General features: G+C 43.9%; 1 protein-coding gene across 8 annotated transcripts; it reads right to left on the bottom strand.

Moving 5' to 3' along the window:
• Positions 1–23,975: 23,975 nt before the first annotated feature.
• MAP3K8 (mitogen-activated protein kinase kinase kinase 8) lies at positions 23,976–50,150 on the bottom strand. Of its 8 annotated transcripts, none has more exons than XM_027593785.2 (10): positions 49,778–50,001; positions 48,873–49,058; positions 47,247–47,459; positions 45,295–45,653; positions 38,671–38,838; positions 36,200–36,461; positions 34,909–35,015; positions 30,025–30,177; positions 29,137–29,383; positions 23,976–28,197 (listed from the first exon to the last, which is right to left on the bottom strand). In XM_027593785.2, the coding sequence occupies exons 4-10, from the start codon at positions 45,628–45,630 to the stop codon at positions 28,067–28,069; spliced, it is 1,404 nt and encodes a 467-aa protein (XP_027449586.1). In that variant the 5' UTR covers positions 45,631–45,653; positions 47,247–47,459; positions 48,873–49,058; positions 49,778–50,001; the 3' UTR covers positions 23,976–28,066. The 8 variants fall into 8 exon arrangements, with proteins under 8 accessions (XP_027449586.1, XP_027449588.1, XP_027449585.1 ...); XM_027593787.2 differs by lacking the exon at positions 49,778–50,001 and adding an exon at positions 49,393–49,665 and having other exon boundaries at positions 48,788–49,058; XM_027593784.2 differs by lacking the exon at positions 49,778–50,001 and adding an exon at positions 49,393–49,665.
• Positions 50,151–72,089: the final 21,939 nt, after the last annotated feature.

The following is a 72,089-nucleotide window of genomic DNA, read 5'->3' as shown; positions in this document are numbered from 1 at the left end:
AGTTTTTATAAATGTTCATTGCAAACCACTAAATTGACTTCATAACTCATGCAATGGACTGATTGTGTCCCCCCACCACCACACACACACACACACACCAAAATTCAGTTGTTGCAGCCCTAACCCCCAATGCAATTGTATTTCGAGATAGGGTATTTACATGGTAATTAAGGTTAAATGAGGTCATCAGAGTGGAGCTCCAATTCAATAGGACTGGTGGCCTTACAAGAAGAAGAGATCTCTCTCCCATCTCTCACCCAACAAACACTCACATAGGAAAGCCATGTGACCACACGCCTAGAAGGTGAGAACACACCCCTCTGCAAGCCAGGAAGAAAGCTTTCACTACACACCAACTGTGCTGGCGCCCTGATCTCAGCCTTCCCAGCCTCCAAAACAATGAAAAATAGGTTTCTGCTGTTTAAGCCACTCAGTCTACGGTATATTGTTCTGGTCACCCTAGCAGACTAAGACAACCCCGAAGTGTGAAAAATACTACATGACACCGTGCTTAGGGCGATGCATCAGAAACATGGGGACCCATTTCTAGCTGCAGAGGTTCCTTGATCATTCCGGCTGCAGCTGTTTCCTGAGAAAAGCCTACCTATTCTTCATTTCCACCTCCCATTTCTCTCCCCAGGGCTTTTTTCTCCCATTTCTTTCCCATTGAACCACTACATTAACTCCACATGGACAAATTAAACAGGCCATCTTCCTTCTTTCCTGGCTTGCCTGCTTGATGTTTTTCCCTCCTTCCTTCTTTTCTTTGCTCCCTCTTCCTTCTTTACCTCCTTTGATAAATGGATTCTTTAAGATCTCAACATTTCCTTGAGCTACAATATCTGTTGGGAGCCTGTTCATTAACTCACGGTGGATCTCAAGTGCATAGGGATCAAAACTGGATATCTGGCTTTGAATGCTTTGTTAAGCTTCTCTTACCATGAGCATTCTCTTATGAGCAAAATTGGAGCTGTTACAAATAAAGACTAGAAAGGCCAAATTTTTTTCTCATTTTGAAAGCAAGCCTAGCCCCGCCCACTGTGTAAAATCAAATCTAATGTCGTCTAGATTAGAACATCGCCGAGACTGGTCTCTATCAAAGGGAATAATAAATTAAGGGAAATTACCTTAAAAATTGTGTTGTCTCCCCTGTACTCTGTTCCTGCTTGTCTTATTCGTCTCCTCTCAGCACTGAGTCCTGGCTTGCAGTCCAGATAAGAATGCATTTTCAATTGCCTGTTTTCATTCAATCTCTCCTTTGCCTTCTTCTACTCCTTAAAATGCTGAAAGGCTGGAGAATTATCTTGCATTGACATTTACTATATTCCACTTACTTTGTATGTATTATCTCACCTTATCTTCACACCCGTGGGGTAAATACTCTGAATCCCACATTACAGGTGAGGACTTGGACATTCAGACAGTTCAACCCACTGGAGTGAGTTATGGATTCATGTTTGTCCAATTCCAAAGATTGCAATTCTTTGTTCTATACAACATTGTCTTCCAACTGCATACTTGTGTTCAAATCCAACCAGAGTACTGTCTTGCAAAAATTCTGGATTAAGACATCAGCGTGTCGTAGACATTGGACACCATAGCCTACTGCTCGGCAAGAGCTCAAGAGTCCATGTTCTGATGTTGGGAACTGCACACAGCGCCCTTGGATGACGGTGTTCCTCCCAGAAGAATTTATATTCTCCAGCCAAATGGGCTTCCATTGAAGATTCTGGTAAATTTTGAAGATAAATTCACCAGGCTGAAAGCTTCATGGTTTTCCTATTACTGACCACCTTAAACTTCTTACATCTCACTTTGAAAAATATCTCCAATTTGAATCCATCCAGCCTCAGCCTCGCACTATAAACTATGATATGATGGGCCTCTCTCTTCCGTCTTTTGGACCCTGTCGTCATAGAAGTAGAACAGGGTCCGTAGTCAGAAAACCTGAGACTTTCCTTTTGGTTTTGACTCCTGGCAGCTCTGGGCCTTTTAGACCATCAGCTTCCCTTCTTGCAAGATTGTCTCAGCAGCTCTGCATTAACAGAATTCTGCTACATCCTTTCTAAAGTTCTCTTTTTGCTCTGGAATTCAGTGATCTTTTCATGTTATTTACTTTTCAGGGTTTTGTTGCCATAAGACTTTTTAAAAAGGTGCTAAACTGTTCTCTTGAGTTCGAAATACCTCTAATTCTAATTCTAAATGCACTCGTTTCGAATCGACACTGTTTTCTGGATTGGGAAAACTCATTTCTCCAAAGACTTAGGTACGAATACTGTAATGTTTCTAGATTGGCAGGAAAGGCGAGGGAAGGTGTGGGAAGGAAGTGGTGAAGGTGAGGTGCCTGTAGTGTGCTCAAGGAGGTAAACAGTGGTCAGTGAGGTCTGGGGAAATTTCTCTCTCTGGCCCTGCAAACAGAACTGCACGCTAGAGTGATTCCCCTAGATGCCTCTTCAGGAAGTGCCCCGGGGTGCCCTCCGCTGACACCTGGCTGTGGGCCTTGACTGACCAACTGGTTTACATCAGGCGGCCAGGGAGATCTGCTCTCACCCTGTCCCTTCGGTACCTAGAGGCCCTAGAGGTGCCTGAGAGATCTGAGGTACAACAAGACCGCACAGCACCTCCTTTGCCATGGATCGACCTTGCCTGTGGGTGGGGATCTGGCTGCCTACACCGTGTGCTTTGAAGGGCCTGGGAAAGATAACTCTTCCCCCGTCCTTCCTACAGAACAGTCTTCTTTACAATGCCTGAAATTTCGCCACCTGTCATTTGTTCTCTTAGTCAAGCGCTGCCCTCTCTCCAGTTTTCATTCAAATTGTAAATACCCGGGAAATAGACCATGCTCACTCGCTGGTACTTTACCATGAATAAGTCTACTACATGGTGCTGTGAAGCACAGAAGGCCAGTGGGGACAGAGGTGAGATAGGAGGGGGAGGTGGTGTCTCACTAGGGGAAAACCTCCTAACCTCACAGATGTGCCTGGAACCAGCACCATCTCTACGCCACACACTTTCCTCCCACTGCAAGGGAAAATCTGATATCGTGGGTATGTTTTCTTGAATCATTAAAGCATCTTCCGAAGATGGCCTAGATTTGAAAACAATATGGCAAAGGAAAGACACCAGATGAGAAAAACAGTAGAGCCTCTCGCGTGGTTCCTGTCACTTCCTAGGTGTTCAGCCAATAAACATTCCTTCCTTCTTTCCCTAGTGCTTCAGTGTTTCTACTGAATTAATTCATTCCCACACAGTTAGATTTCCTCACAGTGTAGCTTTCATGTCCAAATGACCAGAAATTCCAAATAAAGTTAATAAGAAATCGGCACCTGTTCAACACAGGCTGGGCTGCTTCCGGCTTCCGGTTTAACTCGAGGTGGGAGTTAAAGAAAGTCAGCAAAACAAGCAGGTTAAAACGTATCTTATAGGGAAGGCACTGGGATGGAGCTCACTTCTCTCTAGATCACTTACTGTTGCAGATATTTCTGTTGCCATTTCATTCATAAGTAGAGGCTCTAACCGTCTATGGCTGATTACATAACACCCTAGGATCACAGCTCCTTGGTCTTCCATAGCAGTTTGGGCGTCTCAAGGAAACAGACCTTTCCTGTTCCCTTTTATACATGTAGAATGAAGATGCCATCTTCACTAACCCCACTGAAGTCTTCACTGACTGATTTATTCGAATTCCCACTGCTCAGTAAGCGACAGTGTTTCCCGTACCGTTTCTCCCACCTCAATCCCTGCAGCCCGTGCCTCTAGCCTTCATGGTACATTCACGGTCCTCTTTCCACTTCCCCTCCCTCTTTGCCTAGGACCTTGTTTGACGTTTCTGTCCTTTCTTCTCTCCTCTGCGTCCGCACCACGTCCCGCGTGTCTATTTCTCACTGTCGTTTTCCTCCCTTCCTACGGAGACCTTCATTTCTTTATGAATTCACTGAACACACAGCATGTACTTGGCGCGGTAATAAATTCAGGGGAAACAGAAATGAAAGGCGCAGTCTTTCTTCAAGGGACTCACAGAGGAGGGTGACAGAGGAATCAACCAGTCTTTGTCACATAGCACAAGGAATAATATGGCCTGGAGGAGAGACTGAAGGTGGCAGGGACCCTTCCTGGAGAAGTTGACACTTGAGCTGATTCCCGAGAACCTAAATTCCCACTGGTTAAGCAGGCAGAGATGGGGCTGGAAGGTGGGAAGGACATTTGTCAGAGTGGGATGTGTGCTCGGCACCCAGGGTCACCAGGAGTAGGGCCGGAATGTGTCGGGCATGGGGGGGGGAGGAGGCTAGGAAACGGGCCTGGAGAAGTGCCAAGGCAAGGTGATTGTGCATGACGTGCAGGGTTAAGGAATTTTAATTTTATGTGAAAAGGATGTAGAGCCTTTATGCTTAAGTAGTAGAGTGACGAGGCATGTCCGGAGTCCCCAGACAGGAGGAGCAGGGAAGCAGAGGGGAGTGTGAGGCAGGGTGCAAAGGCTGCAATGTGGGAGTGGGGGACACAACTCAGACATAGAAGATACAGGATTCAGTGAGCAAGTGGAAGGTGAAAAGAGGGGACAATGCAGAACGGCTCTCAGAATTCCAGCAAAGGCAACGAACGGGGGGCATAGTAATGAGAGTCCCAAAGATGTGGGAAAAGGAGTGGGCCTAGGAGAAGAGGAGAAAAGTTCCCTCCTGACCCAGCCCTGCCTTGCATGATGACCCAGATGGGGGTGAATGGAGCTTGGGTGGGGGGAGTCTGGGCTGGAGGCACCCATTGAGCTCTCCAGGATGGGGCGGAGGCAGGTGGGCACAGAGAAGGTAAACCAAGGGCTCGTCTCCCTGGAGCTGGTAGCCATGTGTGACCTGGTCCCTACCCACTCTGACTCCTCCTGACGGGACCACCACTGGGGCCCCTGCCATTTCTTGCCAGCCCGGCGTGACCGGCAGTAGCAGCCCCTGACGTGCTCCAGCTCACCCAGCACATCAGATGCCAGGAGTCCCATGGCTGCCGCCTGCCCGTGGCCCCCGTGTCAAGCGCCACATGGACGTGAAGGAGGTGGATGAGCAGATGCTTGATGTCCACAGCAAGGACAGCAGCTCTTTTGTTGGGTGAGCCCCCAATAAAGTGAGAACAGCGGTCTGTGACATCCTACCCGTGGGAGGGAGCTAAAAATGACCCCCCACCTTCATCAGCAAGAGCGCAGCCATCCAGGGGCGATTCTCGCATCTGGAGCAGGTCCAGGTCATGTTCTGGTGCAAGGCCTGCGGGCACTGGCCCATGGTGGCGGGGGTGGGGGGGGACCACATGGAGTTCATGAGGCTGAGAGCGACATGGACCCCTGGTGGCCAAGCCCCCGCAGGACAGGACGGCTTGCGGAGGAGGGCAGAGGGGAAGGTGGTCTAGAGCTGTGTGGTCCCCGATAAAGCATGGCAGCCACGTGAAGGCTTCACCCCTCACGACCCGTTCGCTGCCCGCCATGTCACGCTGGCTCCTTTTCCTTCCAGGCAGCGTGCTGTAGAGATGCCACCATGACAGATTTTTCATGGTGGAAAACAGAGCAAAACAACATGCCCAACACGTCAAACTCTCTCCCACCTGAGGGACCCGGTGCTTGTTACGTCCTCTGCCTGGCAAATTTTCCTTTGGTTTTCCACCACTTTGTTCCTCAGGTCTCTTCAGAAAAGGACTTCCCTGGCCTTCCGGGCGGGATAGGTGTATCCGTATTCTAATAGCGCTGTGCTTATTTCTTCCTAGGACTCCAACCTGTGGTCGGTCATGTACTGATGTCATTGTCTTTCCCTCACCCAGCTTCATGCTGGCAGGGCTCTGCTCCGTCTTGTTCACCGCTGTTCCTTGTGCCCAGGGCGGTGCCTGGCTCCCTGCAGGCCTCCATCAGCCCTTGCCAGATAAACGAATGAATAATGAATCCAAAGTCTCCGCAAAAGAGGACTGTATCGGCAAGGCCCCCACGGGAAACAATGACAAACTTAAGTTGAGGAGAATTTAATAAAGGGACTGCTTGTCAGATGTGGGAGAGTGTGGAGAAACCAGAAGGTATAGTGCAGTCCACTGGGCGAGGAGGCGTGGGGGCTCCATTACCGTCCCAAGCCCAAGGAGCATGGAGGAAGGGGTCACAAGAGCCAGGAAAGAGAGAAAGCGAGGGCCATACGGCAGCACTTGGGATCTTGTTACAAAGAGGAGAACCAAGGAACGAAGTGCCTAACCTCATGCTTCTCCTCCTATCCTACTGGCTCATCTCATCCAGATACAACTAGTAGTCAGGAGGGAGGGTGACAAGGGATCCCCAGCACCCTAATGTGGTTGTACAGGTCAACCCTCTCAGTGGAGGGCAGGTGGAGAAGGTGGGAGCAGACCTGGAGTGGTGGATGGAGAATGCACAACATAAGGACCATAGAACCCAACAAAACACACACACACACACACACACACACACACACACACACACACACACACACACACCCCGGCATTTCCCACTTGAAACTCCTATCAACCAAAAGAGCATGGCTGTTTGTTCACACCCACATTGTAAAGCCTCCTGGAGGCAAAGGCAAAGAGACGCCCTCAGCCCCGGGTCTCTTCTGAGCAGTCAAAGCCTAGATGGGTCTCATTTCCAAAGCATTTTCTTAGATATGCATCTCAAAAAGAAGCTCTGTGTTACATTAAAAAAAAAAAAATGGGTACCAGTGTCAAATAAGTTCCAAAAGTCCTGGGTTAAATTGATGTTTCACTTCAAGGTTTGCGAAGCCCTTTACTATTCTAGTGTACATGGTTAATTTCCAAAAGAGGGGGCTTCTTGGTAGCATCGCATGGGCCGGTGAGTTCTTCAAAATACACCTAAGCCCTGCCCTGAGAATCAGGCCACCGCAGCTTTACCTCCTGAATTCAATTCTGTGTGGACACTGCAAGATGCTTAACTCCCCGGGATCTCCTTTTCATTGCCTGCCCGAGTTAAGGGGTGGATCTTAGATGTTCGTCTTTTTAGGATTCAATGTCTATCCCAGAGCCGGCATTGCCCAGTCACCCTGGATTCCTCAGAGTAAAAAGCTTGAATCCTCCTGAGAAAGAGCAACAGCCTGCTCGGAGGGCTCACGGTGTCTGTTTTCTGCCCTTGACCTTAGTTAGTCCCGAACTTGTTTGTCATCAGCTCTGCGCCGCTCTGGTCCCTGGCGGTGACACACGCCGACCCGACTGCCTGCAGCAAATTACTCATCCCCGGGATTCTGCCCCGTCTGGTTCTACCCCCATGACTCATTCATCTCCATCTGTGACACTTCAGTATTCTCTAAGGTCATCCATGCTATGCCCAGGATCACGTGTCCTTGTGGTTCTGAACTCATCAGAGCTCCTCAGCGGCTCCACCTGTTCTGTCCTCAACAATTTTCTTCTGGCTGCTGATTTTGTCCCATACCATTTTGTTTATCCTATCTTCCTCTTTTTTCTGACCAACAGTGGGCAGCAGCTTCATTTTTTTCCCCTTTCTTCCCAAAGCTGCTCCTTCCCTCCTCCCCTGCCCTCTCGCTGTTCCCTGTGGCTTCCCTGCGTTCCTTTGGGCAGAAGTTACCATTAACTGCCACGCTGGGACCTTGAAACCCAACCCTCACTTCCATCATGACACACTGGCAAGTTAGCTGTTCGCTGGGGCCACTATAGAATTTATCATTCAAACCAGGATACTTTGAGTGCGAAAGAAGGTGCTGTCAGTCAGCACGTCAAAACAAGAGGTGTAAACCAGGACTGTCCCAAATGGGGTTTTATGGTCACCCCAGTGTTTGTAGACATATGACCTGCCTACTATACTGCTGAGATGTCATAGGATTTTCTTTTTGAGATGCATGTATGTCCCAATCCTGCAGATTTGAGTCACTACTCCTGACCGTATGGTTTCTTGAGTCACGTCTTGCACATCTCAGACTGTCCCCCAGATCAGCCAGATTCCTCCTCTGAATAAGCTCCCCAAATGGTGGGCTAAACCTGCTGTCGTATTCACGGTCATAGTCACTGAAGTTGTAGTTGCAATAACAGGGGCATCTGTTGCCTGGTCTTCCCCCCTCCCCTTTCCCCTTCCCCTCCCCCAAGTTTTTGTGCTACTTCCCTTATCCACCCTGCCCCAGCTTTCCAGGCACCTGCAGCAACATCCAGCAGGACATTTCCAAAGGCACGAGCAAGAACTTGTGGCTCACGAATCCCCAGACCGTAACCAGCCTGCTTCTGCTGTGAGGTCTGTGCCCTTCTTCCTCGGCAGCCAGATACCTTCTGGCAAGTGCCACGCTGATTTCACTAACCTCACCGTGTCAACGGTAAGGGATAGACCCTCAAGGCAAGCTAGTTTAGCCCCAAAGGGGAATTTATTGATTCAAAGATCTAAGTAGGAAGGACAGGGATGTAGCGGGGCTGGAGGAAAGCCTAGAACCAGAGATCTGAGTGCCACCTGGACTCCATCTGTAGCTCCGGTCCTATTTGGGGGCATCAGCTTGAGTGTCTCTCCTTGATGGCTAGCATTACCATATGCCAGGAAATGTGGTTTCTGAGCTCCCAAGTTTTGCACCTTGGTGGGGTGTGTGTGTGTGTGTGTTGTGTGTGTGTGTGTGTGTGTGTGTGTGTGTGTGTGTACGGCCATGGGAATATTTTCATCAATTCCTATGTGTGAACTTGGGGCAAGACAACCAGGAACCCCTGAGGTCACACGTGACTGAGAGGACCCAGCAGGAGTAGGCATATCTCCTCTCAGTCTCCTCTCAGGAGGATCGATGAGATCTCTGCTTGGACACAGGGGAGAGATTTCCTAACTGCTTGGTTATTAAGGCCTCTGCAAGAAATAGGTTTATTGGTGGTGTATGGTGATGTCGCTTACATTCTCAGATTCTTCTGCCAAGTTTTGTTGATACCTGGGGAAGGAAGAACTAATTTTGTTTAACTGATGTCCTTGGTGAATGTTTGACACACCTTAGTGCTTTTGACCCAGAGGTCAACATTAAGATCACGGCATTGGGTCTCCAGTCCCAAGATCCGGCTTTGCATACCTAAGCGAATCAGCCAGAGCTGGAGCGAGAAGGGGGGGGGCATTTCCAGGAGGATGGATTTGCCAGGCAGAGAGGTCCAGAGGCTCCTGGACGCTGAGTCTCCTGGACCCCTGGCACTGCCCACCTCAGCTGGGGAAGTCCCGCTTCTCATGGCCCCACTTCTCACACCCCCACCCCCGAGGGCGTGCCTTCTCCCGCCCAGCGAGAAGCACACCCTCAGAAAAACTCAAGCAAGCTTCCTTTTGTGTTGTTGTTTTACTTTATTTGTTGTTGTTAGCTGCTGCCGAGGTTGTTATTTTAGGAAGGTCCCCATAAGCTGTCATTACATGATTGCCCCGGCCTGCCACCAAACAAGCCAGAAATCATGCCCGACACTCCCCTCCACCCAGACTCCTCCAGCACAACAAACAAGCCCTGACTTCCTCGCCCTGGCGCACCCCTCCAGTTCCTGCCCTCGCCTGCTGGGCTCCTCGGCTGAGTGTCACCTCATGGTGACTTACTCATCTTCGCTCCAGCCCCAAGTGTTCTTCACCTTTGACACCTTTCCTTCTGGCACCTTGCACTTTTTTTGGTAGGTGGAATCTGGTGTTCCCTTTTGTCAAGCTGCATGTACCCTTCTTTGAATTTTTCCAGGGGTCTTTTCTGAGGGCCCTGTTGCCCATGTGCCTTGTGATACACACACACACACTCCCCACCACACACACACACACACACACACACACACACACACCACCGCCACTCAACTCACTCAGATTCCCCTCTGTCCCTCCCCCTCTTCATCTTTAGGGATCTAAACCAAGCAAGGCCATCCTTGTGCCAGTGGGGCTGATCGGCTCCAGGCAGTGTCCTGTGGCTTGTCCAGGTCATTCTCCAGCTTCCCTTCGCCTTTCTCCAGCATCCTCTGGGACATCCCTCATTCCTGCCTAAAACCTTTCTGGCAGGCTCTGCTCTCTGGCATCTGGCCTGCCCTCTGGGCACGTGCTACCAGCCCCGTGTTTTATTTCCCTTCTCACTCTGGGCCCACTTCTGCTGTAGCCAGCACATGGGTAGTTTATACAAATGTAAACTTCCCTCCACCCCAAGGTTACCCCAGGTGTTTTTTTTTTTTAAAGTCAAATCGCCGTTGTTGGCACTATGCTTGAAACACTACTCTCAACTGCATGGTTGAATTCAGTTTCCTCTTTTTTGTTGCATTTTAAAAATCACAAAGTGTGATTCTTTGTCATTGTAAAAATAACACATAGTTGCAATCAAAATGTAGCAATTAAAATATTAACATTTTAAGGGCACCTGGGTGGCTCAGTCGATAGGCGTTAAGCCTCTGCTTTCCACTCAGGTCATGATCCCAGGGTCCTGGGATCGAGCCCCACCTCGGGGTGGGCTCCCTGCTCGGCGGGAAGCCTGCTTCTCCCTCTCCCACTCCCCCTGCTTGTGTTCCCTCTCTCACTGTGTCTCTCTCTGTGTCAAATAAATAAATAAAATCTTTAAAAATAAATAAATAAAATATTAACATTTTGTTATGTGGTATGTCCTTCCTGTTGTTTAGAAAATATAGTTGTTTTCTTTTTAAGATTTTACTTATTTGTCAGAGAGAGAGAGAGCCGAAGCAGGAGGAGTGGCAGGCAGCGGGAGAAGCAGGCTCCCCGCCGAGCTGGTCATGGGGCTCGATCCCAGGACCCTGAGATCATGACCTGAGCCAAAGGTAGATGCCTAACCAACTGAGCCACCCAAGCGCCCCTGCATGTGCTTTTGAAAGGAGTTGGGAGTTGGAGTAGGGAGAAAGCATAGTGTTAAGTTGACAGTGTACACACTGACCGAAAATGTACTAAAAATTCACACCAACCCTTTTCACACCCTTCCTCTTTTTTTTTTTTTTTTTTTGGACCTTTTTTTAGTTATCCCAGTTTGGTTCTTAATTACCATCAGTGAGAGTAGAAGGGGAAGGAAGCAAATACCACCCTTCTTGAGTAGTTGGGCTATTTTAGGTCAAACGTGAGGAATCCACAACTGAAGCTTTGAACTAAAAGTCTTATTAAGCTTCATGCCAGCCTTGTAAATTACTAAACCTCACTTCTCCAGTTTGGGTGTCAAAGAGCCAAAACATGTGTTGGCTATAACCGTTTAGGTACAGCGGGACCCCTCCCCTCCATGTTATTCCCTACTCATGCAAACTTGGTTATTTTGCCCTCTTTCCTGACCACTTAGCTTCCTCTCAAGTTAAATTTTAATTCATTAAGGAAATGGTTCATAATTTTTTGGTTTTTATGGTTCATAATTTTTTGGGTTTTTTATGGTTCATAATTTTTTGCTAACTAGGCTGTGTACAGCCGAGATATTAAAAGCCATGCCAAAGTTTATAAAACTTCTAGAGCCCCCTCACTCATAAACTATTTCATCCTTGGTATCTTTGGAGGGTGTTTTCAAATCCCTTCCAAGTCCTATTAAGATTCCACATGTTCCTTTGTGCAGAACAGGGATTGCCAGATAGAAGGGTCCTTCATTCACTTTTCCATTCACTCATTTGTTCAAGAGATGATTATTAAAGCACCTACTATGTGTGAACTTTGGGATACACCCTCTCATCTACCACAATCTGGCTATAGTGAAACAGGATCCAAGTCCCAGCCCTAGTCTCAAAATTCAATCAAGGGGGGTGTCTGCGTGGCTCAGTCGGTTGATCGTCCCACTCTTGATTTTGACTCGGTTCGTGATCTCAGGGCTGTGAGAGCAGGCCCCGTATCAGGCTCCGTGCTCAGCAGGGAGTCCGCTCGAGGATTCTCTCTCTCCATCTCCCTCTGCCCCTCCCCTTGCTCATGCTCTCTCTCTTTCATTCTCTAAGATAAATAAATAAAATCTTTAAAAAAAAAAACTAAAGAGTTAAGAAGTTATTCTCTGTTCTGAATACCTTAGCAAAAAAGGACCTCTTTGTATAATTTGCAAAGATGACCCTATCACAGTGGCAGACCTACCATAACCCCTGGAGCAGATCACTTTTTAATACTCACCTCCTCTATAGGACAAAATCACTTTCGATCATAATCATAAAATGAAGTAAATTATAGTTGTGACCAGAAAAGAAGCCCAGACAATGAAAATAGTTTCTTACTGAACTTCAACTGTATAACCATGCCAGCAAAAATAAATAAACAGAAATACTACATTTAAAAGGTAAAGGGCTAGTATCGAAAGTCTATAAGGAACTTAATCAAACTCTACACCAAAAAACAAAAAATCCAGTCAAGAAGTGGGCAGAAGACTGAACAGATATTTCTCCAAAGAAAGCGTACAAGTGGCCAACAGACATAAAAAATGCTCCATATAACTTGTCATCAGGGAAATACAAATCAAAACCACAATGAGATACCACCTCACACCAGTCAGAATGGCTAAAATTAACAAGTCAGGAAACAACAGATGTTGGTGAGGATGCAGAGAAAGGGGAACCCTCCTACACTGTTGGTGGGGATGCAAGCTGGTGCAGCCACTCTGGAAAGCAGTATGGAGGTTCCTCAAAAAGTTAGAAATAGAACTACCCTATGATCCAGCAATTGCACTACTGGGTATTTGATCTGAAGGGCCACCTACACCCCAATGTTTATAGCAGCAATGTTAACAATAGCCAAACTGGAAAGGGCCCAAATGTCCATCGACAGAGGAATGCATAAAGAAGATGTGGTATATATGTACAATGGAATATTACTCAACCATCAAAAAGAATGAAACGTTGCCATTTGCAACAACATGGATGGAACTAAAGGATATTGTGCTGAGTGAAATAAGTCAGTCAGAGAACGACAAATACCATATGATTTCACTCATATGTGGGATTTAAGAAACAAACCAATGAACATAGGGGAAGGGAAAGAAAACTAAAATAAGATAAAAACAGAGAGGGAGGCAAACCATAAGAGACTCTTGGCTCTAAGTAACAGAGGGTTGCTGAGGGGCGGTGGGAGGGCGGATAGGGTAACTGGGTGATGGGCATTAAGGAGGGTGCTTGATGTAATGAGCACTGGGTGGTATATGCAGCTGATGAATCACTAAATCCTACCTCTGAAACTAATATTTAAAAAAGAGAGAAAAATGTAAAAGATTAATATTTTTAATTGCGTGAATGTGTTTTTGAGAGAAGAAAAAACTATTTCTTTTCTGTTGTAGTAAAGAATAATAAATTATAGTTTCTGGTTTCCAGCTGTAACTCATGCAAATCTGTCGATGACAGACTGATTTTTAGTCGATCTTCTCTGCATATGCATGTGCAGTACACTCTATAGCAAGGTCAGATTTGTACATCTTTCTTCACTTACAGTTGATTGAAGAGCAATGTTTATGAATTTTAATTACAAAGCGTTTCTTCCACATGAGACAACAGATATACACAGAGTTACCAAAAGAATATAGTTTAACAGAGATTCATATAAATGGCATTTCACAATAAGAAATTGGAATACTGTCAATGTTTTCATTTCTTGGGGGTTGATCCCAGTGGCTTAAAAGTCTTCACATTAAAAAAATTTCCAGGGACGCCTGGGTGGCTCAGTCGGTTAAGCATCTTCCTTCAGCTCAGGTCATGATCCTGGGGTCCTGGGATCAAGTCCCGCATCAGGCTCCTTGCTCAGCAGGGAGCCTGCTTCTCCCTCTGCTTGTGCTCTCTCTCTCTCTGACAAATGAATACATAAAAAATCTTTTAAAAAAATAAATAAATAATAAAAAATTTCCATTATCTTGTAAATATTTTCTCCAGAAAATTCACTGTAGAGTGTTCTCTATACTCACTAAAAACTTCCACAGTTTTCCTTCTTCTGCAAAAATCAGTGCATGAACACTGACATTGTTTGACCTATTCCTTTATTTTTAAATTTTCTTAAAAAGATTTTATTTATTTATTTGACGAACAGAGAGAGAGAGCAGAAACAGGGCAGTGGCAGGCAGAGGGAGAGGGAGAAGCAGACACCCTCGCTGATCAGGGAGCTCGACGCAGGCCTCAGTCCCAAGACCCCGGGATCATGACCTGAGCTGAAGGCAGACGCTTAACCAACAGAGCCACCCAGGCGCCCCGACCTATTACTTTAGTGTCTAGTTCTTGGGGACAAAAACTGGGGCATTCAAACATTGCACTTTGGGTTTCTTCTGGCAACGGAAGGCCAGCATCTTTTGTCATTTCTCCATACTCTTCTTCAAAATTTAATTCTATTTTCTATGTCAACAGCCCTTGTTCGATATTTTGTGGTTGCAGAGTCAAAGGCCTTCTCCATAAAATCTAAGCTGATCCTCCCAACTTCAGAGTTGGGATTACTTCTTCATAATTAGTCTTTGTGGTCTGCACAGCTTCATACTGAACACTCCATTTCTCTGGGAAAGGCTTTGGGTTTGTTACCTACAATCTATGGTCATTTTTAATTGATGAGGTGAGATGACAAAGAATGAATACAATTTCCCATAATTCCAAAAAAGATCACATGTGAAATAAACATGTCCAAAAGTGTAAACTATAAAGGTGCAGAGAATGATTTGCAGAAGATACAAATAAAAACGTGATCTATCTCTTTGGTCTTTGTTGGACACTGGCACCAAATTGGGTACGTCCACCCATATCCAATTGTTCCAAGATTTCTCTGATGCATTCGGTAGCAATCTTTCCTGAAATACAAAGATGCCTAAAACTGATTATTTTAATTGACCATCTTCCATGAGGACACACCTAATCACTTCAAATATTAAATAACTGTGAGAAATATCAGGAGTGCAAGAAAAAGAATGCCAGTGTATTCTTTTTTAAACCTCTACCACTATTTTCAATTTGATGTAATTTCTCAGTTGAATAAATGAATTTTGAATATTTTGGAAATGTGCATGAAATAAAACTCTCCTCTAAGAGAATAGTATGCTTAATTTTTACAAAATGTTCCTTCAAAACTGGACTGCAGTTTGAGACTGGAAATATCTGCCAGTGCCAACAAATTTCTTTTGATTCAGAATAATGTATCTGTTCCTTAACCACAGACAAGTTCAGTTGGGCTAAAAACACAATTGGGTTCAAATGATGATATAAGATTTCTCATGCTTTCTCTTTCCTCGTCTATTTTCTCTTGATAGATCTGATCCATAATTTTTAAGAGTTTGCATTCCATTGCCATTGTTTTCTGTAGCAAGAGAGAGTTGTGATGCAGCTATCTCACATTCACGGACTTGAAGATCAAATTTCTTCAGTTTTTAAAGCCAGCCGCAAAATTGAATGTTCCATTTTTTAATCTCATCAGCAAGCAGTCTTCAACAGAAACAAAACACATTTTTTAAAAATTGTAGTAAACCATCTATACTCTCTGCATTTTAAGTACTTGGGAGATACTTATAAAACCATGAAGTTGTCATATGTCAACTCCCTGTTTCATACTTTTCTCCTTTCTGTGGAACAACAGAGAAAGAGCCATCTTTATTGTGAGAGGCTCATTTTTCCTCTGCACCAGGTTATTCTTCACATGGTATTGCCCTCCCCCCAAAAAGGTTTTTGATCTATTTTTTAGCTTTAAAACCAACAATTACTAATGTAACACTGTGTGTCAATGACACTTCAATAAAAAAATGAAACCAACAATTAGGAACTACACAATGATTTTAATTTTAAAGATGTTATTTAAATTTAAAATATGTCCTGTATGAACCAAATTTTACACTTACCAACCAAAAATACTTCGCCTCACAGTGTGCACTCTACTTTACCATTTTAAATTTTAAAACACAAATAAGAATTCCAAATGGTCACATAGAGTGACTGAATTAAAGTGATATAAATTCTGTTGCTTCTTCTCTAAAACCACTGGGCTATCAATCATTGTTCATTGTGAATCTCCTGTTTAAACATAGGGATCTGTGAGATCACAGGGCTAGAGACCCCAACCACAGCGGGGTGAACTTCATTCTGTGACATTAAAAACTTAACTCTTGAAACTCGTACATGTGGCTGAGTTCTCTGTGGGGGTAACTTTATAACTAGTTCCCCAAAGTAGCTACCACCTGATGTTTAGTGAAAGATAAGTAATGATTCCACTCTTGGGAGGCACTTAGGGTAGTAAAAGTCATAGAGACAGAAAGCAGAAAGGTGGTCACCAGGGGCTGGAGAGGAGGGGCAACGGGAAGTTTGTTTAATGTCACTGTTTAATGGGGTCAGAGTTTCAGTTTTACAAGATGAAAAAAGTTCTGCAGATGGCTGGTGGTAAAGGTCACACAACCTTGAAATGTTTAATGCCACTGAACTGTACTCTTAAAAGTGGTTAAAATGGTAGATTTTATATTTAATGTGGTATAGTTTATCATAGTTTTTTAAAAAAAAATAACTAGTTTAAAAAAAAAGGAACAGGTAATTAAAATGTGCTAACTTTAAGCCTGTATGTATCGTTAAAAGTCAATTGTTTAGAATTTAGAGCAACAAAAGAGTTCTTTCAGGAAGGAGCATTGTATCACTGACCAGGCCATAGTAATAATCAAAAGCACATTGACTTCTAGTTGGTTGCATGATTGTCTGTGAGTTCCCTATAGACAACCCATCTCCTTGTCCCCTGGGCTCTGGAGGACAGCTCCCACTGCCCCAGGCTTGGTGCATGCACCACTGCTCTGTCCTTTCCTTGATGATAACCTTGGCTGCACGTCAGGATGAAGAGATGATTAAGTAGTGGGTTTCCCAGTCTCAACACGTCCCGGCCGAGCCGGTCATCACCTCAGTCCCCACCTTTGCCCTAGAGGACCGCCCGTCTCACTTTGCTCTCTCGGTCAAGCGCCATGTCATTTCAGTCCCCCAGACTTGAACATTTCTGTTCACTGGCTCGTTCCTTTCCTTCACCTCCACATCCAGCAATACGCAACTCCGACCCATTTTCCCTTTGAAGCACATCTTATGATTATATCCTCTACCATATTCAGATCCAGGCTTCCATCAGTCCATTCTGTATTTACTTAACAGTTTCCCAGCTAGACTCCCTGGACCCAATTCCCCTTTCTTTTGAAATGGATTTATTGTTTCTGCCTCGGCTGATCCTACTGAGTGCTGCTTTCATCTCAAAACCTTCAATAGCAACCTCTTTTCCGGCCACACCAAGGGGAAATGGACCTGCCTGTTCTCAATGCCCTTCAAAGGATGATCCCACCCATTTACCAGTATTTCTCACAATCCTTCAACTTCCGTTGAGTCAGGATGACCCCACTGGTGCTCCACAAATTTGTCTTGCTCATTCCTGCCCCTGGGCATTTGTTCACTCCGCTTTCCTTGCCCGTGGTAAGCTTCCCTATGCCCAGCCATATCCTACTCACAGGTCTCTCCCAGGGTTATAGCCTCAAGCAAGCTATATCATCTCTCCTCTAACTAAAAAAAAAAAAAATGGCCGGAGTGAGAAAGACCTAAACTAGGTGCTCTCTGAGACCCTGTGCCAGAGATCTGCCAAATGCCCCTCCAGATCGGACCTCCTCATTCTCCACCAGCTTTTAGCCCAAGGGGGGGTGAACCCCCCATGTTTACTTCAGTAGACTCTTACTCTCTGGTTTCTGATGGGAGCAGATACCTTCTAACTCCTTTGTGCTATTGCCCTGTGGTTGGCCATGTCCATTGACCAAAGGTCACTGTGCCTTTCAAGGTGACTTCTTCTACATGACTGTCTTTCTGAGTTCAGTAACTGCTCTCTCCCTTAATTCCCTCCAGCCTGGCGTTGGTAACAGTTCTGCTGCTACTAGCCCGGAGCTATCGAATATCCCCCTGAGCTTCCCCTCCTACATTGGTATCTCTGGAAGAGTGTCACTGTGAATAGTTTTCTCAGATTACCTTATCTCTTGAATAGGATACTCCAGAATATCCTCTTGAATGCCCCATCTTTCTTCTCAGGGAACTCTGTATCAGATGCAATTTACACACCTCCTCAGATGCGCTTGAAACCGCTTGTCTCCAGTGCCCTTGGCTTGCTTACTCATGGAGACTCCCCCAACCACTGCCCATTGCCACAGCTGCCAACACTGACCGTCTCCAAGTCTCCACCAAAGTGCCAACATGGTCTCTGTTGCTCATGCTCCGGTGGGAGCCCCAGCAGTTTGGATGCCCAGGCCTGACAGGCCCTCCCCTTACTTATGGATTTGGATGAAGTGATAAGCTAAGGCACATGGAAACAGGCTTCCCAGGGACTGCGCCAAGGTGTCTGAAGACACAACCCAGATTGTAGGGAGGCTAACACTCATGCAGGAAGCTCAACCAATGAGAGAGGAGATAGGAGGGGGAGAGAATGAGTCTCTTTCCCTTCATCCCGTCAGGAGGCTGTTCTGGGACATGGTGTTCTTTTATACGGCCCCTCTGAAGATACTTGGTGTGATGAAGCAACAGCTGTCTGTCTTTTCCTTTTTTTTTTTCATAGATTTTATTTATTTATTTGAGAGAGAGAATGAGATAGAGAGAGAGCACGAGAGGGAAGAGGGTCAGAGGGAGAAGCAGACTCCCTGCCGAGCAGGGAGCCCGATGCGGCACTCGATCCCGGGACTCCAGGATCATGACCTGAGCCGAAGGTAGTCGCTTAACCAACTGAGCCACCCAGGCGCCCTGTCTGTCTTTTCCTAAAGCTGTGGCCAGTTCAGTAATATTATTGCTCATTTGCTTCCCGTCCTTTCCTGTCTCACTTCCTTCTTCCTTCTCTTCCCTCCTCCCTCCCTCTCACGGCTCTAGGATTGTACATCTTATAAAACATCAGCATATAAACTCGGGCTCATGCTCTCTCTTCTGGAGAGCCCTGTCTAAGAAAGACCCTAACTGAAGCAGACCCCTCCCTGCTCTCATCACAGCTCTTCCTCCTTCAACTTTATATTCTCTATGTACTCTACACAACACTGTGCCATACCGTTATGTCCTGAATTACACAGAGTGACCTGGTTGCTTCGTTTATGGGTTTTGGTCTAGTTGGACAGCCAGACTGTAAAGTTTTTAGGAGCTAAGACCACATTCTATACAGTTCTGTTTGTACTGGAGAAGAGGTTGTGTCGGGCGCCTGGGTGGCTCAGATGGTTAAGCGTCTGCCTTCGGCTCAAGTCATGATCCCAGGGTCCTGGGATCGAGTCCCGCATCGGGCTCCCTGCTCCTTGGGAGCTTGCTTCTCCCTCTGCTTCTCTCTCCCTCTGTCTCTCTCATGAATAAATGAATAAAATCTTAAAAAAAAAAAAAGGAAGAGGTTGTATCCCAGTAACAAATACTATAATAATTCAAGTAAATATTTCTAGAGGTAGGCATAAGGTCAGAGGATTTGGATTCTCACCTTAATGAGGTTTGGTAGGTAATTTCTTTCCCCAGTGACACAGGGCAGCAGTTGAGTGTAGTGAGAAGGGCATGAACTTTGGAATCACATGGACCTGGGTTCAAATCTCAGGTCTGCCATGTACTGGGAATATATCCTCACATGACTCACTCAACCTCCCAGAGTCTCAGTTCCCTGGTTTACTAATATACATAATGTCCCAAATGTCAGCCACAATACCTGCACTCAGTAAATGTCAGACTCATTTCTTCTGGGGCTCTTCCCTTGCTTGACAGTATGAAACCTCACATAACAATGGCTCAGTGACAGGTTGGCCACGTCTAAGGGAACAGACTTTGTAAATCCTGAACGCAGGCTTCCCCTGCCCAGGCCAGGGCTCTGGCTCACAGGAGGCAAACAGGATCCACTGTGGCCTCTCCCTTCTGAGTCTCAGCCATCGAGCTACATGACAAAAGAGACTAGCACTCCCCACCATACCTGCCAGCTCTAAGGTTAAGGTTAGTTTGGAAGAGCTTTGTTTTTAGGACATTTAGCATCACTTGCTGAGTTCACAATTGATTGATTGATTCTGTGATTCTATTGATTCTAAACAGAAATAATAATGCTGTGATATTGTGATTTATATATAATAAGAAATATATATTTGGTCTTTGTCCCCATATCCCATCGTAAAATCCTTGGAATTTATAAAAGTGATAAAGGGGTCTTGATCTTTATAACAAACTCTTCTCGATCGCACCTGAGTTTATGTTAATGAGGTCACTTTTGGAAAGCACCTAAGGATGGAGACCAGATGCCAAGAAATCGACCATGTGGTCAGAGGGTTGGAAGTTTCAGTCCCACCCCCTCAACCTCCAGGAGGGGAGAGGGGCTGAAGGCTGAATCAATCACCAATGGCCAATGATTTAACCAATTGAACTTCTGTAATAAAGCCTCTATAAAACCCCAAAAGGATGGGTTTTGGAGAGTTTCCAGGTAGGTGACCCAGGACACGTGATGTACCACCACACCAGGCCCCAAACTCCATGAGGATTAAAGCTCCTTTGTTCAGAATCTCACCATATGTATCTCTTCCTCTGGCTGTGGATTCCTGTCCTTTAATATCCTTTGTAATACACTGGCAATCTAGTAATTAAAATGTTTCTCTGAGTTTTTTGAGCCACTCTATCAATCAAACCCAAGGAGGAAGTCATGGGGACCTCTGATGGATAGCCAGTGAGTTAGCAGTCTGGGTGACAACTCGAACTTGTGATTGGCATCTGAAGTGTGTTTGTGGGGGTGGGGGGCAGTTTCGTGGGACTGAACCCTTGGCCTGTGGGATCTGATGCTGTCTCCAGGAAGGCGGTGTCAGAATCGAGTTGAATTATAGGACACACAGCAGGTATCTCAGAATTGGTGGTGGTATGGGGAAACCACCCTCTACGTTGGAATTGGTGACTAGAATCTGGTTAAATGCCAAAACGACAGTGTAATTTACATGGAAGGAGTTTGATTCCCACAGAGGTAGTTCATTGGAATATGACTAAAGCCACACCTACTCCCCCAGATCTTGAGCACACAGCTCGCACTTAGCAACATCCTTCGTCATCGTTAACTTTAATGAGCAGCTCTTGGCTTTGTTTTCTATACCAAACACCATCAGTTCTTCCCCCATCACCATCACCTTGAATCTGCCTCCATGTGTAGAACCTTTCCTCCCCCGCCTCCTTTACCCCAGAACCTATTCTCATCCACATAGATCACATCCCATGACATCAACCAGAGATAAGATCCAGCCTCTTGGTATCAGGACAAAGGAAACTTGATCAGTCTAGGCACGTAGTTCCTATCAATTCCCCACACCCCAAAGCTTACATGAGTATAAACTGCTGTCTTGCTTCGGCTCTAGGATTCCCTGGGCCTTCGATAGCCTGAAGGCAGCCGTGAATGGCACACAGCTTGTGTGCTCTTGTGTCAAGGTCCTGATGTAGAAGAGAAGGGCTTTGATCCCCATCCCTGCTTTGTGCACAATCAGATTCAGACCTTAGATCCGTAAACTTGTTACCATTCCATTTCCTTTCCTATAAAGTAAGAAAAAAAAATAGAGAGAGAGAGAGAGAGTATGGGGCTAGGGGGTGGAGGGAGGCAGGGGGAGGCAGAGGGAGAGAGAAAATCCCAAGCAGGCTCCACACCTGACGCAGGGCTCGACCTCACCACCCAGCGATCATGACCTGGGCTGAAATCAAGAGTCAGATGCTTAACAGGTTGAGCCACCCAGGTGTCCCTAAACTAAATTTTAAAGATTTTAATGGCTGGAAGCAAACTGAGAGGTCATCTAGTTCCATGCCTCATCCCCAGAAGAGGAAAGAAAAGCAGAAGGAGAGCCAGATTTGAGCCTCCCGCCTTACGGAAGAAGTGGTTGGTAAAAGGCTTTGTGTAAGACAGATGTAAGACTTATGTTAAGTAAGATTACTCTTATTATAAAACACTTCCTTCCATAATGGGAAATAGTCTGTCAAAAAAACAAGACATAAAGTTATGTATAAATCATGCTAGCAGGTGTACATTTTATTGTTGTTTTACAAAGAACGGTGTTGCAGAATCACATGTTTGTATATGCATAGAGTATCTTTGCTAGCAGCAATTTCTTCTGGAGAGCTGGCCTGGGGAATTGGGAGGGGAGTGGGTCAGGCTGAAATGGTGAGTGACAAAGGCACTTGCCAAATCTTTTCTGTTTGCTCTTGCCTGATGGCCAGACGAGAAAAAGAAACTTTGGGTTTCAGTGAGAAAATCTGAATTAATTACCTCGTTCATTCTCTTCCTTTTCTATGCAACTTAATTAAGATAGAAACAACTGGACCTTTTTGGCTCGCTGGCCCTGGCAAGGACTCGCGTGTTCCACACAGGGAAGCTGCGAGCGGTACAGAGCGTCCCTGTGGTCCCGAGTCGCCACCCAGTCCTCTGTCTTCCTGCGGACCCAAACTTTGGCAAGACCGGAATTTCCGATCAGAAGAAACACCTGGGCAGGAAGGTGGCGGGGGGGGGCGGGGGGGAGAGAGTTGTACAAAAGGGGGTAATGCTTTTTCACACCAGCCCGCAAGTTGGCAGACCTTTTTGGCCCAGCTCTTCTGTAACCTCTCCATTATCCGCACTGCCTGGGGGCTCCCAGCCACCAGCCCCCTTGGGCGCTTTTGGGAAAAGAGATACTCAACCAGAACTCAACTCCATTCCTAGCTCCATGACTTCAGTAGCATCCATTAACCCTTTCTCCTGAGAATATTCTTCTTCCCCTTCGTCTCCTTGATGTCCTGGGAGAATGTTCATTAGACTCAGAAGAGTCCATCTAGTGGAATTTATAAACGGACCGCCACCTGTTTCCAGTGCCAGTGACACAAGCAAGACCGTTCCTGCTCTGTGGAGTTCTGCACGTGTGCGGGAAAGATAGACCTGAGGACGTTCAGCTTCCTAGAGAGAAAATCTAGCATGAGTTAAAGAAAATAATAAGAGCCAACATGTGTACAGCAATGCTGTAACTCCCGTAATCGTTAGTGGTATTCGTGCGATGATACAGTGATAGGCGGGCTCAGGGCACCTCCCCGCGGAGCTGTGATGAGAGGATGCTGTGCTCTCTAGCTGACGCCTCTCTGATCCGCACTTCCAGTGGGCTTTCCTTTCTGCTCACCAGAATGAATGGGATCTCCTGAAACCCAACTACTGCGCGCTGGGCACCCCCATAACCAGCTTTTATCTCGCGCATTCTGGATGCAACAGATATCTCTGAATTTCCTAAGTACCCAGAACTTTCAACTAACCCTGAAAATAAATGAAGCATGCGCTCTGTTCTCAGATGGGATCGCTCCGAGCGGTCGCGTCTAACTGATTCTGGAGGGAGACAAAACAGATTCCCCACATCTAGGTTAACTATGGGTAACATGGGGGGAGATTGTAGTCTGTGTAGAGGGATGAGCCAAGCTCCAGCTGTTGAGGGCCCTGGAGCAGCAGAGTAGGGAGCAGGATTGCTCGCTGTCCCATGCTCTCTCCCTCTTCGCTCTGTCCTGCATGCCCTCCTGAGAGCCCAGCAAAAATCCCGCTGAGGGTGCATACAGATGAGTACAAAAGTGCTTTGTCCATAGCTACTTTGTATCTCTCCTCTCTCTGGCCCCAGGTGCGCTTTGAAACCATGTTATTATAATCATGGTTTTCTTGTGCATTTGAGATTAGATCGACATTTAAAAATCTAGCTCACAGGCAGAAGGTAAAACTGCAAGTAAATGCTTGGCCAAAGAAGTCTTTGTTGAAACAGTGGGGACCTGCGTCAAAATAGTCTTCTAACAATTGCAACATAGAAGGCGTGTCCTTTCAGCAGGCACTGGATATTTGAGGGGCTTGGGTCCTCTCCTACTTCTCTACCTCGCAGGGGCCAGCACAGTTCTTGGCACAAAGTAGGTCCCCAATAAAGCTTCAGCTCTCCACCAGAGCTGGCCTGCTCTCCACTAACTAGGTCTGCTCTCCCCTGGGTGCATTCCCTCCTGGCTGCCCTTGAGGGGTTGGCCATGGACCTGTGGCATCAAGCAATCTTTACTCCCAATCACGCTGCAGACCTACAAAAAAAAAAAAAAAATCCCCCCAGGTCCTTCAGAAAACACTGGTGTTTTGTTCAGGGCAAATTAAGCTCAGAGACTGAGATTCTTTGCCAATAATTTATTTGACACAGACTCATTACGGGAATTAAAATTCATAATAGTAATATTTCACAAGCCAATAGCATACAAGATAATGCCTCTTAATAAGCCAATAAAGGAATAACATACTCCAAACCAATGACAGATAAATTACACTATTGTTCCAGGCAACGGGAAGGTGAAAGAAATACAGTCCAAATTTCGTTGAGGGGTACCTTTGTACAAGTTGGTTCTCAGTGGAGTAGTCAGGCCTTCCAATTAAAAGCCGGTTATCAGCTGCCGGCGTAGGTCCCTCACTGCTGCGGCCTGGAGCTGGCGGGCGATGGGGCCGTTGTTGGAAGGCAAGGTGGGCTGCTCCGAAGGTTATTGGTCCAGAGACTGTTCCACGGTTTGCACCACGGGCTACAAGGAGTGGGCTCACCAAGGTAGGAGTAGATGTCCCCTCTTCTTCCTGAGACTGTCAGCCCTACTGACCGAGACTATCCCAGCCACGGCAGAAGCAGGTGTCTCAAGATCTCTGGAGAGCTCTTTAGATCAGCAAAGAGTAGTCTTATCTAGCCGGATCCCTCTCGAATTGCTGGTCAGACCTCTTGGTTTTCCATCGAGTGAGGACACCGCAGCCGTTACTGTGGTGTCAGTAACACAATGGTCCTTTCCGCTCCAGGTGTGAGAGTTCGAGAACTAAGTCCTAATATCCGATTTCAAAACCATTTGATCAAAATAAGTTACTCAAAGCAAGTTCAAACACAAACAACATTGTCCATAAGGAGCTTTCAAAACATGGATTTGAAATCACAGCAAGTCTGTACACAGCCACCGGCTTCCGTATTGAGGTACACGACTGACATTTGCTATCAAGAAAAGATTTGAGTGGCGGGGCGCCTGGGTGGCTCAGTCGTTAAGCGTCTACCTTGGGCTCAGGTCGTGATCCCAGGGTCCTGGGATCGAGCCCCGTGTCAGGCTCCCTGCTCCGTGGGAAGCCTGCTTCTCCCTCTCCCACTCCCCCGCTTGTGTTCCCTCTCTCGCTGTGTCTCTCTCTGTCAAATAAATAAATAAAATCTTTAAAAAAAAGAAAAGAAAAGATTGATTGGCCCAGACGGTCTGATAACAGGCATGCACTAGGGAGGAACACGGGGGCTGACAGGAATCCATGCCTCGGACTTCAAGTCCGACTGCAGCACTCGGCACCAGGGCAGACACCTGGTGGAACCTTCGCTCCAGAGGTGTGGATGCGCTGGCTGACCCCCGATGAGAGCTGTCTGTCCAAGGCTGGGCAAATCCCCAGTAGGGCCAGCAAATTCCTGGTAGGCATTCTTCCTGACCTGTTTCAGGTTATTATACAGACCCCAAGGCAAGCACAAGGTGGGGAGTGATAATCAGAAGGCATGGCTCCAGCATGTGCCACGTGACGACCAGCAAGTTTATCTAGAGGCCACCCTATCCAACAAGGGGCTTAGACACGATGACCTCCAGACCCAAGCCAGAAAGGTCCAGTCTGTCTTCCATGAAGCATTTCAATGTCCGCACATAATCAGAAGCCTTGTTGCCTGAAGCAGGAATTATCAGGGGGGCAAGAAGCAGGTTTCAGGATGTGATCATTCTGTCCCAGCTACACTCAAGCCTGACAGCCCCCACTGCTTGCCTTCTCAGGAAGCAAATGACAGATTCCCTCAGGGCCAGCTCAGGGCCTCCTTCTTCTCTTAATCTGACTCTATCTGCTGGCCCATCCCAGGCTGCAGCTCTTGGCTTCCTAGGTCAACAGCTCTGCAGGTGCCCCGCACACAGAGCCCAGCCCCAAACGTGCCCTGCTAGCCCTCAAGACCGCTTTCTCGGCCCTCACCGCCCCTGATCATCTTTTGGCAAACATTCCCAGATCTTTCCATGAGAGCTCCAATTTATTTAAAAGGCATGTTTTTTCTCCCAATGGAATTTGTTAACTAAACAATTCATATTGACTGTTTCGGTTTTTCATGAAAATCATCAAAGGTTGTACACCTTGGCCCAGGGACAGGTCCAGGTTTTGTTGGAGCCGATGTAGGATAATATAGATGCAGGCACAGGGCCATGGGGGTGCCCAGGCAAGCGAGGGGCCCTGAGGCTGAAGCTTCACTAGGTTGGTGATGAAGCCACCTCTGCCCTTATTTGGAGATCTGAATCCCAGCGAGAGCACAGGGCTCTCTGCAGCAAGACAATCCACCACCTATGATGGTCTATCACCTGCCAGGAGCACAATGAGGAAGAAAAGGGGGACTAGAGGTAGAAAGTCCTAGCTTCCATGACCAGCTCTGTCTCTTTACCTGCTCTGTGATCTGAAGCATAAAGTGACCTACTTCACTGTGCTTCAGCTCCCCCTCTGAAAAAAACCCGGAGACAACGGTCCATCTTTCATGCGTGTGCTGTGAGGATTCCAAGGATGGCTTTAGGTAACACACATAGAAGCGCGTCATACGGTTTGCTCAGAGAACGACTGAATCCAACTCCCATCCAACAATTTTCATCAGGATTTGTGTTCGGGATTAAAATTTACCTTCTGCAAGGCAAGTTAGTTATTTTATTTATTTCATTTCGTTTTTTTAGGGAGAGAGTGCACAAACAGCCAGGGTGGCAGTCAGAGGAAGAGGGAGAGAGAGAAACTTAGCCAGGCTCTGCGCTGAGTGCAGAGCCCAATGAGGGGCTCCATTTCACAACCCATGAGATCAGGACCTAAGCCATAAACCACTGTCCTGACACTTAACCAACTGAATCACCCAGGCGCCCCCAAGACAAGTTAGTTATTAACTTGACAAACAACAGACACAGAACCGACAAGCATATATTCAAAGGTAGTATAAATGTATAAAAACAAGATGCAAAACAGAACCACACTTAGCCTAAACCGGTGGCTGACAATTCTTTTTCTGCGCCCACGCGCCAGAGGGACATGGCGTAATCCAGACAACAATGGCTTAAGGCTGCAGCAACAGAAGAGGGGCTTATGAACAATTTGCAAACCTCTCAGGTGTTCTTTGCTTCCTCATGATACACGTTCTCCTCCAACCTATATCCCAACCCCCATAAGCCACCCCCAGTCCCAGTTGAGAATCACATTCTTTCCAAGAATTAAGATAAAATACTGAGTTTATTCGGTTGATTTGACCAATTATGCTGGATAAAAGTGTTGGTTTCATTTGCATGATGTAAAAACATACTTTAAGTGGGACTACTCACATATTCACAACAGTAAAAATATATGTATAGGTAAGAAAAATTCATGGAGGCATTTGATATAAAACATACACAGTATGCTATTTTAATACACAAATGCTTAGAAGAAAGTAGTCAGAAGAGTTACAAAAGTAGCATCATTAAGAATTTAGAAATGTTTCCATTTTTCTTAAAGGTCACGTTCTCATCCTTTGGGATGTACAGAAATTATGTGGTTTACACAGTTTTATCCACATTCAAAACATCATGTTTTAAATGTTTTAAGCATAGCATATACAGTACAAAATGTTTCCATAGGAACATAACAGAACCTGTCACTAGTGGTCTGCTGTCAGATGGCTCCTAAATAATCAGCCATTTTTAAGACACTAGTCCAGCTTATTGCTATAATATTCAAATTATTCTATTCATCCAAAATATAATGACTTTAATTTATACTAGAACCTACCTACAAAGGCTCAAGGAGTTATCATATAATATACACCAATATATACAAAACAATTATCTGAGTTAAATGAAGTTCTCAACCTTAAATTAGAACCAAGAATAGTAATTTCAGGCTAAGACATTATCCTTGTGATATTCTCAGTATTTACAACATTTTGAGCAAAGTGCACAGTGAATGGAATCAGTCACCAGAAATGATCCTTCTATGAACTCTCAACTTCCTTTGAGTTACACCACCTGAGACATGAGAACCTTTAGACTGGGGGCTACCAAGGCAGCTTCACGAATCAAACCCATGGGAGCCACGTGGAGTCACATTCATGAGTCACGGGAGCCCTTATCTGTTTCCCTATACAGAGGCCGATTCCCTATACAGAGCCCCGGTGTAGAGTCAGCAGAACCAGCTTCCAGGAGCCCAGTGCTGAGTCTTATTTAGAGCAAATGATGCCACCGATCAACCATATTCTAGTGTTGGTGGACCCCGTACAAGGTTGAAATAGCCAGCCAGGGCCCCAAGGTCTATGTAGAGAGAACGTTGCCTCTTTAGCATCTCAGATTCCTCAGTGCTTCCTGTGCATGATGAATCTGGAAAGGGAAACATTGAAAAAACTAAAATTAATGACCAGGTGACATGCTCAACAATAAATACCTGTTTTTTTCTGGGGAAAAAAAAAAACAACGAACACTTGGCCCTAATCAAACAGCATTCAAGCTATGGTTTAATTAAAAACCTACAGATTTAGAGTAATAGACTGTGGGCTAGTTTATGTAATATGACATAGACGAAAGGGTTCGAAAAAGAGTCAATGAGGACAAGAAATTAGCTAGAAATTCTGGCATGTTTTCTAACACCCCAGATGGTTCTCTTTAAATACAGAAAAGTCAGACAAGAGGATGAAATGCAAATAAACATTCCAGGCTTGACATCTGGGTTTGGACCTAAATGGATTAAGAATGCCACAGATTTCAGTAATAAAAATAGAAACCCTCTCCGTGCATATTCAATGTTCCTGGAATGTGTACTGACTTTGCTAAGTGGGAAAGATTCATAGCTGGCAAGGAGATTTTAAGCAGAGGAAGACAAAAATCCAAGTTGACTTCAAATTCAATATTTTATCTGTGCAGGAGCAGTGCCCTGATGTCTCCAACCAAGGACTGGCGTGACTTACTGTAATTGCATGAAATAGAACCCTGTGCAGAACCAACAAGCAAGACTGCCAGGCTTGATTTGTTTTTAAAGGCAAATGATACTCCCCAGTGCAAAAAAGCAAGTCAGAGGCGATTCTCAAGGACTGTTGTTACCTACATTTGTGTTGAAACATGTTATGATTTGCTGGTCATTTAGCCAATTTTTTTTTAATGCTTTTGCTAAATAACATTCTTGCTGAGACTTCTTAGACAATTTATGGCACTCAAGAAGTCACGGCATTCTTTTTCCACCCCTTTCGTGACCAGCGTCGGCAGTCTGAGGTAGACAGAGAAAGAAGGGAAGCAAGGGGCACTGCACATAGCAGGTGTCCATACCCGCAATGTTCTCAGGAAGCTCCAACTCCTTCCTACTCAGCAGCCTCTTCCGCTCAAAGAGGGCAGAGTCCAGACTCTGACAGCGTGGCTGATCCTCTCTGGGGGGGTTCAGGGCGTCGTGTTTGAGTAGGTCTGCTGCCCTCGGGCGGTGATTGGGGTTCCTCTCCAAGGCGGCCTCTATCAGCAATCTCATGCCAGGGCCGCAATCATCCGCAATATCTTCCAACGGGGGCGCCTGCTTGTGGATCTAGCAACACACCAGCTCTCTTACCACCAACGGTATGAAAATACACCCTCAACAGTTCAAGTGTTCTGGTGAACAAGACCTGGAAAGTTACTTGTTTCCCACTACACGCCCTGCAGCGAATACAGTCATGCCCTTACACGAGTTTCCCTTTAATTCCATAATCACCCCGAGTTAAACCCATCCTTTGGGTGAATGAAGTTCAAGGGTCACTGTGCTGTAAAGGGGAAGGATCTGCTCTGTGATCTCCCAGTGGTAAAATGGAAGTGGCATGTTTCATTACAACCAAGCTGGTTTGGGGATCTATAATCTCATATCTCTTCTATGAAAGTGTTCAAAGAACATATACACAGTTTCTTTGGCTCAGAGATTTATGCTACTCAGACTCTACTAAGTGGCATTTTATGAGGCACGAATAACAGAATAGCATATATGCCCAATGCACATTTTAGCCAATTCCCATTGCAAGAGCAATGCCTTCTTTGCAGGAATGGGACTTTCCTCCATGTAGGAAGAACTTTCAGCTTCGCCTCCTGAGTCACTAGTTCACATCATCCCACTCGGGTATGTTACAGGAGGGACAGCAGCTCTCCTGAGCAGGTGAACCTCCCCTGCGCCCTCAGCCCCGGCTGAGCCCCACTTACTATGTAGAGGTAGGAGGGATAGGCTGAGCGAGGGTAGCGCTTCACCCAAGGCGGGGTGCCCGTCTGCATGTGGATGAGTGTGGCTCCCAGGCTGTAGATGTCTGCTTTGGTTGAATGGCCTCTGCATAGGATCACCTCTGGGCTCATGTAAATCTAAAAAAGAAGGAGAAAACATCAGTCTGGCTCTCCCCCATTTCCTGGGGTGTCCATTTCCCTCATCCATTTCTGGAAGCTGGCTCATCCACCTTTACCATATTACTGCACGTTTTAGCCCTTCAGAAGAGCATGTCACGGCTATGCTCCCTGAAGCTAGGGAGAGGGACACCCTTGGGGGGCAGAGGAGGTGGTCAGGCAGCTTTGGCCTGAGGTGTATCTGCAGCCTAATAAAGAACACTCTTTTTCCACATACTGAACACACAGGTAGACCGGGCAGCCACGGGCCTGCAGCCAAGAACCCATCTGAGTTGATGGGTGGATGATGAGTAGAACACCCACTCATCAAGGTTCTGGAAGGCACTGACCGAGGCTTAACTTCTCTATTAAAACACCAATTCTGGGCACCTGGGTGGCTCAGTCGGTTAAGCGTCTGCCTTCAGCTCAGGTCATGATCCCAGGATCCTGGGATCAAGTTCTGCATCAGGCTCCCTGCTCAGCGGGGAGCCTGCTTCTCCCTCTGCCCGCTCCCACTCATACACCCACACACGCATGCTCTCTCATGCACAAGCACAAAAGTAAATAAATAAAATCTTAAAAAAAAAACAATTCCTTTCAATATTTAAATGAATACTACAAATACGCATCTTCACTTCACATTTCTCATTAAATTGCCAAACCTCTACTTATCTGCCATGATAAAATGTGGCAGAGATCCACTGGGTATTAACACCAATCACATGGGAGAGAAGCACTTTGAGTGTAATGTTGTAAAAGTGGTCCTAATTGGTCATTTATACAAACTACTTCTTATTTCTACCTACCACGTAGCCCGGTGACTAAATATTAAACGCATGCCATTTTAAAATTGGTTTCAGGCTGGAAAAGCAGGGCTAGTTTCAGAAATAGTTCTCCTAAGAAGTCTCTGCTTATAAACTTAAAAAAGAAAGAAAAAGCAAGCAAATGCTGGTGACCCATGATCTGTATTTATGGCTGGTACAGATACAGTAGTTAAAATCTTAATTATCAATATTTTACATTAAGAAATGTTTATGCTGCCCATCGTCTGAATATGGAGAAAGGGGTAAGTGTTCCGGGAATATATTTCAGAGTCAGTAAGTAAAAAAAAAAAAAAAAAAAAAAAAATTGGCTTACAAAAACTGGGAAAATTTCCCAGTTTCCCCGTCCTAACCATATTCAACACCATCCTACAACACACTTCCTGGCTGGCTTGCTTTTGTTCCCTTGCTCATTCTGTCTGTCTGTCTGAACGAACAGGCTAAACTGAGCTCCTTGTTCTCAAACATTTCCTGAAGTGAAGGCAGAGCATTTGGATCCCCACAGACTTTCTTACTAAATATAATCACAAAGTTAAACACATGCAGTGGGAAAGATTAGTTGTCCATAGAGGATAGTGTACCTCCTCTCCCCTTGTTTGCCCTCCTAAGCAAAGAGCAGGCAAAGTATTTACTGTTGGTGTAACCCACAGCAGCTCTGTATACAGGGCTCTGGAGGCCCCCAGGGATGGCACATTTAGGGATGCAGCATTCTCTCCACTTGGTGGCGTAGCTGCTCCTCCCCCACCCCCTACCACGGAACGCAGATCCCCCAGTGTTCCACGGCTCAGAGCTCCTGCTTCTGTAGGCTCTACCCGAGCCAGAGCAACGGGGCATGGTGTTCAAGAACTCTTCAGGCTGGCTGACTGCAAGCATGAAATAGGCCCGGTGGGAACCATGCAAGGCAACCTGTATGTCCGGGGGTCAAGGCCTTCACCTCTCAACACATTTATTAGAAATGTGTCACGTGTGTGTGTGTGCATGAGCGTGCGCGTGCATGTGATGATGACATGTTAACTTACATCAAGTAAGCCCAATCACAGGCTCAGAGGAAAATAAGAACTTTTAAAAAAGAATCACGCTATAAAAGTAATCCTAAGGGCGCATGGGTGGCTCAGTCGATTAAGCAACCGACTCTTGATTTCAGCTCAGGTCATGATCTCAGGGTCGTGAGATCGAGCCCCACATTAGGCTCCGTGCTGGGTGTGGAGCCTACTTAAGATTCTCTCTCCCTCTCCCTCTCCATCTCCCCCCCCATCCCCACTCCCTCTCTCTCTTAAAAAAAAAAAAAAGGTAATTCTAATTAGCTATTTACATTCATTATTCTTTCTCTGTATGATGTAATTAAAAAACAGTAAGTTAAGTATATGCCAGATTAACACTGTGCTTATATTTTATGGTTACAGTATAATGTTCTGAATATGAATGCTGGGAGAGATCAAACACAGGAGACCAGCTACACTGCAAGGATCAGCAATCATCTACAGCTATTCAGCAGTCAAGTGATCAAGTTCCAAAGGAAAGTAAGTCTACATGGTTGACTTTAACTAGCAACATCTTATTGGCTCTTTAACTAGGAAGAGTTAAAATAAGCTCACTGAAAGCTTTCAATGGTGATTTCACACCAATATCAAACTTCGACTGGTGAGCACCATACGGATAGTAAATGCAGGCTGATTTGAAGAAAGTTTATAACGCTCAACATCAAAGCCAGTTTAGTGCTTTGTAAAAAGCAATTTACATTTGCTGAAAATAACTCAATCCAAAATACTATTTAGGAGTAAACACTATGTTATTATCTCATGCTCAAGCACACATTCTCTTTCTGTTAGAGAATCCCAAGGAAGACAATTCTTTGTCCAGCCATTGCAAAATGTTCAATTTGATCACACTGCCGGGAAGAGAAAGGTATTTTCTATCTTTAATACCATAAATAGTTTGTTTCTCAAACTGGCTCCAGGAAAAAGGGTAGAATGTCACATATCTGAACTTCTGACTAATGCCAAAATATGCTGAAACATTTTCCAAAAAAAACATGTCATAAGCATTAAGTCTTATTAGATTTTGTGCTTCGGTGAAGTATTCTTAAGATCTGGGGACTAAAACATTCTTTTAAAGAAGTCTAGAGTTTTCTCTTCTAAATATCATTCTGCTCAAAGACAACTATCGAGGATCCTTCCTCAAGTCTTTTACAGAATAACTTCAGTAATACTAGCAATTTCTTCTGCTTCCCAGGAGAGTTTTTGCTTTGAGAGAGTTAAGAAAAAACTAATACAATTTTAGTTTCAGACGATGATTATTTGTTTGCTTGTTTTTGCACTGCAATCGGGTTCAGTGCAATATATCTACGAGCTAGACTAAGGGCTGTCATTTGGTTAAACACTAAGACTGACCTGGTAATCTTTTTTTTTTTTTTAAGATTTTATTTAATTGAGAGGGGGGGTAGAGGCAGAGGGAGACAAGCAGACTCCTCACTGAACGCAGAGCCCAACTTGGGACTCGATCCCAGGACCCTGAGGTCATAAGCCAAGCCGAAGTCAGATGCTTAACCGACTGAGCCAACCGGGTGCCCCCTGACCTGGTAATCTTAAGGAAGAGGCACAGCCAAGTGCCCTCCCTCCATTTGCTGGGGGCACTTAGAGCAGAGAGAGGGCACGGGGCTGGGAGGGTCTGATAGTTAAGCATGGGCCGGGGAGGCAGCTTCCACTCACATTTACCTTCCCAGTTGCATCCAACCCCATGCCCATCATAATCTACCATGAACTAAACTGTTGCTTTTTTAATAATTCAGGTAAATTTAAAATAGGTCCTCTCACCAAAGAGTGGGGGTTGCTGAAGTACCACCAAGTCCACAGTCCTTGTTGACCCCTGGCCAGTGCTCCCGATACCCACAACAGCCTGACGCATAGCGATGTTCAATAGATGCTTCTACATGAATCCACTCTTCAGCCCAATCATGTATATGTTAAATTAAATATATTATTTGAAAACCCATGAATGCATTCCTCACAAACTCATTTACATTCAGAAAAGTTTGTGGTTTGGTTTTGCTTTTGCTTCACAAATGAAATAAATATTAGAGCTAGTTTGTATCTCTAAATACAATTTATTTGTGCTATAATAAATTTTAAGTTTATTATAGGCTCTCTAGAATTAAAGATAAGCCTAAAATATTGTTGTTCCTCAATATATATTATTAACGACTATGACAATTATGACTTTAATTGAACCAAAACAATAATATATATATATATGTTATACTAAGAATATACATACTAGTTATATTAAAAAGTTACATAGTAGTTAGAATTTAGACTCCAAAAAAAATTGGTTTAAGTCCCAGATCTGTCACTAGCTGAGTAACTTTGGGCAATTTATTTTAACTTCTTCAAGCTTATTCCCTTATTGTAAATAATAGTATTTGCCTACAATAACAGTATTTACTAATAACAGCATGATAACAAGGATTAAATAATATAATTAATTTAAAATGCTAAAATTAGGGGCGCCTGGGTGGCTCAGTCGTTAAGCGTCTGCCTTCGGATGAGGTCATGATCCCGGGGCCCTGGGATCGAGCCCCACATCGGGCTCCCCGCTCAGCAGGAAGCCTGCTTCTCCCTCTCCCACTCTCCCTGCTTGTGTTCCCTCTCTCACTGTCTCTCTGTCAAATATATAAATAAAATCTTTTAAAAAAATAAGATAAAATAAAAAATAAATAAAATGCTAAAATTAGTACTTGGCACAGAACAACTGCTCATTAAATATGTTTCAATGAATAGTAACATTTGATGCAATGGTTTTCCTCCCCTTTTTTGTCCTTTCTGCAACAACACCAGAACATTTTTAAATTTTACTCTTAAAAAGCTATTGACCTTTCCTATGGGAATAGAATTACCTCTGTTCCACGAAGGTCCTTAGGAAAATAGATATCTTCAGTCATTTGAACGCTTAGGCCAAAATCCACCAAAACAGCTTTTGTAGACATGAAGACAATGTTGCTAGCTATAAAAAGAGGACATTTTTTAGGATAAAATTGTCTGTATACCCATAAATAAAATAAAAACATCACCTGAAATGATGAGTCCCAAATCAGAACAGACTGAAATGTGCTCCCTACCGAGATGACTATATTATATCCAAAAGAGGAGGATAAATACGGGTGAGAATTCCAGTGAAAATCACTTCATATGTGCCAAGAGCGCAGCCAGCGCGGGGGTAAATGCTTGCACACACTAAGAACGCTCAGGATACAATGGCCAAGCCATGGAAGCAACCTAAGGGTCCACGACAGATGAGTGGATAAAGAAAATACGATGCGTGTGTATGTGCACGTATAAGACAATATTATTCAGTCACAAAAACGGATGGAATTCTGCCTTTTGCAACAACATGGATGAAACCTTGAAGATCTAAGCGAAATCACTGAGAGAAGTCAGACAAAGACGAATACCGTACGAATCTCACTAGTCCATGCGATCTAAAACAAACGAACTCATAAAAAGAGAGAACAGATCGCAGTTGCCGGGGGGGGGGGGGGGGGGGCAGAAATGGGTGAAGGCGGTCAAAGCATACAAACTGCCAGTGATAAGATGAACAAGTTTGGGGGGGATGTAATACACAGCATGGTGACTATTGTTCATAATGCTGTATTATATATTTGAAAGTAGCTGGGAGAGTAGATTTTAAAAGTTCTCACCACACCCACACAATTTTAACTATGTGAGGTGATGGATGTGTTAACTAAGCCTATTGGGGTAATCTTTTTGCAATACATACGTATAGCAAATCATTACATCATATACCCTAGGCTTACACAATGTTATGCCAGCTATATCTCAATAAAGCTGGAAAAATATAATAATGCTCGGGAGCTGGACTTTCAAATCCTAAGATATAAGCATATTATTATCATGCCACTTTCCAAAAATGAAAAAGTAAAATACCCATTTTTTTTAAAGTAAAAGTTTTGTTAGTTCAATGTAGCATTAAATAGTAAGGTTGATAGTGGGTCTTTGGCATTTGGTGCTAAAACACGTTGCATGAGCACAGGGGAGGAAGGTGAAAAGCCCTCGAGGGCAGCTCTCCTCTCCACCACCGAGGATCTTCAGACTGAAGAGAGGAGCCCATCTGCCTCCTGTCCAACTCGTCTCTAAGCCAAAGGGGTTACACATCCAAACGTAACTCACGTTTAATATCATGATGAATCACTTTCTTTGAGTGTAGAAAATCGAGTCCCTTGAGAACATGCTTTGTCACCCAAATAATTTCAAATTCTCTCATTGGTCCACAGCTCTCCAGTTTCTCGAGAACAGACCCTCCCTCGCCTGCTTCCATAAAGAGGTGCACAGTTTCACCCCAGAGCACAGCGCCATATAACTCAGCGATGTTCTCGTGCCGGAAGCAGGCCTGGATTTCCACATCAGACGGCTTAAATTGATCTACTGGGATCTAGAACACAAAAATACCAGTAAGATTCTAGACAAAAATATATATGAGATAGGTCAACTCACAAACCAGAGGGCAAATAAATGCCTTCAAGGAGATCATGATCTGCATGAAATTATACTGCCAAGTTAAAATAATGTTCAAACCTGCTTTTACATTACATCAGCTTTAGGTAAACAGTTCAAAATAAGAAAATAAGGACAAAATGTAAAATATTATTTTCACTTAGAATGTAGCAATCCAACCAAAGAATTATTTGTAATTGAATCAAAAGAGAGATAATTTCCCATCTATTTTGCATGTACTTTCTATGGCACCTAGATTTTAGGTTGTCTTTTCAATATTTCCACTTGTTATGAAGTAATATAATGTCTTTGGACCCACAGCTCATGCTCTGGCAATGCATTTAAAATCTATCCTAAGGAAAATCAAAAGTCATTAATAAAGAAAAAAGTAGATCTTTCAGTGCAGATAGATATGTAATGTCTCCAAAATACAGAGTCGGATGAAGAAAGCAAGATGCACAAGTACATGCATTATGCTCCCATCTGTAAAAATCTCTTTAAGCTATACATGACCCATGTCCATAGAAATTTTCTGGAAAGATGTATAAGAACTCATTCACAGTAGTTGCCTCAAGGAAAGAGATCTCATTCTTCAACCTACATTCTTTTGAATCTGCTAAGTGTTGTTAATCATCTTACATGGTTTTCTTTTTAAGAAAAAAATACAGCTTAAAAATTAAATGTAAGTACTCTAGAGAAAACAAACCTGCAAAGCTCTTTTTTCATGCCTTTTGTGATGAAACTGTAAAACAGGACATTTTGGTTCTAAGACCTTTCTAAAATGTCACTAGAGTCTCTTAAAAGAGTTGGAACGTGTCTCTTCTAAATGCAAGCTTCAAATGGCTTATTATAATATCTCCTTGTTTTCTTTTGAGAACAGATACTCTAGCAAATCTTTATGAAGGAACAAATGAGGCCAATCTATTGTTGGTCTTTTTTTTTTTTTAAATTACAATAAGATACACTATGGCCAGATTCAGCAAATCAAAAGGGAGTTTATTTTATTGAACTCTTAAAAACTTTACTTTTTATTTTTTGATGGATATGGATCACTTTTTTATTTTATTATGTTATCTTAGTCACCATACAGTACATCATTAGTTTTTGAGCACTCTTAAAAACTTTTAAAGTGAAACAGACGTACCAAAATGCATAAAACTGGTTATGTATCCAACTCAATGAATTTTCAACTGAACACACCCATGTCACCACCATATAGATCAAGAAATGGAACTCCACCAGCCCCCCCCAGAAACCCTTTCCTGACCTCTGCCAGTCACTTCCCCTCAAGGGCACCCACTATCCTGACTTCCAACAGCACGGATTTGTTTAGCCTATTTTTGGCCTGTATAGAAGTGGAATCTCATAGAGTAGAACTTACTTTGTATCTGGCTGTTCGGGCTTAACATATGGTGATGAGATTCATCCACACTATTACAGTTGTAAACCATTTGGTCTCTTCACTGTACAGTATCCCACTGTGTAAATATACCACACTGTGACATCTGGAGAATTTCCAGTTTGGGACTATTACAAAGAGTGCTATGATGAACAGTCATGCATAGCTTTTGGTGAGCACGTGCACATGCCTCTTGGGTGTGTGCCTATAGGAGTAGAATTGCTGGGTCACAGGGTGTGTACGTGTCCAGCTTCGGCAGCCTTCCAAAGCAGGGACGCCTCAGCAATGGCTACTTAAGAAGAGACAGGGTCTTTGCAATAATTGGTCTATTTATATTCAATCCTTTAATCTACAGTCTTGTGAAGCCTTGCAGCTTTCCCAGCTTGGCTTCCCTGCCTGGTTCCCTCCCCTGTGGGTGGGAATAAAAGAGCAGCACACAGATTTGCTCCTGCAGGAGAGCTCCCCTCCACTCCACCCTACCGCAAGAGGGATGATGTTATCCAAGGTCCTGCTGTAGAAGCCAGCAGCGTTTTCTGCTTTATCAACGCAAACTAGATTAAAACCAACTATGCACTTAAACAGACTTAGGGGCTGAACCCCAGGGAGCAAGCAAGTCCAAAAAAAAAAAAGAAGGATGTTTTCGGACAGGGCGCCCTTACCTAAGATCCAATCAAATGGCAACAAACAAGAGCCACGGTGCTAAACATACATACATACGGCGCAGGATGTCTGGTTATAAAGTACATACCAATTTACACGCCATTCTTTTCTTAGTCTTTATATCTTGTGCTAAGTACACTTTTCCAAAGGCCCCCCGAGGTATGAAATCAGAGCCAATATTCCTATAAGTCAGCTTCCAAGGGATGAGGAGAACATCAGAGTCTATTTGATAGCGTCCATTCTGGGGAGTGATTACCTACAACAAAACAAACAGGCAGGAGGATGAGAATTCCAGCAGACTCCTTTTCTAAGACACACCCTTCAGAAACTGGCTACTTTAGATCAAAAAGACACACCTTTAGAAACTGGTTACTTTAAATCCCATTCCTCAGCGCAGTGTTTGAAATTAATGTCACTGTTATGTAATTCCTAACAGTGTAGGGAGACTATATTTAGAGCTTCAGCAAGCCAGAGAAAGCATGTAACAGAAACACGTCCCTGGTCAGACCTGATCATATTCCACCTCCTGGTGAGTAATTAATTGTCAAAATTTTTAAAATTATTTATCTAAGGGAACATGACTATTGTGACCAAAAGGCTGAAAATAAAGATTGCATAAATACAAACTGTGCCTGCAGTTGACTCGTTTCCAATTATAATGTGCTAACCTGTTAGTCCGCATAGCTATTACTCACACATGACGCATACGGAGAGAGAGCGTGGAAATAAACTGATGATCGTAGAGGATTCTGGAAAATAAGGTGTTATGCCAGAGCTATGAGTTGAAAGTGCTGCATAAATCAAGTAAGGGGCAGAATTATTTCTCATCTACTTGCTCACTTAGTATATACTGAGTGCATAAAAAGCACCAGGCACTGTGTTTGGTGCCAAGGAGGGCAGCTATGAACAAGAGAGAGAGATGACCCTTAACCTCCAAGAGCTCCTGAATAGGCCAACACTGGGAACAAGTGGTTTCAAAACCAGTTGACTCAAAAATTAAAAGACATATATCCTGGGAGCAGTGTGGATGCTTTTGTCAAAACTCAACAAACCGGACATTTAAGGTCTGTGTATTTCACTGCATATAAAGTATATCTCAATTTTAAGAGTAAAAATAAGAAAGAAAGAAAGAAAAAGAAAGAAAGAAAGAAAGAAAGAAAGAAAGAAAGAAAGAAAGAAAGAAAGAAAGAAAGAAAGAAAGAAAGAAAGAAAGAAAGAAAGAAAAAGAAAGAAAGAAAGACAGACAGAATTATAATGATAAATATGAGAATAAATTAATAAGATGTGTTATTTTGAGTTATGACCTGGAGCACATGCCTACAATATGTTTACCATGTTCTCTCTCAAGGGGAACAGGGTCTCAACAATACAAGGTTTGCCTCCGTGTAATTAGCAACTTTACGACTTCAGATTATGAATTCGGGAAGTGTGAAACTATCCAAGTGACATTAAGTTATTTCAAGCGCAGAAAAGGCTGAAGGGGAATGCAGACCACATGGGAAAAGAATGACCTCCTGATTCATTGGCAGATGTGCGGGCCCCTCAGCAGGCCACTGCCAAGAGAATAGTTGTAATAATCCCAGGGTTATTCATTCAGGCTCCATTACTGCTCACAAATGGATGCACGTGCTCTTAGTCAGGGAATGAAGAGGAGGAGACTCCAATCCTTCGAGATGTGAAGTCACTACATTTAAAATGAAGTATTTCCTGCGCACTCCCCTGAGCCAGCCCCCGAGTGGAGCCCTAGCAGGAAAATGAAGAAGCACCACAGCCCAGGGTCTTGCCTTGTTTGAAATATGACCTCCTTTCAAGAAGTGTGTCACCTCAAGTTACTGAAGTCCTCTTTTTACAACACACTAAGGACATGATAAATGCAGTCCCTTGCCACATGTAGACAGAACCATACCCACAGCACTCAACCATACTTGCTCATTGCCTCGTTCTCGTTATTAAGTATTTACGTCTCCTGTTTCACCTCGGCTCCAGCTATCCATTCAGGGTTTCATTCGTGTACGTTTTACTCTTGTCCAACTCAATCTGCGATAGCCCAATTTGACCCAAGGGATGAAGAAGAGTCACTGCAGCCATACAATGAGTGTTAATTATAAGGAAGGCACTGTGCTCAGCTCTCATCTAGATCTCCCAGCCATCCTGGGAGGTAAGAACTATTTTTATCTCCACTTTACAGGTGAGGAAACTGGTTTCAAGAGGTTAAGTAACTCACTAGGCCATGACAAAGTCAGGATTCGAACTCAGGTCTGTCTGACCCCCAAAGCCATCTCCTGTGTGCCTTCTATCTTCCAGAAGACAGGAATTAAAGCTTAGCCAGGATCAAAAGCCAGTTCCTAAAAGCCTACATTTACAAGTCACTGAGCACCTCAGCCTTCGCCTCTTTAGATGGAATACTGCAAGTTCCTTCATTCCTGTCTTACGAGCTCCCATGTTCTGGGGACACGCCTCCAAAGGCAGGTTCTCCTTTGATGATAGGCCCCGACACATTCAGTGTGATAGGCGAGCACAGACTAGTAGGCACTTCTGCAAAGTCCCCGGTTCTTCCCCTGGCCCTAGACCTTCCCTCTTTGGGTTTGCAATGGTTTTCCCCACCCCCTTCTTTTCCCATTTTTAGGGTCCCTACCAAATAATCCTATGGAACTCTATGCTGCTCGTGTCTGCCAATTCTTCGGCTTAACCAAAGCCACCATCAAGTGCAGACATTATAAGCAGGCTTTTGAGTTCCTTCTCCAGACTAGTGACACTAAACAATGCTGGGCCCAGCAGCAGGCCTTGAGAAAAATTCTTAAGTACTTTAATAGGAATAAATTCCATAAAGAACCTGTAGGATATGTATGGCTGCTAGGACACAAATAGAACCTTGGGCTATTATCTAGAGGCATGTTATCGAGAACGAAGGCAAAGGTGGCTCTTTCCTACTCAATGGACTGCCATGCTTCAAGTTCGGGGCTGTAAGGCAGACGCTGACCCGGGCTTGAGTTCCAAGGGTGCAACCCAGGTTGAGGATGAAAGCAACCCTCCGGTGACAAGTAGCAGACACAATGAGAAGTGTTTGTGACAGAGGCGAGAAGACGTGGGGAGCATGCAAGTTTTAAAGTATTGGAAAGACCGTCCTCAAGGAGAGTAACAATTATTTGCAACAGCAACTACCACAATGGCTTGCACTCTTTCAACACTCACTCTGTGTAAACAGGTCCCATGCATTCCTTATTTGTCCCACACAATAGCCCCACAGAGTGAGTGCTATGATGTGACCCATTTTACAGATGAGTAAACTGAGCCATGGAGGGGTTACTAGCCCAAAGTCACACAGCTAATCCATCTCAGAGCTGAAATACATACCCAGGCACTGTAATTCATGGGCCTTCATCCTCACACTACTCAACATCTATACCTTTTTTATGGCCAAAAAGTAGGACTAGGGCTAAGGAGAGTCAGAGACAGACTTTAGTGCATTACGAGGGAGGACTTTCCTACAATCAGAATTAGCTAAATATGAAATTAAATGCCCCAGTATGTGATAAACTTTGTCAAAGGAGATTTTCAGGCACAGACCAAAATGTTCCAACAATTATCGAATATGATGATCAGGGTGACGTCAGCATCAGACAGAGGGCTTGACTCAAGTATCTTTAAGGTTTTTCCAACCCTGAGAAGCCAGGACTCCATGACTAACCCCTGAGGAACAGCATTCCCACATCTCACACCCGTATCTATGAGCGAGCCCTTTGGGGCCCTCCAGCTCCCCATCTAATCACCAATGAGTTCAGTCTTTGCAACCCATTTTCAGTTATTCATTCCCCACTCAGGTTATGAATTGGTCTAGAGTATAAATAACCCATAGCACTCTCATACCAAGCAACACCTAGGTTGGTCTCCTAAAGTTTCTTCCCCAGGTCCTGCTGGATGTTGGTAGAATGTTTATCAAATATTTTTAGAAAGAGAGCACACATTTGCATACACGTGCAGACCAACATTTTACGAGCCAATGTTGCAGAATATTTTTGTAATTCCTGATCCTCCACCCTGTCTAATTAACTCCATGGGCTTTATGGTTGTTGGCTGCCAGGAACACACCGTGTGTCTATGCGCCCCTGGGCCTTTGGACATGCTATTCTCATCTGGAACACTCTCCACTCTCCATCCCCTTTATCTGGCGGACTCCAACTCAACAGCTTAGGCATCAGTTCCTTTTAGAAGCCTCTCTGGCAGTCTCTCTTCCCTTGTGGCCACGTGAGGTGCCCTGTCTGAGCATCCCCATAGCAATCAGGGTGTAGTTGTTATCGGGAAGTAGCACACGGCATTATAATCACCTGTTTACTTGCCTCAGGCCTTCACCAGGCAGTAAGCTACCAGAGAGCCCAGACTCTTCCATACTGGATCTGTTGCGCCTGGAAAAGTACCTGATACATTGTTGATATCTGACCTATGTCTGGCAAGTGAATGGATGAATACTTGAATGAAAACATTTGGTCCATATGCAGATACACTTTATAGATGAACTTTACCTTGGAACCAGCCTGTCTGTTAGATAATGAGTGATCATTTATTAAAGCAGAGAAACAGATAGCAGCAAATGAAGCCCAGAATGGAAAAGTTTTGATAGGGTCTTAGGGGGAGGGCCTCAAGAAGACAAAGATCTCGAACACAGGATGGTTCCAGGGAGAGCACCATGTGAGGATGAGTGGGAGCCAAAAGCAAACCATGGCTTGTCTCGAACTGCCAAAGGTCAAGCATGGCAAGTCACGATTCCTATGCCATTATTTATAAAGCATGGACCTGGCATTGGTTACTAGCAGTCATAGGATGTATCCGATTCTTAAGCTTAGCGACAGAAAAGTCAACCACAGCCCCGAGAGTCATCGACCACTGGGATGATTTTCCCAGTGAGGCATGGTCTGCATTCCTGCAGATTTTGAGGTTCTCCTGTTATTCCACTCTGGTTTTAAAACTTCTTGCTTTATATTCTTGATCATTTTTAAATTAAAATCTTTTTAAAGTTTTAAAGATCCCTGCTTTTATGATATGTATTCTTAAATTTTCTCCTGAATACGCATTTGTTCACTTATTGAGCATAGACTCCACAGCTGGGACTGACAACATTTTACTCCTAGCCTTTGCTGATAAAATTTGCACTTCCTGGGCGCCTGGGTGGCTCAGTTGGTTAAGCGACTGCCTTCGGCTCAGGTCATGATCCTGGAGTCCCGGGATCGAGTCCCACATCGGGCTCCCTGCTCAGCAGGGAGTCTGCTTCTCCCTCTGACCCTCTTCCCTCTCGTGCTCTCTCTCTATCTCATTCTCTCTCTCAAATAAATAAATAAAATCTATAAAAAAAAATTGCGCTTCCTTGTAATGTCTTTGTTTCTCTCCTTTTTTGCATTGGCTTTTTTGTTTTCCTCCACTCCAAAACCTTTAGGAAAGCTATTTCTTTGTATTCCTTATAATTTTCCTGCTCTATTCTGTACATTCCCAATAAAGTTCCATGGCCCACCTCTCTTCAGTCTGATGGGCCAGGAGAAATGAATGCAAGTTTCTACATATTTATAAGCAAAAATATTTTGTTTAGGACAATGTTAAAAAAATTAGGTAGTCCTAATGTTAAGAAAATTAGGTAGTGCTCCTAGTTCAATATTACTTCCATGTATAAGAAGAAGTAATATTCTCAAGGTAAAGTACTTAGTCAACTATTAAACACAGTTTGGTATATCCAGACCAAAGCAAGTCATGCAACTATGCAAAAAGTAATCTTGCTCCAAATTGAGCTGGAGCTAAACACAACTGGTTTCTAACAAAACAATTTACTACATAGCTGACCTAAATTACTGTGTTGTTTTCAACTGAATGAATGTACTACTTAAAAAAAAAAAAAAAAAAAGGTTAAGTAGTTTGTCCAGACTCCAATCGTTCAACACTGACCCTCCCCCTACATTAGCCATTTTGCCACATAAAACTAGCACCTAAAGAAAAGGAGTCACTTCCATCAATATGCACATTTTGCAAGCTACTACTTACTCTTTTGCAAAATGTCCTTTTTAAAAGATTAGATGACCTCTAGCCAACATTTACATTCACCTCTGACACACTAAGACTGCCAGAATCCCAGGCACACCCAAACACATCATCTGATCAACTATTGTGACAACGCGTTGTCACAATATTTTGGATTATCTGCATACTTGGTATGACTAAAGAAATATCTCATTTGTCATTCATACTTTGCCAATTAAAGAGAGTGAATCTGTGCATTGCTATTTATTGCCTGCAAACCATATTTCTGCAAGAACTGAAGTTAGCCAGTATTAATATTGTGACATTCCAAGACGTGACAAGAGAGGAGCAAAAAAAAATCCAGTTTTCAAAAATATTAATTAAAGATAAAGTATTGATTCCCCTCAGATGAAGTCTTCTTCTGCCTACCTGATGAATGAGCTTTCTAATGAATTGTTAAGTTAAAAGACATTCTTCTTAATGACCTATTCGTACGACTGTCAGTGACACATGGAAAAGATTCTTTAAGTGGAACTTTGACTGAAGACCTTTTTTGCATCTTTAACATGGAGATGATTCTTACAGATACTATGGTTTTAAAAGTCGCATATGGTAGCCAGTCTAAACGAAGTTTAACTGGCCCTCTGCTTACATGAAGCTGCAGGAGTAAAGCTGAACACACAGCACTCAACTGATCAGGAAAAAAACATACCATATTTAATAAAATTCCAGATTCCTGAGGCCGGTGTCCATAAAAACGCTTTGCAGTGTTGGATATGTGGTTTGCAAAGGCAAGCAAATCCTCCACAGTTCCATATCTGACCGATGACAACCAAGGCACCTCTTGGCCACTGAGCAGCAGAGATTCTGAACGCTCCTCATTTTGATTACTGTTTTGACACATGGTCATGAGACTGGGTTCATAAACTGCTGGCTCTTCACTTGTGTAAAGATTTTCCATAATGTCTATTACATCGGACACGTTCAAGTGTTTAATTAATAAATCGATCTCTTCTTTATTGTCACTTCCAGTGCTCATGTACTCCATCACTGTTATGCTTTCTAGAGAGTCTGCAAAAGAAAAGACAAACAGTTAGTTACCATATTTGTATTTGCCTTTAAGACCAATGGGAAAATGACAGCAAAGGATTGGGAACAGGCTTCCATATGCCTCGGTTTATAAAATGAGGGTTCTGTGTCAAGAGTGTGTAAATTCAAGTTGACAGATGGTGAAAAAAGGGACCTTTGATAACCTTTAGTCCGGCCATTCACTTTGCAGAAGGGAAACTTGAGATCCAGAGAGCTTACTCCTTACTCACTCACTCACTGAGCTGGTGGCATCAGCTATAGCCACTGAAAACAAACTTTCACTAAACATAAACATGAATAAGAGCAGCTCAGAAATCTGAGGAGCTGAGGCTCCTGGCCCTTGACAGCTTCCAACCCTACTGCTCCTCCAAGGGAGCAACCCTCCCCACACAGACTTCTGTGGCCTCCATGCCCTGGGTGACTTTAAAGAAAAAGAACTGGGGCGCCTGGGTGGCTCAGATGGTTAAGCGTCTGCCTTCGGCTCAGGTCATGATCCCAGTGTCCTGGGATCGAGTCCCGCATCGGGCTCCCTGCTCAGCGGGAAGCCTGCTTCTCCCTCAGCCAAAAGCCTGTAAAATGGATTCGAATCTAAGCAAACTGATGATGAAAGGTCAAGTTTCAGGAATAATTCCAATGCAAATAAATTAAACAGCTTATTTAGACTGGGGACCACAAGCCTCAAATCCTCCTGCCAGCGACCTATGAGAAAGGGGAAGATTCTTTTAGCTGCGAATCAGCTGTCTCCTCTTGAGACCAGAATTCTTTAATTGTACAATGTATCTCAATGACCCAAGAAAGTTAATGTAATATTTAGATCAATCACCCTCTAGAAGTTGTGGTATTACAAAGAGGCCAGGACAGCCGAATCTATCCTAAGCAAGACACGGGTAAGGCTAGCTAAGCTAACTACATTAACCAGTGCTGTATTTTAGTTCTTTTATGCAAATCAGGCGCTACATCTGGGATCTGTAAATGAGAAAAAGAAGGTAAACCCAGGATTAAAAAAAAAATGATGCTGTTGCTGAGGATTTTAGAACAATTCCATTCCAGAGGATTAAAGATAAAAGGATTTAAGACAAAAGAGAATTTAGAGGCATGAACTTCTACTTAAACTATTGTGCTCCTGAAATCCTCTCTGAAAGATGCTTCTGGTTCCTGAAAGCACAAACCTTTAACGCATTCAATACTCAGTGCTAAAAGCCACAGGCCTCCATCTGAGGAGCTCAAGTACAAAGCTCCAGGAAATGTTCCACCTGGGGGGTGAGGGGGGGCACCTATAGCGCTGGTGACTACCACTCCACCTTTGGCCTCTGAGCCAAATTCATTTGAGAAAAGACCAAGGCAATCCAGGGACGCTATTCACTTACTTGATGACCATTTTCTGATATGCAAGCTGTCTCTGCAGAAAGCATGCTATCTCTCGCATCCTGCAGTCTGGTATTCCACCTGGACTCAGGCTGCTTGGGCTGGACTGCCAGCCCTTCCTTCATGGCCTACAGGTTCCTGGGCAGGCATCTTACCCACTCTGCACCTCTACTTCCCCTGTCTGTGAAATGGAGGCATAACAGCACCTACCTCATAGGGCAGTTGTGAGGTTTAAAGAAGTTCAGGTGTGTAAGGTGTCTGGTGCAGAGTCAAAAAGCTCTGCCTTCCGTAGTTGCTGGTATGTGCACAACACAGAGAAGTCCTGGCTTTGCAGATACTGCTTAGGCCTCCTTTCTTATCTGCAAATGGGATGTGGCTACCTGTTCCCTGGGTTTCTTCACAGTAAGGTTTTAAATGCTGTATCTAGAACAAGAGACAAAGACAAAAAAGCAAAAACCTCTGAAGTGCTTTGATAGCTGTTAACCAGTCACATCTAGAGAGCGATGGAAGCTCCCCTCACAGATCTCCTGTGCCTTTGAGGAAGACTGATTCAGGCTCCTAGAGTCTTGAGTTAGGAAAGGAATTGCTTAGGTTCACAGAGGAACATTCGACTCTGATTTCCCTGGGCCATTCAGTTGCAGTTTCTGCTTGCAAAATTTACTGAGAAAAGGAAGTTAAAACAAAACCAGCCAGATGGAGGACCCCAGTGGCTGAAAAGCTCCAAGGCTCCAGGACTTAGCTAATGGCTCACCAGAGAGAAAATAAAGTTCCCAGGAGTAACATGACTCAAGAAAGAAAGAAAAAAAGTCCACACAGTTTACAAGTCAGTCAGCTGATCCAGTGAGTAAAGACAGGTTTTGATTTTTAAGTTCTGCAGAAAGTCTGGAGCATTTATGTGTGAAGCCTAAGCGGTCTGAACACACACACCCCTAAGTTATGTGCTGAGGGAGAGGCGGAGGAGGGGGGAGAGGGGAGAGGGGAGGGAGGGCAGTGTAGGACACTGATGCCAGGGATAATTCCTTAGCAACAGCAGGGCTCCTGTCACGCAAATCAGTACACCCCAGCAACCCTGATGACCAGTCAGCCTGCTAAATGTCCCTGCAAAAAGCCTCAGCACTTTCAGACCTTCATTAAGCAGACAACATGCTAGTGATTTCTGAGTTATACAGATCAGTAGCCATCTAGAAAAACTGTGGATTGTGAAGGTATTCTACTTTACCAATAAAGACTCTTCCCCACGGAGTTTACAATAAAAAATCCTCATAAAATCCCCACTTGACAATGGAGTAGACAACTACAACCATCTTAGAAATGGAGAAATGGGCAGCTGTTGTCAAAATGATTTGCTTCGAGTTATTTCAGAAATCAGCAATAACACCAAGAGGAAACCCTATTCTTATTCATTAATGTTACACTCTTGGCTACTTCCATTTACATAAACAGAAGTGGAGAAATTCCTAGCAAGTGTGAACGAAAAAAGGCCAAGATTATAGATATAAACCTCTGCCTAACAAAGGATAATTATACCTTTGGTTACTTCCCATTTAAAAGATTTTTCTGCCAAAATAGTACGTTGCCCCTCAGGGCATATCTCTTATTATATTTTTTCTCCAAAAGCCCCAGAATTACACATTCTAGCTATATAGGAGCACAGCCACTCTGCTTCAAAACCTCTAGACACCTCAACTATCCAATTTTCCTTGTAAGAAAAAGGCCTTAAGGGCCAGCTGTCGCAAGTACTGCATACAAACCTCAACGCCTCAGAGAGTTGGGGGCATCTGCTGGATTCAGATTATATTCTACTTGGCAAATACATGAGACATAGGCCACAGATACCTAATGCAACTGTAGTTGTGTTTCTTTCCCTGTTTTCAGTAGGGGTTCTTTATTCCGTGCCAAAATGTCTTTCCAAAAGTGAAATAGCCGTTTCTCTTAAAGGCAGTTCCTGGCCTTCCTTATTAACTTTTGGGGAAATCTCTGTGCACGCCGTTCTTCTGTCTAATCGTCGTTCTCCTCCCAGAACTAGAAGAATTTTGGAGTCCTGATATCACATTACGACCGGGAAACATCCGTGAAATAATCTCTCCCCTCCCCCAACATTTCTTCTTAGACCGAAAGCCCACCATTCACGTTCTGCTATAACGACCCTTTAGCCACAGAATAGCGTCCGGGTTACATAAGCGTGAAATTAAGTTTCAGCTATTCAAAAAGTTCTCTGCTCCGTCAACCGCCGCCCCCACTCCCCTCCTCCTATTCTTTAAAGCCGGGGAAGCCTACCAAGGGCTTATAAATTATAAAAAGCCCCCACGACTTAGGCGGGCGGCAGCCGGGTCCCCAGCCTCCGAGGCGCACTCACCGGCGTCGGCGGGGAGAGTGCAGCAGGCCGGTCGGTGTATGCGGCGGGAGGCACGGTGACAGAGGGTCTCTGTGTCCCCGCGCACTGCCCGGACCGGCACTGCTCGCGCGTTAGGGATCCGGGAAGGAGGAGGAAGGGGGAGGAGTCGGAGTCTGCACCGCGTGAGACCCTTGCGCAAGGTGCTTTCCAGCTGTGCCTGCGGCAGCCGCGACGCGCGCGAACCGCGGAAGCGCAGTAGCGCGCAAGGCGGACACGCCCCCACCTCCGGGAGCCCGGGAGTTCGCCCCTCGGCCCGGGGCAGCCGCGCTTCAGGGTGGGGACCCTCGGGGCACCCTGGAGGGCTGCCACCACAAAGACACCCAGAAGCCCCCGAACGGAGGGTTACCTGGCGGGCGGAGCGCTGCAGCCGCGGCCCCCAGACGGCTCAGTGCACCGCTGGTGGCCCACCCTCCCCGGAGTCGAGGGCGCCGGGACGGCGAGGTCTGGCGACAGCGGAAGCTGGAGCCAGGGCGACCGATCCCGGAGCGGGGCGCGTCGTCCCGACCCGAGGGCACCAGTGAGCGCGGTGCCTCCAGCCCAGGCTGTCCTCCCAGGCCGCCCTCGTCCGCCCCTGACTCACGGCGTCTGAGCCGGCCGAGGGGCGGCGCAGCGGACGCCAGCCGCCGCCTCCCCGCCTTTTCCATTTCCCCTTTCACTCCGTAAACAGAAACAGACTGCCGCGTTGCGGGGAAGCCGGAGCCCCCTCTCTGGGAAATTCCGTCCTCCTCCCCCCCCGCCCCGCCGCCGCGTGTCCTCGGGGCGCCCGGGCGGAGCGGAAGGCGGGACTAGGGACGAGCGGAGCGCGGCGCCGGGTGGGGCGCCGGCCGAGCGCGGGAGTGGCTATTCGCCACGCCACCCGAGGGGCCCCGGGACAGCAGCCGCGGCTCTAGTCCAGGGCATGGGACACCTAGGGATTTTCCCTCCAACCGGGGGACCCGACAACCTGGTCGCCCCGCGACCGCGCCTCTGCACCCCTTCCTAGTCCCGGAAAGAAGATCGTGTTCCCTAATGTGCTGGCGCCCTCCGCGCTACTCCGGTGTCCCGGACCGCGGCGGGGAGGGCGAGCGGCCCTGGCCCTTTCCTGCGCCCACCCGCACGCTCCGGAGGACCGAGGCGCAGTGGGCTTCTGGCCTTCTCTCAGAACCGCGTCCGAGCACCCGACGGCCGGTAGCGCGGGTTCGCCCTGCCACTTTTCGGTTCACGTCCACACACAGCGAGTGCCAGGATCCGTGGTCCGCACGCACGGCCCCCAGTATAAAGGTTTGGCAGAGGTTACCGCAAGGGGGGCCAGAACCTGGTGGTGTAGCACCTGGAGAGGGGCCGGTGTCCTCCGACAGCAAAAACCTAGTTTTGTTCTCTGCAGCCTTTCTTGGAACGGGTTATTTGGCGGCACCGTCCCATTACGAAATGTACCCGTACTGATCGCCCCCTCCTAACCCCGGCTGCGAGTCTGGGGTTTTCTGTACAGCTTGGGAAGATCAAAGTGTGTTCATAGTATTCTTCCTTGTTGAGTGGAAATTGTTTCCTCCAGGTGACGCAGGAAGCGAGTTTTAGGGAAAATAGCGCCTCTGTCCACAAAATCACTCTGCAGGGCATTCCCAATACCTGAGTCGCAACTCACTACCCCCTCGCCTCTCAGTACTTCCCTAGTATCAAGCACCTACTATAAACCAGACATTTTGCAAGACGGCCCGGAGAAAGAGAGAATGTAAGGTGGATATCCTCTGGCTCTTAACCGACCAGGACGTTGGGCGTCCCAGGCAGAAGGCCCAGATTCAAAAGCCCCTCGACTCAATCCACGCCCGGTCTTTTCCAGTACCCACTCTCATTCTACCCCGCGCTTTCAAAACGGCGTCGGACCCGCTCTAGAGCTTTCCACGCTTCTTCTGTGGAAAGTGAGTTGCTGTTCCGATCCAGAGGAGTCCTATGAAAATTGCTGACGGACCTAATCTAGCTTAGGTGAGAAGCAAGGCCCTCGTAGGACCTTAACTCCTATCATTTCTTTGTGCTTCCGGTCAGGCAGGGATGAGGCTGAAAGTGATTGACAAGTAGCTGAGCCCATCAGTAAAAGTGAGCCGAACTAGCAAATAAACGGCCAGGGCTGACGGACTATGTCGGCACTAAATCCCTACACCCCCCCTCCCCCGGCCAATTATTTTAGTTCCCGGAGTGCTGTGACATGAATAACGCGGGATGCGTGCCAACCCCTGGAACCGTCCAGGTGGTCTCGGGCGGTGGAAGGGGTCCCCAGAGGCCAGTGGAGAAGCCCTTCTGGGCGCCGGGGCTTTTCTGGTCGTGGAGGGAGGGACTAACTTTGCCTTTGCCGCTCTGACTGGGGAGAGGCAACGTGTGCAGAAAACTGAAGTCTAAAGGACTGTAGCTTTTTTTCTGGGAACCAGGTTGTCGCCCTTGTTATCTCTAATGGTAACGTGAGAGACTTCTCTCCCTCCTCTGTTGTCTTTGAGCAACAAGGGATGATCTTTATAAGTATTTTAAAAATAGAAACATGGAACCACTCCCGCTTCCACCCGGTTGAATGAGCTCATTAAAACCACACCTCATCTTCTGGGAACTAAGTATTAGCCTTACTTCCTACAGAGAAGGCTCCCAAATACAGCTGCATTTTAGGGAGCTGGTGAGATGGCTTGCCCCAGCAGGGTGCTCTGGCTCTTCGGGACGTATAGGAGAGCAGATTTCATCTGGGGGCGGGGGGTGAATCAAGAGGAAGTTTGACTTAAAAGCATTTTTGAAAGTCTAACAAAGATTGGATCTGGTGTCCTGGAAGAGGCTGGACATGGAGAACGAGTGAACGGGCATGAAAAAGTTTGCAGACTGCTTGCCTTTTTCTTGGTCAGGACTTTGTTGCAACAGACTTGCAAAAGCAATCCTGCTATTTTAGGAGCTTGCTGGGAAAGTGAGGTTTCAGCTTGCCAAGGAGAAACCACCTGAGACAGCGCCGGTGCACAACCATAGGGGAGTTACTCAAGAAGCCATTATGATGTACATTACAAAACAGCTCTTTGGAAGCTGTTGGCAGCCAACAAAATGCGCTTTAAAGTTGAGTTGCAACTGGTTGCAGTTTACTTGAGGTTTTCTCCACCTACAGCTTGGCACAATAGTGGGTTTGTAAACCGTAGTTTGCAAATCAGAACTCATTTACTCATGGAAACAAAATAATTAACAATGGGTAGGTCAGGGGGCAGAACATTGAACTTATGTAACCCCAAATGGGGCTCTACACTAATGAACAGAATATGAGACGCTGCTTTCCAGTTTTTTTGTGTGTGTTCATAAAATACGATGCTTAGGGGCGCCTGGGTGGCTCAGTCCTTAAGCGTTTGCCTTCGGCTCAGGTCATGATCCCAGGGTCCTGGGATAGAGCCCCGCATCGGGCTCCCTGATCTGCGGGAAGGGGGCTTCTCCTTCTCCCACTCCCCCTGCTTGTGTTCCTTCTCTCGCTGTCTCTGTCAAATAAATAAATAAAATCTTTAAAAAAAATATGATGCTTAGAGAATACTGGAATAAACTGGAATAATCTGGGAGATACCTGTATGTAGCTTGGTGAAAAATGTGTTTTGTTTTCTTAACAGTAAAATATGAAGTATTTGAAGATGATAATTAAATACTGAATTTGAATAAAGCTTTAAAGTTTCGGGGTTTTTTTGTTTGTTTGTTTGTTTAGAGAGAGAGCATGCACAATGGGGAGCTTGCAAAGGGAAAGTCTTAAGCAGGGGCTCAATCTCACAACCCAGAGATCATGACCTGAGCGGAAATCAAGAGTTAGACACCTAACTGACTGAGCCACCCAGGCGCCCCTAAATAAAATATTTTTAAAGTTAAGAGGAACTTGAGGCTGATTTCATGAGCATAACTTTTTTCTGCAGGTGTTTGTTGTAACAACTATACATATTTACCAAATAACATATTTGAATAATGATCTGTCCAAACTTCTGATAATAACCTTCAGATGAGACACTGTACGGGTAGACATGTGGGTAATGAATTTAGAATCATTATTATAATCTTTAAAATTTTTTAAAGTTGAAATGCTGTTTAGAAAATTCAGTAGCTCTTTTCTTTCGGGCACACAAGTTTCTTATGCTAATGTACCTGAGTTTCAATTACAATCGGACTTTTTCATATTTAAGTCTTTCAAAATGACAAAGCTTTATTTTGCAGAACATGCATGCGCTGTTATAGCAGTTAGCTTGGACAACACTAAAAAGACACATTAGTCCAGAGGATGGAAGTATCCAGTGGAGGAGGAGATTCAGGGCGGACTCCCCCTGCTCAAGGACCACCAGGCCTCCCTCGTGCCCCACCCCCACTGCTAACTCTCCGTGGCCTTGGGCCATGCTTCTCTGGTACCTTTCCTCCAGCAGGGCCTGGGTCATGGCAGCTGCTGGCTGATGGACTTGCTTGGCCTCACTCACCATCTGGAGGTGGATTAGGGATGTCCCTTAGATCTGTAGAGACCACATGGTATATCATTAAATTCTTCTCTGCCCCAGCGGCACCCATCCCAGATGAGATTGCAGAGGGGCAGGCCCTAGAGCCCCTGGCCCCACCTGATTTCCTTAAGGAATAGGGGTGAGTCTCTATAATGCCCTCCTAGGACATCTGTGTGCAAGACTATGCCCTCTGCTCCTACAGCCCTCACTTCAGATGCTCCCTAGGACTGTTGTCTGAGGGGTGCAGCCAAGGATGAAAGGGACAATTTCTCTGTCCTCCTTCCTTTTGGGACACTGTACTTATAAACTTTTGTCAGCACTATGCAAAGTGGGAACAGCAACTGAACAAGGGAAATGGGGCCTGAGGCAGAGATGGAGTCCTCACATGGGGGGAAGGGGAGAAAAATCCCCTGGAAGCCTTGGGAAGGGAGGGGAAGTTCCGGAATGCTCTCAACTGTGGCCACTGTTTATCTAGGAGGGCTGTGTGTCAATTGGGCCTGTATGTAAATCAGAGATCTCCTGTTCTCATGTGCAGAGAGCTAAAACGTAGGTCTTTCAAAGTGCCTAAATTGCACTGCTCTGTGTGATCTCTATGATGTTTTTATTAATTGCTCTGTGCTATGACTTCCTCAAATTTGAGGTCCTTGAGCCACCCTCTGAAAACAGAAACTACTCTATGCTTCTCTCTTCTACCTCCTAAATAGAAAGTCCTGCCTGGTACAGCATTTCTTAATCTCGGGCTTCCAAAATTGCCACACGGCTCAGGCTGCCCCCCAGAAACTGTGCAAGGCTCTGGCCTGGGGCCTGGGCAAGTGCTTTCATTTTTCACATTTTTAGAGGAGGAGAAAGGCCCAGCCGTGGGGCTCTCCCACATTGCCCAGAGCAGTCCCACATGGACTGTGGAGCTTATCCATGTGCAACCTCAGGTACCTCCTGTCACTCCTGATTAACCTCAGGCCCCCACCCCAATACTATGCAATCACTTGCCAGTGGTGCATGGAAAAGGGACTGCCCAGGATGGGAGGGAAGTAAGTATTGGCAAGGTATTGTTTGCTGAGGGGAGGCATTGCTGCAAAAAGTTAAGTACAGTGACGGGCACTGAGTAATGCACAGAATTGCTGAGTCACTGCCTTGTACGCTTGACGCTAATGTAACACTGTACGCTAGTTATACTGCAATTAAATTTTTTTTTTAAATATGCTGGAATTGGGTGCCTGAGTGGCTCAGTCGTTAAGCTTCTGCCTTCGGCTCAGGTCATGGTCCTGGGGTCCTGGGATGGAGCCGCATGGGGCTCCCTGCTCAGCGGGAAGCCTGCTTCTCCCTCTCCCACTCCCCCTGCTTGTGTTCCTGCTCTCCCTGTCTCTCTCTCTCTGTCAAATAAATAAATAAACTCTTTAAAAAAATATGCTGGAATTAAAAAATAAAAAATAGATAACTGCAAATGTAAATGGATAGTAGGGGGAAAAAAATCACACTAGAATAGCACACCCTCCCCAAATAATGAACTTAACTCTCCTCCTTTGAGATGGTATTCTTCACACACAACATGTGGGGCAACAGGTCGCATTACTTCAGCAGCCTATAAAAGTCGTGGTGTGCTTATCTTCACGTGAGTTGTTTTAAGTCAAGTGAGTCAAGCACATTTTGTGGTTTGCCCTTGCAGTTATGTTACAGTGCTAGAAACAATTGCCAACAGATTCCATCTTTTAATTTTTTTTTTTTATTTTTTACAGACTGTATTTATTTGTTTGAGAGAGAGAGAGAGAGAGAGCAGAGTGAGAGAAAGCCTGGGGCGGGGGAGGGGTGCAGGTGGGACAGCGGCAGAGGGAGAAGCAGGCTCCCAGCTGAACAGGGAGCCCGACACAGGGCTCCGTCCCAGAATCAGGACCTGAGCCAAACGCAGACGCTTAACCCACTGAGCCACCCAGGTGCCCCCAGACTCCAACTTTTTAGTGTGTGTGTGTTGGGGGAGGGGGTCAACTCTTTCCTTTCTTAATTAAAGCCATGGATTACTGTTCATCACAACTTTTTTTCTTAGTATCAAGATGCCCTGATGGATGCATTTCATAATAACCAAGCATCACTGTACACTTTGACCATATTAAAATAACAGTGATAGCTACTATGTTTTAAGGATTTACCATGACCCAGGCACTCCCTTTAGCCAGATTACTTCACGATAGTCCCGAGGTGGGTTCTAATGTCTCCTTTTGGGGGGGGGGGGTGGGGGCGGGGGCGGATTTACTTGTGTTTAAAGAGCTTAAGTAGTGTGTCCAAGGAAACTGGATTCTAATCCATGCCTGTCTGACCCCAAGCCCAAATAATAACTTCCTGCATCACCCCACACGCGGGTGCCTCCCACGGCAAAAGCAGCTCAGTGCATGTCCAGCATTGGAGGAAAACAGGACTGACCATAGGCCAGTTGTGAAATGCCCTGGATTGCTTTCCCATCCTGGCCTCTCCTTTCCTCTCACCTCTGGCACCCTTCCTCATGACATGAGTGGATTTCAGGCATACCTCAGCCAGGTGTTTATATTTTTAATCTTTGATCTCTCATTGGGAGAGGAGAGGTTCGAAGGAATTTCAGTGATATTCCAGGAGTCGAGATGAGGGGGAGAGCTGAGCCCCAGGAAGCCTCCAAAGTAGAACACCAGTTTTGCTTGTCCTTATGGTAAACTGGCTTTAATTCCTCTTGGGGTCTGCAGGAACCCAGAGGGACTTTCTGCGCCTCTCACCCCGGTGCTGGGGTGGAACATAGGCTTGTGTAGGTGCTGCTGGTGTCTAAGATGTTCTTATGGCGGGTGAGCACTGTTCCCACTCGCCCACCCACCTCTGGCACAGATACACAGTCCCCAGGCCAGCACTGTCCCCCAAAACAAGAGTCCTTTGCCCAGACCCCTACAGGCACTAACATGATAGATGGAGCCCATTTTTACCAGCTCCCAGAGCCAGTGTTGAACTTTGCAGGATCTGTGAGAGCTGCTTGCTAAACAGTCATTATGAAAAATAAAATTATATGGGATCACAAGTAAAATAGATATTAAAGACGAAGGTAATAAATACTAAGATAAATACTGAAAACTTACCTCTGATTATTTTGTTGCATTTTATCATTTCCCGGGCTCCCGAGGTTACTCACGTCTATTACGTGTATGTGTGGTGGAAATACTACACTTTGCAACTCTGCAGTCAGTGGCCTCACACTGGTAGCTTAAAATAGGCCACGGTGGGAGTAGTCACACCACAGAAAAGTGCAAATGCTACGAACCGGGGCAGGGTTTTGAGAAGGCTGGTTTTTAGATAGTTAGCAGCGCACCATGGCCTACAGATAAATTTTATGTTTTCAGGTACTTTCGACACGTTTGAGGTTATTGACTTTGTTTTTGCACCCTACCCTCACCTTCCTAATATTCCATGATACATCTAAATACCTCATTTCCACCCAAGTAGCAAAATTCTTCAATGATGTAGGCTGACGGTGGGCCTCCTGCTATGAGTGGAGGCTTTCCTGTCCAGCTCCATCCCTATTCTAACAGCAGAGCCAGGAAGGGGAGAAGGGCATCAGTGGCCATCAGGCCCCTGGGGCACGGGGCACAGTGAGTCTGGCCACCCAGCAGTGAGCAGTGGGAGGAGACACTGTCACTCCTAATCTGAACTCCTCTGCTGACCCTGGCTGGGTTTGGAATCCGGACTCCATATTGGCCTATTGGAATTACCTGGGGAAGTCTCATTCAGTAGATGATGGCCCTAAGATCTGAATTTCAGAAAACTCCAGGAGAATGTTACTGGGAAATACTGGGCAAGTAGATAGAAAGAGTACTTTTGAGATTCAAACCTCTGCTTTGTCACTTTCTGTCCATGTGACCCAGTGCTAATCACTTGAATTCATCCAGCTTTGGTTTTTTGTTTTGTTTTGTTTTGTTTTATGGAAAGGAAAACAAAAGCTACTTTGTTTTCATTTTACTTTTTAATGACTGACTTTTTACAATTTCAAAAGCTGATAACAACACACAGCTTTGACATTAGGAGAAAAGTTAAATCAATTATTATGTGAATTTATACCATTTTATAATACTTTAGAAAAACCTAATAATTTCATCTACTTATTAGCTTTTACTAATATAGTAACCCTGAAAGTTGCTGTAATTAGCCCAGTTTTACATGTAGGCTCTGAAATCTGGAAATAAGTGACTTAGATCACTCAGACAATATACAGAGCCCACATTCTGACCCAGATATGTGGCTTTCAGAATTACGTAGCCATTAGATTATTATATTCTTGGCCTTAGCAGGGGCTAAGTCACTCATTCAAGAGAACTTATGGGAATCACTGAGCTCCAGGGACAACTCACCCTGTCCAGCTGCTGCTATTTATTGTCCATGGAGCCACAGACCAGTACTCTCTACTTCGGCTACAGCCCTGCTCTGAGTCCACCCCCACTTGCTCCCACCTCCTTGCTTGCTTACGACCTACCAACAATGACGAGAGGGGTCCTAGCTAAGTGAATTGCTGTCAGGTCAGCTTCCCCACCTCACCCATCAGATCCAGGATTCATGAGCATAGTCTGGGACACAGGCCTTTAAGGGGGGGCTGGCATAATGAGATGCATCCTTTTGCCCCCAGTGATTTAAAGATGGGGAAGCTCCAGGGGTACCACATGGTTCCCCGGAAATCCCCCGTCCCAATGCACAGGTTACAGCATTACCTGCTCCCAGAAGAACACCAAACTAGAGCGCACACCAAGAGTTTGTACTTTCTTAAAACTTCAATCTGATTGCAAAACAATTTATGTTCGGTCAAAACATTGTAGAAAAATAGAGATAGTGAAATTTATACCTCCTTTCCCCTCATCCTGGATCAGAGATAAGGACAATCAACGTTTGGGTGAACATCATTCTGCTTTTCTTTGTCATTCACAGAAATGAAGATTTTGTTGCCTTTATCTTGCGTAACTGCTCCTAAGATTAACTTGACAAGTGAGAAACAAAGAATAACCACCACACTATTTTACAGGCAATTTGCTCACTCATTCATTCATTCAACACATCCTTGAGTGTGTGTTTATGCAGTTCTGGCTTCTGGGAAATAGCAGTGGACAAACTCAGTGGCCTTCAGGGAGCCTACAGCTAGGTGAGAAAGAGGCACATACAGGAGCACAGTTTGTGACAAGTGCCCTGTAGGAAACAAACAGAGTGGAGGAAGTTAGGGGGTGTGAGAGACGCTTATTGGACTAGACCTTGCGTAGGTCAGAGAGGACTTTTCTGAGAATGTAGCCCTCACATAAAGAGAATGATGTCTGATGCAACCTGGTACACATCAAAGTTGCTGTGTAGGAATAGCTGTTTGTCACTTAAATCCATGCTTCAGTTGTATTATTAGTTGATGTGCATAGATTCTCAAAGTAAGCAAAGATCCTAGAGGTGATTTCACCCAACACCTTCAACTTATAAATGATGAAAATGAGGTCAAGGGAGTGACTTAGCCAAAGTCATGTTACTGACAAATAACAGAACCATGTTCAGAGGCTAGCTTTTTTGACCCACAGATCCTGTCTCTTACCATTGTAACACACAGCTCCTTTTAGAGGAGAGTAATATAAAGAAATATTGCTTATGGGAACTCCCATAAATACACTGTAATCAAATATAATCACCTGCATGATCTTTTTTTTTTCCTGATGCAAGTCTAGGGCGAAATAAAGAACATGTTTTAGTGTTATGTGATGTCCAGATGTCTTTTTTTTTTCTCCTTTCACTTGCTGTATGATTTGGAAAAGCCGCTTAATCCTTCTGAGCTGTAGTTGCCTTATTTAGGAAATGAGGATGCTTAGTAAATATGGCTATTATTCCAATGTTTGAATGGAGAAAGTAGTAAGAGAGTACAGGGGGAAAATGGCACATCCAGTGATAAAATTTCACATCTTGTAGGCATGGGGCGTAGAGTAGTATTTGGTGGTGGTTGGGTTTTTCTTTCACCTGAAGAGGGCTCTGGTTAGAAACAGAAACCCCGGGTCAGTGCGTGGAGAAACCTGGAGAACCATGTCAGCGGGTAAAAGCCATCTTGCTGTGGTTTTTCTTTTAAAGATACCAAACCTTCCGGTTTTCTTCAGTGCTTCTTTTACTATACTTTATTTGTTGCATCATAAGCTACGTGGTTGTGGTTTCATTTTTACCGTGGAAACTGGATTATCCCACTGCAAATCTCCCTGGGGTTCTTGGAAAAATATCTAAAACTGATAAGAAGCAGGACATTTTTAAAGAAAAACCCAACTAAGAAATTACTGAAAGTTTTCCATAGCTTGTAGAGGTTTTAGGAAGGTCTTAACTGTCTCTTTGGAAAGGTCAATTTAAAGGCTTATTCTATGTCTCAGGGAACTGCATGAAGTACTTATTTTTTAGAACACTGGAACAGACTGGAATAAGCCTATTTTTTTAAAGATTTTATTTATTTATTTATTTATTTATTTGAGAGAGAGAGAGAGAGAGAGCATGAGTAGGGGGCAGAGCAGAGGGAGAGGGAGAAGCAGGCTTCCTGCTGAGCAGAGAGCCTGATGTGGGGCTCGATCCCAAAACTCCCAGGACCATGACCTGAGTCAAAGGCTGATGCTTAACCTACTGAGCCACATGGGCGCCCCTGGAATAAGCTTAATTTTTGATGTCTTGGAGCCTTTAGCTATGAAGCTCATCAGGCAGACTTCTCTTTTTCTAACCCAGCTGGGTTGCCACAGACCAAGCAGAAGTGACTTGATCTGGGGAGAAAATGCTGGCTCCATCCAGAGGGGTAAGATCATACTGTTCCCAGATACCACTCTTCCACTAGAAGCTGGTTTCTTCTGTCTTGCAGCCCCGGGGAAGGCATTTCTGCCCATAAGAAGACAGTCTTCCTATAGCTTGGTAGTAGCGGCATTTCCAGAGGGATGGGCAAAGGGACCAGTGACACAGGCTCTGAAAGGGAGCAACACTCAGAGGAAAGAAACATGGCAAAGCCATCTCCCTTCCCTCTTGCCTCTTCAAGGGATCTTTTCTTTCTTCTTTCTTCCTTTCCTTTTTTAAGGAAAAGAAGATATGAGTTAGTATTAAATGTGGCAAGAAGGGAAATGAGTATCTCTACACCGGTGACTATGAGTCTGAGTATGTGGGCCTGTTAGGGTCTAAGGTCATAGAACTCAATATTAAAGTTGGCTCCACAATCAAAATTCACATTTATGTGAATCCATAGAACTCTTTGTAACCTAAGTAAAAAAAAAAAATAGTATAAGCAAATTTAGCAAACAGTTATTATTATTATTATTATTATTATTATTATTATTATTATTCTGAATATGGCAAAAAAAAGTACTAACCTGTTCTCCGGGGAGAAAAGTAACTCTAGCAATAACTAGATCACGTGAGGTGTTTTTCATGGGGTAAAACAACTTCTTCAGAAAAGTGTAGACTTCCATGGCATCACACACACGTGGTGATGGTCTTCGGGGGAGGTTCTCCAGTTATAGCACACCTAAGAGCTTGTAAAAGAGGCGGATTCCTGAATCCCACCCCTACATAGTCCAATTCAATAAGTCGGCAGGTAAAGCCCAGAACTCTTGTATTGTAATAATCTCGCCAAATGCTTCTCAGGAAAGAATCAGGTCCCTGGACCAACTTTAGAAAGCCTAGCCTCCCAAAAAGAGAAAAAACACTCAGGCTAGAATATATGAAGTCAAACTGCAGCCACAAAAGCTGGTGTTCACACATTTTCAAAACATTTATTTGCAAGCCCTTGTGCATGAGGTTAAATCTAATTGACCATTCAAGTTCCCAAAAGAGCAGCAATCGCTTAGGGAAAAAAACAAATCTTACAGGAAAGAGAAAAGTTGTCAATGCTACTCATTTACATAAAACATTTCAGAGAGTGGTGAAGAAGATACAGAGCTCTTTCCCTGAATTGCAACTCTGTAGCTCAGAGCTCTAGGTAATTCACCAAATAGAAGGTGTTCTTATAGCCCTGATGGAAATGTTTCCTATGATTTCAGGCTTGACCAAAAGTCCTCTGTGTAGTCTAAGGCGCCTGAATTACTCTCTTTGAGGATCTTTGATAGTTTTTTTTTGGGGGGGGAGATTATTTTTTATTTTTTAAAGATTTTATTTATTTGTCAGAGAGAGAGCACAGGCAGGGGGAGTGGCAGGCAGAGGGAGAAGCAGATGCCTGCTTAGCAAGGAGCCTCACGCAGGACTTGATGCCAGGACCCTGGGATCATGACCTGAGCCGAAGGCAGACACTTGAGCAACTCAGCCACCCAGGCGTCCCTGGGTTTTTTTTTAATATTGTTAAAATATTATATTTTTCCTTCAGACCGAGGAGGAGACAGACACACAGAGATCGACCAAACTGGGACCGTGGGTCACCCCGATCACTATTCTACCTATCTACCTTTACTTACAGCCTTTTTTTTTTTTTAACCTCGGACAAATTATTTAATTTTGCTCTGCCTCAGTTTCCTCACCCATAAAATGAGACATGATAATAGCTTATTTTATCGAATTTAAGATAAACATTTTCCCCAAATTTTAAAATCTCTGAAATCAAAGTGTACTTCACCGTGACGATGAGAAACCATTGTATCCTAGATTAATTGGCAGCATTTTTGTTAGTGGTGCATAAAATAAGGGGGTGTTTTATAACAATGGTATCTTAGACTGGATGAAATATGATAATAATAGCTCTATCCTAGGGTTTTGTGGGGGGTTAACTGAGTCAAGAAACAAAATGTTTAAAACCATGACTAGCTTAATCCACTTAATAAATTAATCTATTAGCATTATAATCTGTGGATGGATTATAAATTAACTAGTGTCTCCTTGTTGAACCTTTAGATTGTCTCCAATAATATCCCTACATTATATACTGCATTGAACGTAAACTTTTATGTGCCTCTCTAATCCTAGAAGTGGAATGATGAGGTCAACAAGCATGAACATATTGAAGGGATGGACTTATAATCACGGTGACTAGAAAGTCAGTCAAACTTGGGTTAGAAGAAAAAAAAGGAAAGCCAAAACCAAACAAAAGCCTGGGTTAGAGTTACTACTTTGTGATCTTGGTCATTTTACTTAATCTTTCTACATCTGTTTTTGCATCTATAAAATAAGGATAATAATAACACTCACAGGCATATTGTGAGGTTTAAATAAGATGATGTGATTAGACATAATACAGCATAGGCTCATAGTGAGTTCCAATTCAGTGCAAGCAATTTTTATTAAGACATTGAGATACCAGTAGCATTACATGGTGGCATTCTAGCTTTGGATGAATAGGACCACCAGTTCTCAACAGTGTCCCCCTGTGGCCATAATGGAAATAGCAGCAGCAGAAAATTGTGTGTAGTCAGAAATGATCAGATTCATCAGTTCTTCTGGTGGTGTTGACAGGACTGTCTATTTGGAAGGCAGAAGCCTGAGCCTAGGATTCGTGAGTGATCCAAGATAGACAGACTCAGGAAACAGTGAATGTTGCCAATCTGAATATGAGGGCCTAAGCGATTGCTTTAAATATTGAAAGACGATCTCATATATGAACTGATGAAGAGTTCAGCATCATTTCTACGGATACATCATAGGAACAGCTTATCTCTCTGAATAATATAACCATGAAAAAATCACTTTGGCAATTTTATTTGGGCCATATAAATCCTGGCGAACTCTAAGACTGAATTTTAGTGAATGGTTGGGATTGGCATACTGATATCCAAGCTATTATTCGTGAAAGGCCTCTGGGCTTGAACTTCTGGATAAATGGGATGCTTAGAGCTTAGAAAGACAATTAGAAGTGATCATATAATGATCACGTTGAATATATTCAACAACTGGCTTGTCAGGTAATAGATTTACATATTTCATTAATTTTATTTCAGAGAACATCATGTCAATCTTAATTCTGTGGCTTCTACAACTTACTCCTAAAGGTCAAATAAGAGAAATATGATTTTAAAATAAGCTTTTACTATCTTAAGTATATGAATATCTAGAAGTATAGAGCTATAAGTGACAGTTTTGAAAAATTACTATCAGTAGCAAAACCATAAAACCCCAAAGATATAGATGTAGATGGTCAGTTTGAATTATAATAAATTTAGAATTTATAATTATAAAGGTTTATATGATTTTTAAGTTTAGTTTGACTGTATTTAGGAATTTATATAATCACTTAATTAACAAAGTGATATGGAAGGTCTAACATGTTCAAAGGTACTTCCTTTTTCTCCCCTAAATATGCATGATACAAAATCTAAAAGTGACAAAAATGTAAACGATGAAAAGTAATTCTCCCTGGCTCCCCTGATAATTAGATATTCAATTTCTCTCTTTTGAAGCAAATGGTAGATCTGAAAGCATTTTACATTTTTAATTAAGAAGTGTTTTAAATCTTTAAAATAAAATTCAGAATTACAACATTTTTTAAATATAAAAATTTAAAGGAACAAAAGGTATAAGTAATCCCCTTCTCACAGTTGGTTCCATCTCCAAAGTCAATCAAAGCCACCAGTTTTTTGTGTATCTTTCCACAAATAGTTTGTACACATACAAGCCAAGTGTGTGTGTGTGCATACTGTGTCCTACCCTTTGTTTGTTTTAGTTAGCATTTACACAATGTATCTTGAAGATAGTTTCAGATCAGTAAATAAAGATGCTCCTCATTCATTTAGGTTATTTTGTTATCTCTTGCTGTAAGAAAGCAGCTGCAAGATCAAGCAAGTATATACAATACATTTATAAAAGTAGAATTGTTGGATCAAAGGTTTCATGCATTTGCAATTCTGGTAAGTATTGCCAAACTATCTGAAGGACGCTTTAAAAAGTTGTTCTTTAAGTACCTGAAAGAAACTCAAGAGTTGCATTTTAATTTTCACTGCAAATCCTGGTTTCGTATAACAGAAAGGTAACTGTAGTCTCAATCTCTGTCCAAACTATCTTAACTCCAAATTGGTAGAATATTTATAAATTCTTTAAGTTTTAAAGCACGTAAAATTATAATAAAAAGTCTGCTTTCTTTAAGGGGGCAAATGGAAGAAAAGGATGATCAGACTGGTTGAAATGCGAAGCAACAAGCAAGCTTATGAATATACATCCTTTGTCAGAACAAGTATGTTTAAAATTTTCTTGTTCATAATTCAACGAATTGTGAACCTACTCTGTTCTTACTGCTGGAGAAACAGGATGAATAAGTCACAGTCCCTAATGTCAAAAATTGCTCACAACCAGGGGCGACTGGGTGGCTCAGTTGGTCAAAGCGACTGCCTTCGGCTCAGGTCATGATCCTGGAGTCCCGGGATCGAGTCCCGCGTCAGGCTTCCCGCTCAGCAGGGAGTCTGCTTCTCCCTCTGACCCTCCTCCCTCTCGTGCCTTCTATCTCTCATTCTCTCTCTCTCTCAAATAAATAAATAAAATCTTTAAAAAAAATTGCTCACAACCTTGAGTGGGTGTGCCTGTGTGTTTACCACTCTTGTCAGTTACACTGGCTCCCTCCTTCCCTCTTCACTGCAGCATACCTTTTGGGGAACATCTGCTTTCTACTTCTTTATCCCTTTTAGCATTTTACCTCTAGACCAAAGTAATCTACTGACTAGTCTATTTTCCTCAGCAGAGAATGGACTCCATGAGGGCAGAAACACTTGCTTTAAGAAACTCTTTGTTTTTTTTATTTTTATTTTTGTTTGTTTGTTTTGAGAGAGAGAGTGCACAAGCAGAGGGAGGGGCAGAGGGAGAGGAAGAGAGTGAATCTCAAGCAGGTTCCACACTCAGCACAGAGCTGGATGTGGGGCTCGATCTCAGGACTCCGAGATCATGACCTGAGCTGGAATCAAGAGTCCGACGCTTAAGCTACTGAGCCCGCCCAGGCACCCCAAGAAACTCTTGATGTAAGTCTTGTATAACCTTATAGTACTGGCACATAATTTTAAGGGAATAGGTCTGAATTCTAAGTCTTTGTGTTATGATGAAACAGAAGATCCTATGTTCCTCTTTCTGCAGTTTAGCAGACACAAGGGACAAAAGCAAGATGTTGAATTCCTTTCCTTAAGGACATGTAGAGCAGGTTCCTGGTAGAGGTAGGACTAGAATCCAGCCTCCTGACTCCCAGGTCAGTGCTCTTTGTCTCTCTTGACACTTGTGCCTGATCTTCAGTTCACATTCAGGGACTGCCCTTGTGCCAGGTGCTAGGCTGAGCCTGGAGGTGCAGAGCTATGAGATGTGCTCTTTGGACTGACTGACTAACTGAATGAATGAATAAAAATATATATCTCTGTTTACCTGATAACTAAGTCAGTTTTTCTACATGTATTTGTCTAAAGCAAGTGAAAGGGGTTTCTGAGTTTTCCTCGCTCATGTGAAATAAAAGGTTGGGCAAAGTCAACCACTTCATTTACCAAGAGCCATTTATCCAGAGGGGTCTCCCCTTATTAGATGATGTGATTGCACTAGAAAGCAGTGAAAACGTTCAGTTAAGTCTTCTACTGAACACCCAGGCATTTAATAAAGGAGCTCAAGAAGTCTCCGGGGGATGAGAGCTGTATCTCTCAGATGAGAAGGCAGGAATCTCGGGCATCTGGGAACGAGGGGAGAGCATAAGATTCATGGACTGCCAATCCAATTTTACTTAAAGATGATTTGAAAGGAAAAATAAAGTAATTCAACTGTATGGTGAGAAAAGCATTATTTTTCTACTGTTCCAAATATATAAATATTTAGAGAATGCAAAATTTCCTTGATCTTAAAGATAAAAGATACGATTTCACAGAAATTGAAAAATTGCATTGGTGCATATCTTTCTAAAGTCCCAGTGTTTGCTTTCCTGAGTTTGCTTTTCTCTGCTAGTAAAATTTTCCCTGGCACCTCTGTTTGCTGAGCTGTTCTTAGCTGATATATTTGGCTTTGAACATGAAAATCCTTCTTGGTGACTCGAACAGGAAACTAGGATCTGAAAAGAGGTAAGGTAACCATATAATTTATTGTCCAACTGGAACACTTTTGAGAGTGAAAGACAGTGTTTCTTTTTCTTTTTTTTTTAAGATTTTATTTATGTATTTGACAGAGAGAGACACAGTGAGAGAGGGAACACAAGCAGGGGGTGGGCAGAGGGAGAAACAGGCTTCCCGCTGAGCAGGGAGCCCGATGCGGGGCTTGATCCCAGGATCCTGGGATCATGACCTGAGCCAAAGGCAGACGCTTAACGACGGAACCACCCAGGTGCCCCAAGACAGTGTTTCAATAATTACATGGTCACAAACAATGTATATGGTCTCTGAGCCCTAAATCACACATGTTCACTTTTTATCAAAGACTAGCTTAACTTACAGTAAGTATTTTAGTAGCATGTGAAATGTACACACAATATTTTGCTCCTTTCTTATTGGCTTCCCAATCTGCGTAGGAATCTTTTTTCTTTTTAATAATGCAACAAATATATTTGTTTTTTAAGATGGCAATATGTTAAAAGTCCCTCATTTCTGTGCACCTAAGCCTCTGATTTGCCTCCTCATAGGGAGCTGTCACTGCTGACAGTTTGGAGAGTGTCCTTCCAGACATTTCCAACGCTATATTTCACGGGATCTCTCAAACAAGAGATGGGCCTGTTGGCTTCATGATGTGAAATGCATTGAATCTGATTGATGACTATGGTCTGATGTCACAATAATATTGATAATAACTATCAGTATAGGGCAGGCTTATTAGTTTGCTAGTCCTGCTCTTAGCAAAATGGCACCATCGAGGTGGCTTGAAATAACAGAAATGTATTGTCCCACAGTCTGGAAGGCTAGAAATCCAAACTCAAGTGTTGGCTCTGAGTTCCCTCTGAAACCTATAGGGGAATCCTTCCTTGTCTCTCCCTAGCTTCTGTGGTTCGCTGGAAACCTTTGGCATTGTTTGGCTTGGAGCCACACAACTACAGTCTCTGCCTTGTCAACATATGGCATTCTTTCTATGTCTCTATCTTCACATGTCCATATTCTTATAAGGACACCAGTGGCATTGGATTAGGGGCCCACAGGACTCCAGTATGACTTCATCTTTAACTAATTACATCTACAACAACCCTATTTCCAAATAAGGTCATATTCTGAGCTACAGGGGCTAGGACTTGAACATATCTTTTTTGAAGGACACAATTCAGTCCTTAGCAGTCAATAAACTTTGTAAATGAAAAAATTAAGGCTACCGTCTGTAACAAATATTCAGTGATATCCAGAAGTCTGATTTCTTTCTTCCCATGTTCAAGAGACTCTATGTGGGCAATTCTTGATAGACATAGAGAAAGCTGAATGAACTGACCTCAGCTAGTAGAACCTCCAACTCTTTGACAAAGATTTATTTGCGCTAGCCTTTTCAAAAGAGAAATCATTAACAAGAAAATAATCAGATATCATGGGTATAACGTTTTATTAAATATTGAATAGATACAAAATGGTATTTACAAATATGTGTATGGTAAGAAGAATTCTAATACAATGAACACCTGTGGCCCGACCACACAGTTTAAAAAATAAAACATTACCATATCTTTGAAATGTCCTATATGGGATTTTTTAATGGTAAAGTTAATATATTGACACATGCTTATTGTAAACAAAAATTGTATATAATTAGAATTCTATGATGTAAAAATTTGAAGTCTTTTCAAGCCAGAGGTACCCTCTAGACAAAGTAACTCACTCTTTGTAATAAAGGAAGAGAGTTTCATGGTATGTCTGTACCCTAGTTGATGTAACCAATGATTGATGTTGGAGTTATTTCCATTTTTTTGCCTTAACAATTAATGCTGCAGTGAACTTCCTTGTATATATAACCTTGCACACTTGTGCAAGTATATTTATAAGGTAAATTCCTAGAAGTGGAAATGTTGGTAAAAGTCATGAATGTGTTTTTTAAATTTACATAATTTGAGTTAGTTTTTGATACATCACATTAAAATGCTTCCAAGTAAAAGAATTGTTGCACCAGTCTTCAGAAAATGAGAACAAGTCAGCACTTGAACCCAGATTTAATATTGTGGACTGTAACCTAGTTGACTATATCACATACAAAGATGATCTCAGTTCACAAAGGAGATCAGGGAAAGCCCCATGATGCGATGCCACTTGCTGGAATTTCCTGGGGCAAGTACTTTACTATTATGATCAACAGTGATCATTTAACAAAGTTAAATTTAACAAGTTCATTTAACAAACATACCACCTACCTGTATCATCTCCATATAGTCCATATTCCTAGTCCAGTCCCTTCAGTAGGGAACTAGACTACATCCTCTCTCAAGAACTACTAAAGGACATAGCTCAGCAATTTTCTCTTCTGTCTCCCATAATACCTATTTTCTATCTCTACTGGGATTGTTTGGATCAATGTACAAATATGTTATTTCTTCTTCCTACCCCATTTCTCTATTCACCTTAGTAGTAAGATCCCTAAAATAAATTTTCTGTACTATCTGTTTTAATTTTTCTCCTCTCATTCACACTTGAACCAATTCCAGTTGTGTTTTCATATCCATCTTCCATTAAAACTGCTTTTACCAAGAATATTAGTGACCTCCATATTTCTTGCAAAATCTTTCTCTATGTACTCATCACTACTGACATACTCCATATTTTAGTTACTGAATGTCTCTCCCTACTAAAAGATAAGCTCCATAGAGCAGGGATTTTATCTGGATTTTTTTTTTTCATTTTATCTCCAGCACTTAGAACATTGCCCATAGTAATAAATCAATAATACCTGCCCAATAAATATACTTACTTGAGCTTATGCTGTACTTGAGGAAAGACAGATACATATATAATGTCAGATGGTAAAATATGCTATCAAGAAAGAGCAGGTAAGGAGAATGGGGAATACTATGCCATACTTAGGGGTAAAAGCATTGTTATTTTATAACGTGATCCAAAAATGTTTCTCTAGTGAGGCAACATTTGAACAGAGACCTGAAGGAAGAAGGGAATAAGCCATATGGGAGAAAAACAACCAAGGAAGAGAATACAGCAAGGGCTAATGCCCTGAGGTGCAAATTTTCTTGGATTTCTGAGAAATATCAAGGAGACTGGTATAGGAAGAACAGAGTAGATGAGGCACAGAGTGCCAGGAAATGTGACCTAGAAGAATTGGGAGGCTCATTTATATCAGATCTTGTAAGATTTTAGCTTTTACTATGGAGTGGGAAAGAAGTCCCTGGAGCATTTTGAAAAGAATGACATAATCACAACACTGTAGCCAGAGGGCTGAGAACAGACTATATGGAGTACAGTAGAAAGAGGCAAACAGTTAAGAGGTTAGAGCAAAAATATAGGTAAGCTGAATACAGCAACATGTAAAAAGGATTATACACCATGACCAGTGGGATTATTGCAGGAATGCAAGATTGGTTTAACACCTGAAGATTAATTAATGTAATATACCATATTAAAAGAATGCAAGACAAAAGCATAAGATCATCTTGATAGATGCAGGAAAAAAACAAAACAAAATAAAAAAACAATCCAACACCCTTTCATTGATAAAAATGCTTAACAAACAGTAAGGGAAGGGAACTTCTTCAACCTGGTAAAAGGATCTACAAAACACCCACAACTAATATCATAAACTATAAGAAAAGACTGGATGCTTTTCCACTAAGAACAGGAACAATACAGGATGTGCATTCTTACCACCTCTATTCAACATTGTACTGGAGGTTCTAGCCAGAGTAATTAGGTAAGTAAATGAAATAAAAGCTTCCAAACTGTAAAGGAAGAAGTAAAACTATCTCTTTGCCGATGGCATGAAGTTATATATAGAAAAATCTAATGCAGCTACCAAAAAACTATTAGAACTAAAACTGAGTTATCAAGGTTACTGGATACACTGTTAACATACAAAAATCAATTGTGTTTCTATTGCAATGAACATTCTATTGAATGTTCTATCTACTTGCAATGAATAATCCATAAACAAAATTAAGAAAACAATTTCATTTATAGTAGCATCATAAAGAATACTTAGAAATAAATTTAATAAGATTCATACACTGAAAACTGGAAAACATTGTTGAAAGAAATTAAAGAACTAAATAAATAGAAGGGCCTTCCATGTTCATGTTTTAGGTTTAACGTTGTTAAGATGACAATACTCCTGAAATTGATCTACAGATTCCACACAATTCCTATCAAAATCTCATTTGCCTTTTGGGCAGCAACTGAGAAGCTGATCATGAATTCATATGGAAATCTAGGGACCTGATATAACCAAAACAATCTTGGAAAAGAAGAACAAGTTTGGAAAACTCATACTTTCTGATTTTAAAACTTACTACAAAGCTACATTGATCAAGTAGTGTGGTACTGGTGTAAGGACAGACATATAGATCAATGAAATAGAATTTAGAATCCAGAAATAAGTCCGGGTATCTATAATCAACTGACTTAAACAAATATGCCAATACCATTTAATGGGCAAAGGAGAGTCTTTTAAACAAATAGTACTGGGACAATTTGAATATCCACAAGCAAAACCATGAAATTGGAGGCCTACCTCATACCATATATAAAAATTTACTCAAAATTGATCAAAGACCTAAATGTAAGAACTAAAAATATTAACATCTTAGAAGCAAACATAGGGGTAAATCTTCACAACCTCAGGTTAGGCAATGTTTCTTAGATATGACACTAAAACACAAGCAACAAAAGAAAAAAAAATAAAGAAATTAGATTTCATCAAAATTAACTTGTATGTTTCAAAGGACACCATCAAAAAAGTGAAGTTCAACCCACAATATAGGATCAACTGTTTGCAAATAGTATATCTGATAAGGACTTATATCCCGAATATATAAAGAACTCTTAAAACAGTAGTAAAAATCCAATTAAAAATGGGCAAAGGATCCGAATAGATATTTCTTCAAATACACAAATAACCAATAATCACATGAAAAGAGCTCATCATTCATCAAATACAAATCAAAAGTGAGATACTACTCATACCCATTAGTGTGGCTATTAAAAAAAAACACAGGTGCTCGCTTCGGCAGCACATATATTAAAAAAAAACACAGAAGGAGCACCTGGGTGGCTCAGTTGGTTAAGCGACTGCCTTCGGCTCAGGTCATGATCCTGGAGTCCCGGGATCGAGTCCCACATCGGGCTCCCTGCTTGGCAGGGGGGGGGGGGTCTGCTTCTCCCTCTGACCCTCCCCCCTCTCATG

This window comes from Zalophus californianus, chromosome 9 (genome assembly GCF_009762305.2).
Source record: "Zalophus californianus isolate mZalCal1 chromosome 9, mZalCal1.pri.v2, whole genome shotgun sequence".
Lineage (NCBI taxonomy): Eukaryota > Metazoa > Chordata > Mammalia > Carnivora > Otariidae > Zalophus > Zalophus californianus.
The sequence above is the reverse complement of the archived record's forward strand: the minus strand, read 5'-3'. Positions and strand labels throughout refer to the sequence as shown.

Bases quoted from the DNA above. Each gene is read 5' to 3' on its own strand.
- MAP3K8 (XM_027593788.2), bottom strand. From the start codon at position 45,630: ATGGAGTACATGAGCACTGGAAGTGACAATAAAGAAGAGATCGATTTA. The intron at 38,839-45,294 runs GTATGTTTTTTT...GTTTTGTTGTAG, and splicing joins CTGGAATTTTATTAAATATG to GTAATCACTCCCCAGAATGG. The intron at 35,016-36,199 runs GTGAGTTACGTT...CTCTTTTTATAG, and splicing joins GATTCATCATGATATTAAAC to CTAGCAACATTGTCTTCATG.